This window comes from Lepisma saccharinum, chromosome 2 (genome assembly GCF_977018435.1).
Source record: "Lepisma saccharinum chromosome 2, izLepSacc3.1, whole genome shotgun sequence".
NCBI classification, from domain to species: Eukaryota; Metazoa; Arthropoda; class Insecta; order Zygentoma; family Lepismatidae; genus Lepisma; species Lepisma saccharinum.
This window is the reverse complement of record NC_139230.1, coordinates 201,014,846-201,086,934: the sequence shown is the minus strand read 5'-3', so window position 1 is coordinate 201,086,934 and position 72,089 is coordinate 201,014,846. Positions and strand designations below refer to the sequence as shown.

Genomic DNA, 72,089 nt, shown 5'->3' with positions numbered 1-72,089 from the left:
TTACTATGTCAAATTCATAAATTAATTTGTTTAATATGGAATAAAGAAGAAATCCCTCAACAGTGGAAAGAATCCATAATTGTTCCTGTGTTTAAAAAAGGTGATAAAATGAACTGCAATAATTACCGTGGAATTTCTCTACTCTCAACAACATATAAAATATTATCTAACATTCTTTTAACAAGACAAACCCCATATGCTAATGAAATTATAGGTGATTATCAATGTGGATTTAAATGTAACAGATCAACTACAGATCAAATTTTTCACATCAGACAGACACTTGAAAAAAAGTGGGAATATAATCAAAATGTCCATCAACTATTCATTGATTTCAAAAAAGCATATGATTCGGTCAAAAGAGATAAAGTATATAATATATTAGTAGTTTGGAATACATAAGAAGCTTGTTAGTATGATAAAAATATGCACCAGTGAAACAGAAAGTAAAATTCGTGTGGGTATTAATATGTCTGACAAATTTACAATTCATGATGGGTTAAAACAAGGAGATGCATTATCTCCATTGCTCTTTAATTTTGCCTTAGAATATGCTGTTAACAAGGTAAAAGAATCTAAAGAAGGACTAAAATTAAATGGTGTGACTCAGTTGTTAGCATATGCAGATGATGTAGACTTACTGGGGGATGGTGTGAATACAATTAAGAATAATGCTAAAATATTTTTCAAAACTGCTAAAGAGATAGGTTTGGAAGTTAACAAAGAGAAAACTAAATATATGCTTACAGGCCGAAACCAAGTGTTAGGTAATAATCAAAATCTAATTATTGATAACAACTCGTTTGAACCAGTTTCCAAATTCAAGTACTTAGGAGTAATATTAACAAATGAAAATTATATTAAAGAGGAAATAAAAAGTAGGCTTAATTCAGGAAATACATGTTACTTCTCTCTTCATAAACTTTTGTCTTCTCGTTTAATATCTAAGAAACTAAAAGTTAAAATATACAAAACCGTAATTTTGTCTGTAGTATTATATGGATGTGAAACTTGGTCCCTTACATTGAAAGAGGAACATAAATTGAGAGTATTTGAAAATAATATCCTTAGGAAAATCTTTGGACCTAAAAGGGATGAGGAGACAGGTGAGTGGGGAAGGTTACATAATTTAGAACTACATAATTTGTATTCATGTCCAGATATTATTAGAATGATTAAATCAAGAAGACTTAGGTGGGCAGGCCATGTGGCACGAATGGGAGAGGAAAGAGGAGTTTACAGGATTCTTGTTGGGAAACCTGATGGTAAGAGACCTGTAGGAAGGCCAAGACGAAGATGGAGGGACAACGTTGAGATGGACCTAAGGGAAATCGGTAGGGATGGAAAAGAGTATATAGAACTTGCTCAAGATAGGGAAAGATGGAAGGCCTATGTTGCTGCAGCCTTGAACCTTCGGGTTTAAGAAGGCTAGAGAGTTAGTTAGTTAGTTAGTTAGTATGTCCCTCCAATATTGTAAATGTCGTAGGGTATGTATGTAGTTGAACTTTTACTTTAATTTTGAATTGCTTTCTTGTAGTATAGCAGATATCTTCGAGATATAGTTTTTAAGTGATGAAGAAAAACGAGAATATTAGTAGTTGTGAAAATGCGAGTTATTTCTTCTAACTTATTATTGTGATTAGACATTATTAATGGAAAATATCTAGAGGCTTGAACATTGCAGGACGATATTCTTTTCCTGCGATACTGGAACAGACTAAATGCTTTTTTCCTGACGCAAGTCTCGTGTTCAGAAATGTATTTGCTGTTGCGTAAGGTAACATGAAACAATTACACCGTTTGCGAACTACCAAATCTGCGCAACGTTAGACGTAAACAGGCGGAAAATTTTATTCATAAAATCACTTCACATTTGGTAGTATTCGTCAAGAGAGAATCGTGGGACACTGTGTTAAGGTGCTGGAGTAAATCCTTCTTATTTTTCTTCCTCGAAGAACAACAATTTTTAAAGTAGAGCAACAGTCGTTCCGCTCTTTCTTATTTCTTTTAAATTCTTCCACATTCCTTTAATTGGGTTAAAAATAAATAAAAATATTGCTTGCATTTCTGACATTGACGTAGACAAGGCCCGTACGCAGGATTTCTTTGAGGGAGGGGCCAGACCCAAATTTATATATATTTTATTATATATTATATATATATGAGAGAGAGAGAGAGAGAGACACAGACATTACAAAATAGTTCAAATAGTGCGAGCGCCGTTGAAAAGTCATGATAATTCTATGTTTAGAAAAAAATATATATATAAATTAAATGTTCCGTACTAGGAATTATTATTACAATAAAGAACATGTCTAATTGTGAGTTAAGGAAAAAAAATAATAAAGAGACATTCTCAAATCACGATTGCAGTTCGAAAAAGTCGATACAGGGATTGAAAGTAACGCACTGTCCTGACTAAATCGGTGAATTGGACGTCTGCTAGCCTTGCATTATGAAACTAAAACCATGCAATATTGCAGCCTGAAGACTTTTGCGCAAGAAACAGAATAATTAATGTAAAAACAAAATTGAAATGTTTACACATTTCTAAAATCGACGATGTTATTTACGTAGTTATTGATAGGTTCACATTTAAATATTTCAGGGTTCGAGGGGGCATGGCCCCCATGCCCCCCCCCCCTGGGTACTGGCTTGACGTAGACAGTGGGAGAGAAATTTGGAGAATCTTTCTATTAAATTTATTATTTACATCCACCTTATGCTCAGATAGGTTTATTGACAATCGTGAACTTTTCGTTTAATAGATAATATTTGGTTGTAAACGACGGGAGAACATTGGTCTAATTTCCTTTCTTGCTCTTTTGAGAGAATATATACTTCTACAATAGCAATCGCGTTCGGAAACGGTGAAAAAAAGTGACTTGGTTTTCAAAGGCAGACAAGCTTGGTAGGGCAGCTTGTTCGCGTTCAAAGTGACTCACTCACGCTATTCAAGGCCGCTTCTTATCGCAAAACAGTGTGAGTCCATGCACAGTGTATGCACCCAGCAAGTTACAAGTGAACAGAGTCGAATTTTAAAGAAAATCTGAAGAATGATATATTTCATCAGAGGCAGCTAGGTGGGCACTAGCTCAACATGCAATATTTTAAGTGATAATTTCTGACAAACAAGAAACCTTATTGAATAAGTATTGGGATAATAATACGTGTATCCGCTCCTTCTTAACAATGTAAGCTCAAAGACAATCTGTATTCCATTTGTTTATATTGGCAACTTGGTCAACCGGAGGTAATTATAAGGAACTATTTCGTAGATGTTCATGTAACCGTTATAAAATTACAAATAAAATATATATTCACAAGCTTAGATATACTAACAACGAAGAAATAAATTCAGAGTTAAATTACAAATGCATGTGTATAGAGTAATTCTAGAAGTACAGAGCTATATCAGAGTATTGAACTTCTTTTTACAGGATAACGTTTACAATATTGACGCGACAGAAGAATTACGAACTGTTGATCCAAGGGAAACAAAGGGCGTAGTGTATTGGTTAGAGTTCTTGAAAGCATTGATTCCGGTCTCGGGTTCGATCCTCCATACTAGGTGTTCTTTTCTTTCAATTTTTAATTCAATTCTATTAAACAAGAGTATGGTAACATTATTTGTAATAGCAGTGCATAGTGGCTACATTGTTCTGCATATGGAATTTATAAAAAAAAGATAAACAAAAAAATGAATTGACACACGTTCAAAGGGATATTTTCATGTATGCGATCGTGAATTATGATACTCTAACGATAATTGTGTACTGCTTCAAAGACATTGACAAATATTAATGAAATAACTATTTATATTTGTGGAAATTCAGGACATACTAATTTTACCCCCTTTCCCACTCGAGTTCAATGGAAGGAAACCTCCGCAAATATAGAATGAAAAGTTTTCATCATGTTCAATTCTCCATTAAATGTTTTCGCCGAGTCGTACTACCTTCGATTTCTTTGTTACAAACAAGTATTGTTTGCACATTACATGTAGGAGAAGAGTTGCATCTACATTTCACATTGGTCAGCTCCTTCTACTTACTTTCAGGAGCGAAAGCTTGTAGGGTAGTGTTTACCGTTCAGGACTGTCAATCTCATGGTCGTAGGTTCAAACCCTTCCGGTGGCAGAAAATTTTCGTAAGTTTTAGACCTATCCCATTGTGTTCATTGTCCACGCCATGTGAAACGGAATGATTCAGTTTGAAATTAACGATGGGGGAGGGGAAATATTAAATTACAAAATCTCCATTTCAACGAACCGAGAGGTGGACAAAAATGGGATAATTCTTATAAATATTAAAATTACATTCATGTTTTTAGTGGTATAATCGCAGGTAAAATCAAAAATCTTACATGGAAGATTTTATCTTGCTCTGAACTAAGCCAAAAGGCATTTCGCACCGATCTAATACATTCTCCAATACATTTCAAAATGTTATTGAATGTTTCATGTCGATAATTTGACCAATGCATCAATTCTTGACGCTGAGACGATATTTTCTGCAACTACCTCTTCTCTTCAGTCCCTTCTGTTCTTCTCTTCTCCTTCTCCTTCTTCTTCCCTCCTTCTGCTCTGCTTTTATCTCATATCGCCTTCCCTACTTTACTCGCATCTTATCTCTATCCCACTCATCTCCACTCCTCGTATCTCCTTTCCTGTCTTAGATTTCCGACTCCACTGCAATCGTCTTTTCCTTCTTCTCTTTTCTCTCCTTTACTCTACTCTCCACTCACCTCTTCTCTCATCTCGTTTTTCTTCTCTTTTCTCTTCTTTGCTCCATTTTCCTCATCTCTCCTAGAATCTTCTTCCATTCTCCTCACGACATCTCCTCTCCTCGTCTATCCTTTCTTTCTTCTCTCCTCTACTTTTCCTCTTCTCCTTTCGCTTTCTCTTTCTCCTCTTCTTTGTCACCTTTCGTTTTCTATCACCTCTTTTCCTTTCTGTAGACTCATCAGCAATGAAATACTAGAAAACATATTTCTTTTCCTTTCAGAAAGAATTTTGTCACTTGCGATATAATAGTGATATTTTTAATAATTTCATACGATAATACTTGTTTTTATTTCTTTCGCGTATTTTATAAATATCTATTGTGCATGTGGCAACCCTGAAATTGAGCCTAACTGTACACGCAACCCACCAACGCTTTGTGTAAATTGGGTTGCCTAGTTTAAAATGTCGTTGTCCTAAAACATTTGAGAGACACTGTACATGAAGTAACATATCTTCACTTTATCACTATTTACAATAAACTATGTATGTACAATTATGTACGCCTCGTAAATCACGATGATTACACTATTTACTTTGTACTCGCCCCCCCCCCCCTTAAGTTGTAAACCTTGCAAATGATCTTTTCTAGCTTTTCTATTTGCAAAGTCGCGAATAAGAGAACCGAAGTCTCATTTTTTGACCAATTTCATGCTCAATTGAGATCATGGCAAGTCCTTCTAACCGCGATTCGCCCATTCTAGAACGTAAATAAGTTTTAATAAGCTTCAGTTTCCAAAAACTACGTTTCTCGTTTGCGTTTACGATATTCTGCATCCGATAGTTTTCCTTTTATCAGACATACCTTAGTTGATAATACAAATGCAACAAATAATTTTTAAATCTCTTACGACGACTTGACAAATCGGTTGTTTTAATGACAGCTCAAATACGCAAGTCTCTCATATCAACACATTGTCGCACTCAAACGCGCGCGCGTTCTCACACACGACATACACTAACTGCACTATCGTTACACCATCAAGATCGTAAATGAGGTGCAACCAGCAACGACAAAAACAGGGGATATTTGTACTTACTATTGCGTGCGTCTTGTGCGATTCGGCAATACCTATCATCACCACCTCTCGCGATCAACATGTCAAAGAACAATGCAGCTCTATTTCCGACTACTGAATGCGACCCGTCAGTTTAACTCAAACCTCCATAACAGAGGGCGGGGGCGGAGGACTGGCGCGCGATCAAACAATAGATAGCATTGTAACTTGGCACCGCACATGCACAGTAGACGTTGCTTACCATTTTCACAGACAAACCAATAATAGCTGCTTTTGTAAGAGGACAACTAATATAAACTTTCGGCACCTCTTTCTTTCGCAGTTACTCTTCGCTTTTTGGTCAATCCATATGAAGTCATACAACCTGGTTGCTTGACAATTTTTAAAAAAGTTTATTTTTTGTGTGGTGTGAGCCTCATATATTGACAGTTCAGAACCACTCTTATTTTATTTCTACTATCACCGATTTGAAGATGGCGGGCATTTGTTTATCATGGCGCGCGCCATTTTCTCCATTCGTAAGCAACAGCGGAACCTTTTTTTTTCTCAACTCTGGTAAGTCGTACGACAATGAGACAAAATCTGTGATGTTACGCACATTATAGGCTACAATTATATTTGTGTAATTTTATAAATATTATTTCTTCATAATAAATTTTAAGGTTAAAATTGTGTATTTTAATCTCTCAAAATTACATTTTCGGACATTTTTTTTGGGGGGGGAAGGCAGTTTGTTTGACACTTGAATTTTTTTGTGCAAGTACCTGTGTACCAATAGAGTATGTCAAAATTATTTGAAGCTTGAGACTTTAATATTTCTTTTTCTACAGGGTCATAAACATGTACTTTTTGTTAAAAAATTCCAAGTTCAGGGTTAAATATCTCTGGTGGGCAGTTGTTTAAAAATCTGAAATTTGTACACAATACAGTACTTCATGATAAGTAACTTCAGTAAAAATTTTGAGTTTGAGATTCAATTGGTTTAAGAGATACAAAACTCGTGAAAAATTCAATATTTTGCATTAAATATGGCATTTCTAATTTAATTTCTTATTAACATGCAAACTGTAATTTGGAATGTCAATCAACAACATTACAATCCTGAAATGGCTCTGCAATAAAGTATATATACGAGGACGTGCTGAAAAGTAAAGCTTCCTATGTTTTTATTTTTTTTGTTACCTTGTAAACGCATTTTGGATTTTGATTAACCATACATTGCACTTATAAGACTTTCCCGCTTCTCCATTGAAGGTTTCAAACTTCTATCACTAAGAGGTGCTGAACTATAGCGAGGAAAATTGCAGCATGCAACCATGCAATGTTGGTGAAGAACCTGAAGTAGCGTGCAGGGTTTCTATTTTATGGGGATGAATGTGTATACATCAGTACTGTGCGATCGTGGGCTGTTCATGCTCGTAAAGATACCCCAGCTGAACACGATTGCGATGACCTCCATCAGTTGCAGTTCGCGGCCTTTCATTCCATTCTCTCACATAGCTGAGATTTCTTCAGTTGGGGTTTTCTTTAAGAGCATGATAAACTCAAGATCGCACAGTACTGATGTCTACACATTCATCCCCATAAAATGCTCTCAGTCTCAGATGAATGTCAATTTCTAACACATTTTTTGAAGTTAGAAACTCGATCACTGCACGCTACTTCAGGTTTTTCACCAACATTGCATGGTTGCATGCTGCAATTTTCCTCGCTATAGTTCAGCACCTCTTAGTGATAGAAGTTTGATACATTCAATGGAGAAGCGGGAAAGTCTTATAAGTGCAATGTATGGTTAACCAAAATCCAAAATGCGTTTACAAGGTAACAAAGAAAATAAAAACATAGGAAGCTTTACTTTTCAGCACGTCCTCGTATATATACTTTATTGCAGAGCCATTTCAGGATTGTAATGTTGTTGATTGACATTCCAAATTACAGTTTGCAGAATTTCAACACAAAATGTTAATAAGAAATTAAATTAGAAATGCCATATTTAATGCAAAATGTTGAATTTTTCACGAGTTTTGTATCTCTTAAACCAATTGAATCTCAAACTCAAAATTTTTACTGAAGTTACTTATCATGAAGTACTGTATTGTGTACAAATTTCAGATTTTTAAACAACTGCCCACCAGAGATATTTAACCCTGAACTTGGATTTTTTTAACAAAAAGTACATGTTTATGACCCTGTAGATAAAGAAATATTAAAGTCTCAAGCTTCAAATAATTTTGACATAGTCTATTTGTACACAGGTACTTGCACAAAAAAATTCAAGTGTCAAACAAACTGCCTCCCCCCCCCCCAAAAAAAAATGTCCGAAAATGTCATTTTGAGCGATTAAAATACACAATTTTAACCTTAAAATTTATTATGAAGAAATAATATTTATAAAATTACACAGAAATATAATTGTAGCCTATAATGTGCTTAACATCACAGATTTTGTCTCATTGTCGTAGGACTTACCAGAGCTGAGAAAAAAAGTTTCCGCTGATGCTTACGAATGGAGAAAATGACGTGCGCCATGATACAAAAATGCCCGCCATTTTCAAATCGGTGATAGTAAAAATAAAATAAGAGTGGTTCTGAACTGTCAATATATGAGGCTCACACCACACAAAAAATAAACTTTTTAAAAAATTGTCAAGCAACCAGGTTGTATGACTTCATATGGATTTACCCTTTTCTTATTCGTTTCTGCTTTGTACTGGATATGCAAATGGATTTAATTGGAATTTTCTCCGCTCCAAGAAGACCAAACTGCCTCAAATAATGCAGCTTCCATTTTTTATACATTTTGCCGCCCCCTTGAGCTTGCCGCCCCGTGCAAAAGCACGTCTTGCACGTTCGGTAGAGCCGGCCCTGTCTGTGGGTCTCTTTAAAACGTATAGGTTTTGTTTTTTTTACAAGTTTTTTTTTAAAAAATAATTGAATACTATATACAGGGAGGTTATTTCAGTCGTTCACCGCCAGAGTGACGGCCGTTCGGCGGACTCTTCATGCAACAGGTCCCGGCAAATTGCGTTCAGGAAGTCCGTAACAGAAACCGCTTGTTTTGTAATGTTTCCACTTTTCACAATTACAGTTACAATTACAATTGAAATAAGCACGTACCTTGTCGCAAGGATACTGTGTGTGTGTGGAAAAGGTGTCCTCCCAAATACAAATATTTCTGGCACCTTATTTCTGACAGAAAATCTTAGATTAGACATCGTTACTTTATCGTCAGTTGTCAGAAAGGGAAGACAGCATCCCGGCGCATAAAGCAAACCGAAAGCGTAAAATGATATTTAAAAGTAATAATAATGATGATCACTAACCTCCTGTGTTATAAGAGATGTTGAAAATGACCTCCTTTAACAGCAATACAACACGTTTCTTAGGTTCAAGAGATCCTGTCTATCGTAATTCCCTGACCACTTTTCTGCAAGAATTCGTTTTCACGTAATTATCGTACATAAAAACTCTCTGTTCAAGACTATATTTGTGTAACGACATAACTAATGAATGAATAACAATTAACACACAATAAAGCACTGGCCATGAGTAGCACATTACAATAACACAGTATAAGCAACACGTGTACTGATAAACGCAAACAGAAGTGAACATGAACGTACACTGACGTCTGGTAGCCGACAGTGTTGCTAACCATTTTTCGGCAATGTCCCTACAGACGTAGTCAAAATGTCCCTACAACTGACCAAATGTCCCTACGCCAAGTAAAGCGACTAAAAAAATTATCACCTCATGAGCATGCAAAACAGAAGATAAAATATACACATTTACTTACCAAGTCTTTCTGTTCGGTGCTTCCACAATTAATGAAGGAGCGAATTTACATTTGCCTATCCTAACTTAACCTAACCGTACCTGGAAGCGGCCCCGGCGCCTACCCAGCGTCGAATAACATGGGTACCTGGGGGAAACCCTGGGGGGTAAAGGCGGTCAGGGGCGTGATGCTGATCACATCACCCCCACTCACGACCGGATCAAGAAAGTGTGGGGCGTTACCCTCACACCCCCTATACGCCTTCATGGCGTGGTGCTATGCACAGGGGAACACTTTACCTTTTTTGTACCTGAATGGTTCGTGAGGCTATCCGTCAATGGTTTGTTGGGCTACCCGTTTTTCGAGCCCAAATTTTAACTATGTTTGCCTTGCCTAACCTAACTTAACCTAACCTTACCGAGAATGCTCAGTGGGGCTATTCCTGAATGGTTTTGCGGTAATTGTGATTACGAACCGATAAAAAATATTTTTTTCGTAGCACTTTAACATCATCGAAGACGCCATTTTAGTATCCTGCAATTTTATGATTGATGTAATGTTGCCAAATTTACCTGTAATCAAATCAGTTCTTCTACATCGTGATTGTCGCTGTCACATGTAAGCACGTTCTTTGGGCAATATACTGAAATGAATAAGTTTATTAATTAGCCCTCCTGCACACTCCACCTAACAATCTGTATAACATTAACAACTTTTTTACTGTTCTCTTCCGCTATTCTTACACAATCCATGCTCTCCAAGTATGAAATCAACAGTGTGGCAACGCTGTAGACAGCGTAACTAATTGTAATTTGTTCATATCAACAAATATGGCTACCATACTTGTATACGGAGAATCATTGCGAGAATTGAAATGCTTATTTTACAACTTCTACACGTTAATTAACATTTTTTCCCCCTCACCCCAACATGTTAACTTGAGATAAATCATCACGAATAATTATTTCGTGAGTATAAGACGTAGCATAGAAATTACAGAAGGGTCCGGTATTGTAAATTCTTGCCTTAATGAATAATAGGGGTGTGCGGGACAGAATTTTTTGGGTCGGGACGGGATCGGGACGGTAATTTTTTTAAATCCCGACATTCGGGACTGAAAAATTTGCAATTTCCCGACCAAGTCGGAAAATTTTCGGGACGGGAAATGTTCGAAATTTCCCGAAGCACTGGAAATCTCGAATTTTACAAGTCATTTTCACTTTAAGTGATTGTTTTTGCATTTCTAGAATAAAAACTTACAATTTTCGATAAGTTCCAGAAACTTACAAGGCAGAAAACGTCGAGAATTAACGACTTTTTAAAGTAAAGGATCCCGCACACCCCTAATGAATAACGTTGAGTCGTTTACTGTTGATTATGTTATTTGAAGTCATACATGCTGCTGCTGTGCAGAGATAGATGTTGGTTGGTGATGCTGTATTTCCTGCAGTCTTTAACAATTCTGGTCCCATTTTATTTCCCTTTTTTGTTTTTGTATCACTTAACATTGAAAATATTCTTTCCGTTTCCGCTTTAGAATGTGGCAATGTTAGCACTATTTTCGCGAGAGTGGAAATGTTTTCAAAAAGGAACTTGCCTTGAAAGTTTTTGGTAACCGATAACATGTTCCAAAATTCTGATGGAGATTTGTTAGTTAGTTCTTTTTTCTCCTCTTCGCTAAAGTATCCAGATAAACTAATTCATAAAATGTCATTTACCAAGAATGAAAAAAGTACCTACGTTTTCCCTCATTTGGCAAAATCTGTCCCTACGTTCCTACGCGGGCGAAATTTAGTGAAAAGTCCCTATGCTTAGGGACATGTCCCTACGGTTGGCATCACTGCCGACACGTGCAGTATGAAGCGCCCTCTCGCGGCTGACAACTCACCCAACCCCCGATAAGCTGCCGGCGCTGTCGTGACAACTGAGGATAAAGTAGCGATGACTAATCTAAGATTAGATGTCAGAAATATGGTGCCAGAAATATTTGTATTTGAGAGGACACCTTTTCCAGCATACTTGCGACAAGGTACGTGCTTATTTCAATTGTAATTGTAACTGTAATTGTGAAAAGTGGAAACATTAGAAAACAAGCGGTTTCTGTTACGGACTTCCTGTAATGCAATTTGCCGGGACCTGTTGCATGAAGAGTCCGCCGAACGGCCGTCACTCTGGCGGTGAACGACTGAAATAACCTCCCTGTAGATGAAACAGTTTTGTTCCTCACTTAATGCACTGCACACAGTTTTTAATGTCAATATTTTGTTGCATTCACGAAAAAATGTCGTACTCCGAAAAACAGAGTAGCTACCACGTGGATAGAGTGGGGTATGGCAACTGTGCATTACTTGAAGCTTCTTGAACAGTCTACATGCGAGATTTAACTTTTAAGATTAACAAAAATAAGTATTTTTAGGACTTAGTCAAGCGATTACTTTATAACTAGGAACATAGTCCTTCCTTGGATTATTAACAGATTCCTTATTAATCATTATTCTTACAAAATAAGTATTCTTGGCATCATGTTTTAAACGTTTTATTTATTTACAACATGTTTTTTTTCAGTTCTTGTTTAAAACATTAAAAACATGTTTAAAACAAAAAAAAACTGTTTGTTTATTATCATTGCCAACCCTGGTTCCAACCCAGAGTAGTTCCAAAAACTCTGGACAGATAGCTGGGACCTCTTTTCCTTAATCTTTAAATTCAACATCGACATATTCCATATTCCTATAATCATGGTATAATGGTACAATGAGCAGGGTCATGGGCGTCCGGAACAACACTATCATTGGGGAAAATGTGCCTTCTTTGCCCCCCTGGAAAAATAATACCTTCCTTACCTCTCCCTGGAAAAAATCCTGCGAACGTCCATGAGCAGGGCCCGGATTTTGATGACATAAAAATAATTGAAAAATGACCTTGAAAATGACAACAAAAATCCTGTAAAATGACCTAAAATCTTTGAAAAATGACCCAGAAATTCGTGCAAAACTCAATCTGCTTATTGAAAATAGTGTATATATTTATATTGTACACTTACTGTATGGATCACAATCAATAACATTGGGAAGAATTCACAAATATCAGAAAATAACACAAAAATAATAAGTATCCATACTTTCTATACAGTCAAAGCACAAGTATTAATTGAAAAACATTTGGAGAGAAAAAAATATTTTCACTGCATTAAAGGTGCATGTTGCTTTGTTGCGCTGGTAGTTAAACACAGAGTAAGTACCGCAAGATAACATTCTACTGAATATAGAACAGAAATTGTTGAACTTCTTACGTGTGAGCATGCAATGACACAAAATTTTAAAAAATGACCTAAGAATTTTAAATAAATGATAAAAAATGACCAAAAAATTACATTTCTTCAACCTGAGGAGGGTGTTCAGGATTTCTGTACTAGTTAGCAATGTCTACGTTGCATCAGTTAAAAGATGAAATGTCAACAAAATCCGGGCCCTGATAATGAGTCTACGAAAATAAATTACATTCATAACTACAACAAAAATATTACAAATTGAAATAACACCTTCTGAAAATTCTTATTGTGAACAACATGATGAAATTTGACGTGATGAACTGATACCACTGATCCCTACTGGAATTTATTTTCTGTAGAACGTGATTGATCTAACTCTTCAGGAGGAAATTCGCTAATCAACTATGAGTTTCTGTTAAATAACTGTCAAGAATCTCGTCGTATTCACATACTATAACAAACTTTAAAAATCAAAGGGAGTTTTGACTGGTAAAGTTCAGAAAAGTATATTTGAAAGTGTATAGTTGAGAGAATTATGTTGTATACAATACACTTACACACGGAAACTTGTCCTTTGAGTTCACCACAAATGTGACGCTAATGTCTTGATACCGTCCTATCTTAATTCATAACAAAATTAAGTTTCATTTTAATTATTATTTTATTCCGTGGAACCCTCATGTAACGTTTATTAATAGTAATGCAAAAAGCCCACTGAAAATAACATTCCAGCTTGGTAATTTTGAACTTCCTTCTGGTTCATTTTGATTGGCTATTGGTGGAGGAACCAACGAGTAGCCGAAGTGCAGTGAAATGTCAATAGAGAGTGCTTGTGTCCTTTTTCGTTCAGAAAAAATTGTAAATAAGTGAAAATTTTCACACATTTTGTTATTTTCATCTGATTTAATGGACATGTGAAATTTATAAGTTTGGATGTAGACACAGTGTGAAATGGAGCCGAGAAATCTGTAAGAACGTAGCCAGAATCGAAATATCCGGTAAGGTGTGAATAAGCGTTGGCAGGCGGGTGGAGTCGTGAGAAGCAACAAGTGACAAAATGGGATGTGCAGTAAGCACTACCGGTGAGAAGGAAGCAGCTGAAAGGTCGAAGAAAATTGATAAAGATTTACGAGCCGACCATGAACGAGCGAGGAGTGAAGTTAAATTATTGTTGCTTGGTAAGTTAAACCAGGTTATTATGAACTACGTAACTACTCTGCCTGCTAATTATGGAAACTTATCCCTTTGAACTTCAAGCATATAATTTAGCTCATTGCATGAATTTGAAAATATTTATTGAATCCTTTATTTTGAACATTCTAAAGAAACTATAATATCAAATGTACAAGATTAAGTAGCTTGTTGAAAACCGAGTAATGCCCAGTTCTCGGACATTACGGATCGTGAGCAGAACTAGTGTACATTACTCTGCCGTAACACACAGCACAGATATTTCTATTTCAGTGCTATTAATTCATATTATCAGAATTTAAATGAAGCTGGGGGTCGTAGATACTCTCTGAAGTGCTTCTAAATAAGAAAGAGCAAAACTGACATTTTCAGTTGCGCGGGAGCATGAAAGTGAGCAAAGAAGTTTGCTTTTTAAAATATTTTTTTACTTTTGTGCTCCTGTGTTGCATTCAAAGCACTACAGTGGCAGTAAACTGTACAGTGATCAGTACTGCATGTTTCCGAGTAACATTGCATGCAATGCAATAATGTATAATAAACATGACTGTATACATGGTGGTGTTTGCTTTCGTCTTGGATTTTTTGTGTGATTTTTTTTTTTTAAAGACTGCTAGGGCAACTGTGGTGATATAGCATCAGTGGCAAATTGGGTTAATGTTTACTATCCTTCGGACACCTATAACTTCTGAGTTTCGTCAATTATTGACATTTCTACTTACCTATCTGCTTCGCGGATCATTTTTTTATTTAAAAAGTGTTTGTAACTGAAGAACGTACGTTTCTGCAAATGGTTTGTGGAGCTATGTGTCAATGGTTCGTGGGGCGATGCGAGAATGGTGTGTGGGGCTACGCATATTTTTTTCGAAACCAATGGTAAATGTTTACTATTCTTCGGACACCTATAACTTCTGAGTTTCGTCAATTTTTGACATTTGTACTTACCTATCTGCTTCGCGGATCATTTTTTAACGTGTATTCACGTTTTTTTTTATCTTTTTTTTTTTAAAAAAAAAGTGTTTTTGTAACTGAAGAACGTACGTTTCCGCAAATGGTTTGTGGGCCTGTGTGTCAATGGTTCGTGGGGCTATGCGAGAATGGTGTGTGGGGCTACGCATATTTTTTTCGAAACCAATTTTTAACTATTGTATCCTATTGTGACCCTACCTAACCTAACCTTACTGGAAATGGTTCGTGGGGCTATGTATGAATGGTTCGTGGGGCTATGCGTCAATGGTTGAATTTCCACTATGAAACATTCCCACATCACACAAAACACCTTCCAGATGTTAGACAGTACTACAGGAACTTATTACGGCAAATAGTTTCTTCTGTAGAAATGAAGAAATCTGTCCGAAGGATAGTAAACTAGTACCGCAAATTGTTAAGGACTTTTAGGAAGACACACTGAAATTCCTGCTACTTATTCCCTATCCTGAGAAAAAAAATCCTTGCTTGATTTTTACCATTAGCTGGCATGTTAGCCAGAAATATTCTCCTGACTTTAAAACAAATAGGCTATTACACTAAATCACAAAATTTTGGGGTAGTCAAAATACCCCGCTTGGTAAAATAAAGGTGTCGAAAAGCTTGGCAACGGGAGGGTTAACGAGCAAAATAATTACTGAATGATACCATAACATTGCTTTTTATCTAATTTTTATATTCATTGGCAGTGTTGAACTTACTGCTAAGAAGTTATTTTAAATTAAAAATGATTTTGACTACTACTGTTACCAGGTAGTGAGAATAGTAGAAAGTGCTGAAGACTGGAAATGACGATCAGATGTTGGGAAGTATTTACCGAAGTAATTTTACTGCTAATAGAATAGCCCTAAACCTGACCTGCCTAACCTAGCAACGAAAGCATTGAAGAACGTAATACCCCTTCACAGGGCTCGAAAAATCCCGGTCGCCATAGCGACTAAAAATTTAAGCTTGGTGAATGATCTTTTGCTGTAATATTGCCGTTTTTTAAGTTTCAGTGTACGAAACTTTGAAGATTCTAAGTTCAAATTGCAGTACAGCGTAAGTTAGCAAATGTTTTTTTTATCAACATTGTGAACATTCTATAGAATCAGTAACAATTTCTTACTCTTTGTCTCCCAACCCCCATTTGTTTTGAAGATGGTGATGCTCTGCTTATCGACTGATTGATTTGCTTTATTTTACTTCGCTTTTTGTGCCACTTTTGGCTAATTTGCAAAGATGGTGATGAATTATGATATGATGAAATTGATGAATGGACACTCACAAACATCCAAGCCCAGTTCGGGATTCGAAACCGTGACCCCTGGCGTTGTAGCGCAATGTGCTAACCACTCCGCCACAGGGGCTGGCTCAGCTTCTTATAGTTTCCACAATTACTAGTAGGTGGTTTCCTGGCACCTAGCTCTGAAGAAGATTGTTCGAGCACTGCCCCTTCATACTCATGTGATGTATTAGCAGCACCAGTCCATATCGGAACACTGTGCGGTATTTTCCCAACTCCATGGCATATAGAAAGAAAGTACTAGTCTCCTGCACACTGACGTAAGCTTCGTACACATCAGCAACTAAAGAATACAGACATATCCATGTAGCAGGCCAGGTTGTTGTTTAAAATCTGGTGAAAATAGTCACTCCGTTTTTTATTATGCATATTAAGGAAAGCATTAACTTTGGGACAAAATGCTTGCTATTCAGTTTTAATAGTGAAGTCTGCGTAGTTAAGAACTAATCAAAGCAAGATCCTTGGTGGATACAAGGTTCATCAAAACAGTCTTCATCAGATTGATTTTTTTTTTTTTTTTACTTCGTTTTACTTCCTTTTTTTTTGGCTAAATGCGAAGATAGTCTGTTAGATTTCGGTTTAAAGTATTTGGGGAAATTTATAGATTACCTTGTTGAGATTGGCTGTTGAAGCTGGTTACTTCTGTATTGAAGTCAGTTTATCTATGAACTTTATTAAGTTTTTAGCCTTGATGTTTGGAATTTCTGAACTAACTACTTATTCATGTAAAGTACATGTAGTTCATGTATCGTGGAGACATGATATTCCAAAGTTGCATTTCTGACTGAGATCAGGGGTGGACAAACTTCCTGAATTATGGCTAGCCCCATGGACCATTGGCACGTGGTTAGGTTAGGTTAGGAAACATAGTTAAAAAAAATTAGGGTCGTAGTAATATCAGGAATATATATATTTCGTTCTTTAAGTATTCGAAACGGAAAATCTTGCGATAAATAATGAGCAATTGTGCATTGTCGGTTTCGATGATTGACCCTCTTATTTTGCAAGTTTGACACGTGAGCGCCAAATTTTAACTTCAGATTCATGATTAGGAGCCCTAATTTAGTGAGTATGCCAAATTTCAAACAAAATGGAGAAATTCCCGGTATTGTAAAATCGCTCCAAAAATCTTGTTGCATCTTCCCCTCCATTTATTCATCTCAAGCCATGGAGAAGCCTGCTCCACTGTACTCCTCCCCTCCACATGCGAGTTCGATGTACATATATACCATTTCTGAGGTTAATATAAATGAAACATATTGAAATACAAGTTAGAATGGTGAAAAAAGACAGTATGTAACTTAATACATTTTTATAGCACACCACAGTTTTCATCAGCAGGCGCGTGATATTCCTGCTGAAAAACCTAAATATTACAAGTATATATGTACAAACACTTTACATTCCAAGTTCAAGAAACCTCACTTGTTGTTAAAAATATCTACACTCTACCTGTTTAAATTTCACTACATGAAATGTTATACTTGTTTGTGCTGTATTTTAGTCTGATGCAGAATAGTTTACACTGCTGAGTACAGATAATGTTGGTTGTTGAATGCTTTTTGCAAGTATATGACTCGCATGAATTATAGGGCCTCCCCGATGGTGCAGTGGTAGTGTCACCACCTTGTAATCAAGGGGTCCCAGGTTCGATACCTTCTGGAGGCACAAGTGTTTCAGATCCCACTTTAAACTGTAGATCCAGTCCCAATTAGCCTTACTGTGCATAAAGTGGACTTAAAACACCAACTCAACTCGACTCGCATGAATTACGTATCATGGATGTGGAAGATCTTTTTTTCTCTGCAGCGCAAAGGGGACATCTTCCTCTTTTCAGTGGTGGTTCTTGTTCATGACTTTCGTCGTTTACTTGTTGCTTCTTATAGTTGACTTTCAAAAATGCTGAAATGTCACACGGAAGCGATGTAATTGTAGCTCGTTGCTCCAAATATTCTCTCATCAGAGAGAGAGCTAAATTTTTTAGAAACACTCTTCGTTGGAGTGTGACATCATTTTTGGCGAAAGAATAGAGTACCTGAGCATTTATTCCTGCAATGTTCTTTAGACTGTAAAAGATGACACAAGGCCAACACTTTGTAATTCTTGAAACGTAATATGAAGCACACAATTTGTCAACAACATCCACACCACTTTTTGTAGAATTATAATCATGTATAACCATAAATGGATAAACCAACAACTCGCTCCTTACTGGGCAAAAATTGAGGTTTGATTTCTTTCTTGTTTTTCTTGACAGTTCCAAGCAATGTTATTTTCTTTTCCAGTAAGTAGTCTGAGAGTGGAATACTTGTCTAGTAATTGTCCGTAGTAACATTACGTTTGGTATTTTCAATTGGCTCAACCATCCATTTCACCACATTAATCACTGAATTTGAAACAGAAGGCTTTCCACAATACACTTCAATGTTTGAAGTATAGAATGTTTTTGCATCACATAAAGCATACATTTTGATCCCGTACTTGGCAGGCTTGCTGGGTATGTATTGAATCCACAAACAGCGGTCTCAGAAAGAATTCAGCATTTCATCAATTGTTGTATACTCGCTCAAACTGTAGCAGGCTTTACAGTTGGCAACAAAATGATCCAGCAAGCTGCGAACCGCAGCTACTTTGTCTATCAGGCATCTGTCAGGTCTAGTAGGCTTGTCATCAAAATGCAAGCTACGGCATAAGAACAGAAATCGTTTGTAGCTCATGACGGTACGACATATTTCAATCCCTGTTCCATCACTAGCCCACAATTCTAAAACGTTTGAGTGATTACCCTTTTTGATCCCAATTATGTATAACAGCTCGAAATGTGCCATGATCTCACACCGAGTAGTATTTTTGCAGTCTCTGTCATGCACATAGTCACAAGCCTGTGATTATCAATATACATATTTCTGTATTTTACAATTTCATCTACCATATCAGTATTTATCAATTTCAAAAAAGCATCTACCTCACTTTCAATATCTTTAGCACATTGTTTCAAACCCGGCAGTACTTTCACAATATTCAGGGCATTGTTTCAAACCCGGCAGTACTTTCACAATATTCAGGGCTTTAGTCTTTGAACCCATTCCATATGCTCTATGCCTCCATTTAGTGCATTTGTCCTTACCGACAAAAATACTGTCCACTGAAAAACACTCATATTCAGTATCAGAAAGTTCTTGTTGCAATTCACTGTCATGTTGGTTGACTTCTATATATTCGTCACTTAAATCACTATCACTGTCCAATTCATGTGATCCTCTTCATCAGAAGAAACTTGAAGGATATGCTGAATTTTGTTCACATCTACGTTCTGTCGACTCATTTTCAACAATGACCTGACGAAAAAATTGCAGAACAGGAGCAGGCGCGCAGCGCAAACTTTACAACACGGTGTTCTGATCTCAAATAAACAACAATTGAATGAGTGTAACATATGGATTAGTAACAATGACTGCTAATATGAGAAATACGTAAAAAGCATAGGTCGCCGAATTCAAAGGAAACACAAGAAAATTAAAGAACATTACTTTTGTCGTAAATTTTGCTCAAGCATGCCCGCTTGGGGGTTAAAGAAACACATACTGCACTCGCTATTTTTTTTTAAAAAAGGCAATGTAAATGTCCATAAAGGGGGATATAAAATATGTTATGACCAGTGCTTTTTTTTCTGGTAGTCAACAATGGTACTCCATACTAGCACCTTATTATAGGTGAGGACTAATAACATTTTATTCTAACAAGAGAAAGGCCTATGATGTCAGAGGTCCTGGGTTCGAATCCCAGCCTGGGCATGGGTATTCTTTGTATGTCCCTTCATCAATTTCATCATATCATCACTCGTTTTCATCTTTGTGATTAGCCAAATGTGGTAGAAAACAGGAGAAAAATAAAGCAAATCAATCCAGTGAAACAAACAAGAGAAATGTGTATGCATGTGTGTGTGTGTGTACTTGGTTGCATCATCGTTTATGAACATAACACAATTTTCAGTAGTTGTTATGATGAATACATTAACAAATAACACAGTAACATAACATATCAATTTGAATAATGCCGGAAATTTTTTTCCCAGAAAAAAAACAATAAATGCTAGCTTCTTCCTCCATAATGATACTCAAACGTACGCATGTTAAAGTATATGTTTTTCAAGATTAAGCACATTTTTAGTTAATACTATTAGTGAATATTCCATTGTGAACTTTGTCGGCCTCCCTGGCAGAGTGGTTATCACATCACGCTATGATGGAAGGTGTCCTGGGTTCAAATCCCAACCTGGGCATGGATGTTTGTGAGTGTCCATTCATCAATTTCATCACTCATCCCCATCTTTGCAAATTAGCCAAAAGTGGCACAAAAAGCAAAGTACACTAAAGGAAATCCATTCTGAACTTCAGTTTATGAAACAAATTATTTTGTGAATGCAGTGTTGTGCATATGTTGAAATGAATTATGCTACTACAACTACAATCACATTTTCTATCTCATTTATTTCATGTGCCATAGACCATTAAATAATCCAAAAATACTATATAACACAAATGTTTTAATTCTGCTTCAATACAGTTGGATCACAGTTGTGTTTTCCAATTATTTTTCTCGACGGTTCAAGCAAAAATACCTCCATGTAATCATGCCAAATTATAAGTTTGCCATATTTAATTGTCTGGCTGATTTCATCCAAATATAATACGTTATACATCTTCCAAAATATCTGGCTGCTATGATAATGGCAAATCCCATGGTCAAAACATTGGTGACCTCCAACTTGGTACACAACGATCCCCAAACATGCACTATATTTCAAAATATTTTTTGCCAAATTATAGCTTAAGCGAAGTCCTAAAACTCTTAAGTGTCTCTTTTCTTAATCTCCAAGAATGAAGTTTAGGCAGAGATTTGAAAGTGTCCTCAGAATTTGGAATCTACCTCAGCATAAGAAAAATCCATTTTTATCTACACTCTTGAAATGTTTGAACAAATGCAAAACAATCATTCCCAATGCGTATCTAGTTGTGATTAATTTCAGCTAAATGCCTTTAAATTTGCGGCAGTTCTTGTAGTCTCAAAACTGGTGACTTACTCCCAACCTTCCTAAAACACACACTACATTACAGAGTTTTTATTAAAAACTTAAAACTCAAGTGATGCCGTAACATTGCCGAGACTTGTGTTTCTTAATATACAAAAATATAACCGTGTCAAATATGAGCATAATTTAAAGTTCTCGCAAGACATGTTAAACCAGTCTGTCGTCTACTATCTTTAAACATGATGACCAATTTTTCTCAAAACCAAATTTTCTTCAAGTCATCTTGCAACTCAAAAGCATTGCATTTATGGCGGTTATCAATTTAATGGTTATATCCTATTAATTTCAAAGACATATTTACGTATTGTGCGAGTTACTCACTGCATAATGTAATCTATACAAAATTTGTATAAAATAGTCTTACTTACGTGAATGAGTAGAGAATTTCGAAACTACGTTTCGGGGTTCAACCCCCCCCCCCCTTTCCTCAGGTTCTTTTTCCTCTAGGAACAAATCATTTTATGCTGCATCAAAAGTGTTAAAATGATTAGGTTAAAAGGTTTGGTTAAAGGCACTTGTTTAAACCAGGTCACCGTTCCTTTAACCCCCCTCCCCCAAGTCAGAGCAAGCAGAACAACGGAAAGTGTTTAGTCAATTTAATAGGATCTCGGGAAAAGAGGTCTTACGGAGAATAGGAAACACTTAAAGCAGAATTTTTAAAAGTGGGGTTTTAAAGGAATCGTGACTTGGTTTTAACAAGTGTTTTTTAACCTAATTCTTTTAACACTCTTGACGCAGCATAAAATGATTTGTGCCTAGAGGAGAAAGAACCTGAGGAAGGGGGCAGTCGAACCCCGAAACATAGTTTTGAAATTCTATACTCGCTCACGTAAGAAAGACTATTTTATACAAATTTTGTATAGATTATATTATACAGTGAGTAACTTGCACAATACGTAAATATGTCTTCGAAATTAATAGGATATAATGATTAAATTGTGCAACGGGGAAATAAGAAATTTAAAAATTTAACTTATTAAGTAATTTTAAACCGCGTTTACTGCACCCATCCTGAATTACTATTTTAAGTTACAATTATAGAGTGCATTCAGAATGTTTTATTTTCACTGGAAGAAAAGTTACTGAAATTATTATTAGTTTCATTAACACACTCAACAAACATTTCCATAGTAGGTACAGTATCAGAAACAGAAAAAATGTATATTTACATATGTTTTTCATTTGCTTTAATCAAACCGTTCAAATATTTTACAGGGACGTTTATCAGAAGAAGCCTTTCTATAAAAACATGTATCTATATGCATGGTGCCAAAAACCATACAAGCAATTTTCAGCGTGTTTTTTTAAAAAAATATATATAAAAAATTCGATTTAAATAAAAATAATCAACAAAAATGATATTTTATCCACCCTGCTAGCTGCATTGGTGGCAGGACAACGTATTTGTTGAGCTACCTCTGAGAACCTTGGTGATTATACATGAGCTTATGAACATCGTTGATCTTCACATTTTTGCCCAAGAAACATAGGCCATGTAATAATTTTCTTGTATTTCGTCGATCATGCTCTCCTGTGTTGCAGTGGAACTTTAACTCATGGACCCACAGTAGTAAAAGTTTAAATGTCTGGGTATGTACCTTCTTCCATTTCATCAGTGTCCTCTTTGAAGGGTTTCAGGAATTGTACCGGAATTCCCACCAAAGTGTTGCCTTAGCCTTGTAATTTGTCCACAGCATTCTTTTTCATCAGTTCTTTGACTACTTTCTCATGATTCACAAATATGGAATTTAACATCATATGTAAGCCGTTCCATTATGTGCCAACCTCCTGCTTTAGCGTGGTCTCCTAATGCTGGGCTGCACCCATTCCCCACTTTCGTTATTTCATTGATGGCTTCAGCAATTACATTTGTTCTTTCATCGATGGATTCAGTGCTGGATTCATCATGGTTTACCTCTTCCACCACACACAGGTGCTGATGCACATGATGGATTTTAGGAATTGTGGGTAATTGTAGTCTGCTGTAATTGCATCTGAAATGAGTATGCTCTAAGTCGCATGACAGGTTAAGTTTTCTGCAGGTTTTATGTATTAATCCACATGAGAACGGCGCTCAGAATCTTCCATCCCAATCTTGCCTCAACCGCCGAATTGTTCATATCACAGACAGTGAGTTTGTAGTTTAAACAATTCCATTCTTGACATCTTTTGAAGTTAGTGATACTTTCTTGAGGCTGAACTTTTCCGTAATGATAAACACATCCACAAATCAAGATACGTAAATTTGGTAATTATTATTCCATATGACATATCAAAGGTAAATCTTCTTAAATTACGTTCATGTAAAATATAGAATTACCACATTATGTACAGTTAAGATAGTACGGTTAGCAACACTAGCATGAAACAAAACCGTGGCTCCATGTGCTGAATAATCACATTCAACTCTACTGCTTCAGTACTAGACTTGCTCTTAGGTTTCATTGTTGCTTTGCGTACCTGACTGCCCGGTTGGTGAACCTGAGGTTCCAAGTTCGCCTGTTCAGTGATTGTAACCAATAGACTTCATAACTGTCTGCATGTGTTATTTTGTCTATACATTACAAGTAAAATAACTGATATGTTGCAAGTAGACAGTTGTGTCAGGAAATAATCCATCTCAGCGGAACTATTTCCTGTGTGTGTGTTGGGGTCTCGATGTATGAAATGCTGCTGCAAACTTAACCTGACGTGCAGCTTAGTCTGTGTGATTTTACAACTTTTGCAAGCAGGATGTGCATGTTTTGTCATGTTTTGTTTCATCTAATCGTAATCCATTTCATTGTCGCAATTAGCTTATTGTGTTCAATCTATCATATGTTTCTTCAGTTTTGATACATTTTTGTTAACAAACTTAATAATAACTTGAGGAGAGGACAGATAAACAATGGAAAAGATGTACGTGATGTAAATATTGCTTCTGATTAGTGATCATTACCTCTGCGAGACGATAAACTCCCATGCTTTTGCTTGCATTTACATGACCTGAAGCTTAAGTCATCTAGCAAGAGCTCTGGAGAACGCTTGATGCAGAGTGGGAGACAAGACTAACACCTCCTGACTTTCACTGCCATTCTGAAACAAGACTTTGATGAAGAAGAAGAATATAAGTGATGCAACAGGCGATGATGTGAAGTGATGCTTTCATCATTAAAACTCAATGAAATTATGAATGTGCTGATTGTCTTCATGTATCACACTATATGCTTTGCAGCATCAGTAGTAGGCTATTGTAAAAAGTTGGCAATTGATTGTTAACCCTTCTGTACATGGGCATGGTACATGTTGTTACGTGACTGGATGGGTTGTGCCTGTCAGCACCAAAAACTTTTGTAAATAAAATAGCTATTTGTTTGATCAAGTACGTGTATTACCAGAAAGTCAAGGAATTTTGTCTTGATTGACTTTTTTTTCTTGTTTTTTAAGATATCTTTATGGAACTCTGCATGGGAACATGAAATGTTGTTACTAAGTTTCGGCCTCAACTTTTAGGCCCCACGGCGTAAACAACACAGCGCCAGAAACCATTGATGGCAGGAGAGAGAGAGAGAGAGAGAGAGAAATTTCTTAAGGGGCAGCAAAATGTGTTAAGCCTCTAAATATTACGTGGAAAATGCATTGAATTATCATTTTTTCGTGTCCGTATGGGAGTAGTAAGGGGACAGAACTGTCAACAGATGGAGGGGATGGGAGAGAGTGGCACCGTCCGATAGTTGTTGGACGTCGTAGTAAGGCATTTTGTTGGACAAACTGAAGGAACATGGAAACAAATAGACTCCATTGTTACATACGATTTTTGTCGAATATCGCCACCCAACAAAGTATCTCACTACAACATGCGACAGAAATTGCAAGCATGTCACTTTTGTGGAATTGATTTTTGTTGATGTCTTTGGACTGCGACATCCAACAAAAATCGCATGCATAAACAAGAAGAGCTCTAGACTGCAAATATGCTGCTGGAATTTTATTACTCTTCTGGCTCACTTCACCTTATTTAATGTAAGCAGTGCTTATGGAGGTTTTCTTTCATCATCCTGCCATATTCCTGGTTTCGCACAAGTTAACATACGTTTACAATGACATTGCACTATTCTTAGTTATCGAGAAGAATCCAATAAAACGGGATACATATTGAATACTATCACATAGTAGTGAATCATAAATGTGCATTGGTGAATGTTATAAAAATTTGGCAAGTGCATGCTCCCAACCTCAAATTTTCTGCAACACTAGTATTGCAATGATATTAACGCCACTCTCTGTCCTGTCTGTTTAAACTTATGAGAGATGGTCATTAATCTCTCACTGAGTGAAGTTAATGTCCAATATTATGAAATAAAATACTAATAATAAATACGTAAACATTTTAATATCATATTTACTCGAATCATTCAATCATAACTTTCTTCAAGAATTGAATTTTCTCTGCCAGCCCTGCTGAATTTTCACTTTTCATCTACTGATTTATATGAGGGGTGACCAGAAAGTAATTTCCAATTAGTAGGGACCTTGATTTTTCGCAAACACGAAAACCGTGAAAAATGTTAATTTCTGCGAAGTTGTGTTTAAGAATGTCCAGTGATGTCTGGACACATATTTCACCCATTCAAACTATCAAAATAATGCAAATTTGGCATAAAATGTGAATTTTTGCCATTTTTAGCATTTTTTTATTTTTATAAAATGTCCTAAAACAACAAAAAATTCCATGAAATCCAACATTCTTGTCCTTTCTAGGCTTAAAGAAACAAAATGTGCCATATATTTGTACATACAACGTGCAAGTTTTCCAACATTTTATTCAAGAGTAAACTATAATGCTTGTTATACATGGAATAGTTCTGACAGCCACATTAAATCATGTATTTCCCACGATTTTTTCAACTTCTGTCAAAGCAATTTGCATCACAGAGCAAAGTGGCAGGGTTCTAACAGGAAATCGTGTGCATATCTACCATCACACAGGAGCAGCATCTTCAGTATTTGTCGTGTGAGATGTGTTTTGAATTACCAAGCTAAGTGTGCACCATCGGTATTTGTCGAACGAGAAATAATGGAGCTCAATCGTTAGGGCATCTGACTACCATCCGAGAGACCCAGGATCTTTTCCACCTGTTCAAACTGCTCCGGCACCCACCCAGCATGAGAAAACTTTGTGGGGTAAAGGTAGTCAGGAGTGTGGTGCTGATCACATCACCCCCATCTTCGTCCGTGATCAAGAAAGTTTTGTGCCCTAACTCCACACCCCCTAGATGCCTTCATGGCTTGGTGCTAAACACAGGGGAGCACTTTACTTTTACTTCCTCAAAAATCTGTTACAACATCAAACTGTCACGAAAATTCGTAGACCATGTGACCTACAATTTAAAATAATAGTTTAAAAGCACAATGGAAGTATTAAGTTTTGCTATATTTGGCAGAAAAATGTTCTAAAACAAAAATGCGAATTTTGGGAAACGTAACACTAACAAGTTAACAAGAGATAATGCCAATTTTTGGTGTGATAATATATCGGTATCTGTCACGTGAGATTGATTGATTTTAATTTTGGGTGTGTTGCCACTTATGGTCATTATGCACCCTTCAGTATATACGGGGAAAATTCCATTATCCAAAACCCTTACCTTAAAATTAAAATTAAATAAGTTTCCCAAAATAAATTCCAAGATATCAAACTCTCACGAAGAGGTGTAGGTCGTGCTACTTACAGTTTGAAACAGTAGTTTAAATACACCATGAAGGTATAATTTCAGGTATTTGCCAGAAAATGAAAATGTGAACTTCGGGAAAAATAACACTGAATAGTAAAAATATAAAAAATACATCATTTTGAAAAAAAGGAAAAATCAAGGTCCCTAACAATTAGCCATAAATAAAACAAGAATATCAGAAGTAATTTATTACATTAGTAACAGTGAGTCCTAACCTAATTTTCAGCATAATCACCACCGTTGTTCTTTCATTTGTCGTAGCATGACACTAAATTTTGTATGCACATGGCATATGTGTCTGACAGCAAAGACTGGAACTATCTCTACCGCAGTGTCAAATCCTTGTCCTGCTAGAAACATCTTCAGTTGAACAAAGAGATGAAAGTCGGTACATGCAAGGCCAGGGCTGTAGTGGTCCAAGATCTCTCACCTGAAGTGATGCAAAGGGCCTGCGTGTACTCAGCTGTATGGGGTTGTGCACATTCGATTGGCCTTCTATGAATTGTCTGCATCATCGTCTGATCATACTATCACTCACACCTCACACGATTGCTGGTGGCTCTATGCCAAATTCTAAGCATGCAAAAATCTGATTACTACACGTAGGCTACATCGTAGTCGGTGGGAGGCTGTTTGAGAGCTGCAATCTTTAACCTAGAACTGTCCTAAAATGGCTGCATTGCAACTGTACCAACAGCAACATGCCACTTCTTCCTGCCTGCATATGTGTGCCACTCACCGGCCACTAGTGCTGCGTACAGGCACCGTTGGAGCTTTTTCAGGATGCCCCTCGGATATAAAATTTCAGAAGCTGTTATTAAGATAGTGTTCCTGTTTTAATGTTTGGTTAGCTAAATCAGGTACCTATACAATGCAATTCTATAAATTCCTTGCGTTAAATTTCTAATACCTGCATACCCTTTTTTCATCAGCATGTTGTCAGTTTCACAGTACTTCATTTGGATATACTGAAGCAGAAATCCCATTGATAATATAAGGAAATATGACACTTTCTTTTGTACAATTCAATTGTTTCACTTATATGCAAGAGTTAAGTTGTTTGCTTTACAGAGAAGAGAGAAGTAGCTTTATGCATCAAAAAATGAGTCCGCACTCATGGTTCTTGCAAGCATAGGGTTCTAAACCTCAGTGGAAATGTCAACATATAATTCCGAGAATGGATAAGGAGACTGATAAATTACAAAATGTATTTCTTAGTCAATTACGCTTCACTCTAATCTCATTTAGTCGTAACTTTAAAAATAATCAAGCATTTTATTTTGAGCTTACTGCGTATGATAAAATTCCATAATCCTTCCCTTCCCTAGCTTGTGAATTGTTATAATTTTTCAAATTCACTATTTTGCAGTTTGAATTCAAATCATAGAGAATGGAGAAATTAAGTCAATTTCATAGAAGATAATATTGGTACTTAACAAAACCATACGTGGATCTGTATGAGTTTATTATTTCCATTTGCAAAAACATCGATTTAGTTTAGTTTGTAATTGTCAGGGAAGAATATAAATTTTGTCCTGGAAAACATGGAAAAGTCAGGGAATTTCATTTCTGCTTGTTTGTAGCCACCCTGTCAAAGTGAACTTTGCGAGATAAACACAATTTACATGCGTTTTTGCTCGAAATATATTTTATTAAAATGTTAGTTGTCATGAGGGCATCTGACTACCATGTGAGAGACCCGGGTTCGATCCCCAGCAGGGGAGTACCGGGATCTTTTCCACCTATTCAAACTGCTGCAGTGCCCACCCAGCATTATATCAAGTGGGTACCTGGAGGAAACTTTGTGGGGTAAAGGTAGCCAGGAGCATGGTACTGATCACATCACCCCCACCTTCGGCTGTGAACAAGAAAGTGTGGGGCCCTAACTTCACACCCCCTAGATGCCTTCATGCCTTGGTGCAAAGCACAGGTAGCACTTTACTTTCATTTCCTCAAAAATCTGTTCTAATAATGGTATAACTGCATGTTGTCAGTTTCACAGTACTTCACTTGGATATACTGTACTGAAGCAGAAATCCCATTGATAATGTAAGGAAATATGACACTTTATTTTGTTCGATTCAATTGTTTCACTTATATGCAAGAGTTAAGTTGTTTGCTTTACAGAGAAAAGAGAAGTAGCTTTATGCATTGAAAAATGAGTCCGCACTCATGGTTCTTGCAAGCAGAGGGTTCCAAACCTCAGTGAAAATATCAACATATAATACCGAGAATGTATAAGGAGACTGATAAATTACAAATTGTATTTCTTAATCAATCTCTCTTCACTCTTATCTCATTTAGTCATAACTTTAAAAATAATCAAGTATTTTATTTTAAACTTACTGCGTATGACAAAATTTCGAAATCCTTGCCTAGCTTGGGAATTGTAATAATGTTCCAAATTCACTATTTTGCAGTTTGAATTCAAATCATAGAGAATAGAGAAATTAAGTCAATTTCATAGAAGATAATATTGGTACTTAACAAAACCATACCTGGATCTGTATGAGTTTATCATTTCCATTTGCAAAAAAACGTTATTTAGTTAAGTTTGTAATTGTCAGGGAAAAATGTAAATTTTGTGCTGGAAAACCTGGAAAAGTCAGGGAATTTCATTTCTGCTTGTTTGTAGCCACCCTGATTACTAATTGATACATAATCGTCATGTGTAAAATAAAGTTCCAACAGGTCACTGTCTTAATCAAATTCCTCACCTTCTCAAGAGTCAATTTCTGTGTCATTTTGTACCAAAACCCGATTCACGAATGTCCCAATGCAATTTTCAATGAAGGCTTTGAATGTTATGCGAGCAGACGGGTTGTGTCTGACAGGCACATAACGAGAACAATGCCTTTCCGCTCACTGACAGCTGATGGACTAAGTCCACAATTATGAACAGTTGTACTTATCTGCCATGCCATCTAAAAAAGGTAAAGTGCTCCCCTGTGCATAGCACCACGCCATGAAGGCGTATAGGGGGAGTGGGGGTAACGCCCCACACTTTCATGATCCGGTCGTGAGTGGAGGTGATGTGATCAGCATCACGCCCCTGACCGCCTTTACCCCCCAGGGTTTCCCCCAGGTACCCATGTTATTCGACACTGGGTGGGCGCCGGGGCCGCTTCCAACGTTAGAAAAGTTCCCGGATTTGAACTGGCCGGGGATCGAACCTGGGACCTTTAGCATGGTAGTCAGACGCGTTACCGACTGAGCCACCGCGGCCATTCTGCCATGCCATCTATTGGAAAAAAATGAAAATTCAATTAATTTGTCTTGTGTGCTTCTCAGGCACAACCCGTCCACTGTAGGGTTAAGGAACTGGTCATCAAGTCTTCATAAGCATGATATTTATGCAATGTGCTGTACATGGATAATAAGTGTGTGTTTCAAGATTTTTTGAAATATTAGATGCTTGATCCTTTACCGTTCTATGTTGTTACCAACATAAATTATCCCATACTTCACTTCTATATTCATTTGTAGTGTTAGTATGGTCCACGTAAATCTAATTGCATTTGTATGAAGGTGGGATATCACAATTTTAGTTCCTGTGAAAGTCCTTGCCATTCTGTCCAGAACAAAGCAAACAGTTCTTATTTGATGATGTATTTTAAATATCCTCATGTCAATTTGTTTTAAAACCTACAATACTCATATTGCACTGAAATTCAAGTACGTCATACCTGTTCTGCTTTGCTGATATCAGTGAACATCCCCACAGCACTGTGGTGTGGAGACATGCATCAGTCTGGTTCAATGGCTTGTTGGCAGCCCATGAGGAGTACTCCCATGAAAATGCATGGCAAGCACAGTTGCCGAAATTTGTGTTTAAAAAAAAAACAGTTTTTTGTTTTAAACATGTTTTAATCCAAAACGTGAAACATGTTATAAAGAAATGAAATGTGTAAAACAATGCTAAAAGGACTTATTTTCTAAGAATGATGATTAATAAGGAATCTGTTAATCATCCAAGGAGAGACTGTGTTTCTAATTATAAATTATACACTTAATTAACTTCTTAAAATACCTATTTACGTTACTCTTAAATCTCACACGTAGCTTTTTGAGAAGGTTTAACGAGTAATCCACACTATCCAAATGCTAGCTACTCTGTTTTCCAAAATACATTTTGTTGTGAATGCAACAAAATATTGGCATTAAGAACTATGTGCAGTATGTCAGATGCGGAACAAATCTGTTTCATCCATATACTATGCAATTTTATAAACGTTTTAAACACTTGTGAAGAGAAAAAAAACATAACCAGGTGTTTTAAATGTGCTCTATGGGTACTCATTACGATATGTTTCTTTGTAAACCGAATATATATTTTCAGCCATTGGACATACTTCTGTGCACAATAAGCAAAATGACATGGATTGAATGGAAATACAAAGTTACAAAACATGCAAATAACCAGAGTATCAAATATCAAGTATTAAATTGTGCTTTAAACAAGTCTAAAAAAATGTTATAACACTGTGTTTTAAACATTTGTAAAAAAAAAGTAATATGTTTCAAAGGTTTAAAACAAGCTATATGTTAATACAGGTGAAATGGTGTGGTTATAAATGTCAATAAAAAAAACATTTTTCAACTTACGTGGTTGCAGCAAACACTGTTAGGGGCAGAAACTGTTCCAGTTTTTGATATGTGAGTTAAAATTACAATCCTTCAATGAGGGCTCCCCTGGTCACACGACACACATCAACGCGGTAATCAAACTTGTTCCAGACACGGTGTAACATGTCCTCTGTAATGTCCTGCACTGCATGCATTATCTGATCACAAAGTTGCTGGATGGAAGTTTTTTAAAGACAGGGTTTATGCACAACCAATGCCAACCAAAAACAAACAAGACTTAATCCTTCCTGAATCCTTCCTCAACCTGTGTAGACATGCTTGGCACCCCTCGGTGCATCCCCCACTTCGAGTGTTGGCACGATTTCCTTTGAAGTAAACTGCTACTAGTCGGGTTGGAATCAGACTGCCAACTGGCCTTTCACAGGCCGACGACACATACCCACTTGTTCGGCTTTGGCTTTTAACCTTGCCAGATGGCATAGTGGGGATGCGCCTTAAGAGTCAAGTGCTACTGGTCCCAGCTGGCAGACAAGCTAGCATTTAAAAGTTAAACTGTAGGTCTACTCTCTGTTAGCCCATCTCATATGAGCATAAAGTGACAAATTTTTTTTCAACTTATCTATACAGTCATAATTTATGTTTACACTTGTAATAAATCAATCAAGTCATTTTTTATTGAACCTTCCATGAAATTCATTAATGCAATTTTTCCATGCCTGTAAATTATTTATAAATGCATAGTGTAAAATGTTGTAACTATTTTGTTATTCTAAAAGTTGAATTTTATTGTAGTCTTGGAGTAGACAGCCTGAGATAGTTACATTTAAAATAACCAAATTTGAAAGAACTTTCCATTTGAATTGACTGTTACATTGTTTTGTAAATTTTGACCCATTTAAAATACTAGGTTTCAGTTCCTAATGTTTCAGTAAATGTATTGAGTACTGAAATCATTTTGTTTGTCTTGGAAACAAAACTATTGGTCCAAGAATCATTCAAAATTTTTGTACTGTTTGTACTGTTTTTCAAAGAACTGATATTTAGATATTATTATTGTGCATGAGTATGAACATTTTTGATGATTAAGTTAAATACAAATGGTATTTGAGTAGTACTGTGTGTCCCACATAAAACTGGTATGCCTGTACAGAAAATACATACAATGGGTACCGGTTTTATGTGGGACACATTGTATCTGCAGTGGCTGATGGGTCTGAATTAGGTGAATGGCTAGTAGGAAAAAATTAGATCAATAGTTAAACATACTTTTTAGAAAATAAGGTTTCTAATAAGTCTGTGTAACTATTGATCTAATTTTCTCTATTATTCCATTTTTTCCTACTTGCACTTCACCTAATTCAGACCCGCCAGCTGCCGCTGCATGCTTTGATTTTTTGCTCTAAATGTAGCAATTTATGATTTTATAAAATGTTAGAAAAGTTATTTTAGAGGTGAAAGTTTATTGAGTGATTTAGAACAAATGTGGGAGTTTAGCCCTAGTAGTTTCTAGGCTTTCAACATTCAGTTTCATCCTGCAACATTTTTGAAAACAGAAGATATTTTTGGCAGTATTATGGAAATGTTTTTTGATTAGTTTCCAACGTGTGTAAATTTTATCTTTTATGATAGGCTCCCGCAATTCATTTCATAGATCTCTTCTTCAGGATAGAAAAGTCACACTGTTTCACCTTGGGGTATTATAAAGTCAGATGCTTGCAATATATTTCTTCAAGGAATGATTTTTTTTATTGTAGTGCCCAAGCACATTTAGGGCTAGACTATCAGCCTTGCCATCAAGTTGTGGTGTATAATCTTAGCTTAAACTTGGGTTGTCGATACATCAATTTTAGTCATCCTTGTCATCACAATTAACCTAAAAGAGACATTAAAGCAACATGAAGTAAGGGATATACAATACAAATACAAAATCATTTTCTAAGGTCTTTTTTTTCATCTCTTCTTGTGAGAAGAATGATTGCAATCAAAACTCAAAATTTTCTTCCTATCATGTGAAATTTGTGATGGGACATATGGGGAATTGGTAATTATGCGATATCGCCCAAACACCTATCACTCGTTTATTTTGTTAATTTTAACATTGATACTTACCTATTCTGCTTTTCGGAAGATTCTTTAAGGTGAAGTTATGTCTTTTTTCATGAAATGATGTCAACTTTTCATATTACGAGTCATTATTTGTCTTCATTGTTCCGATTGGGTAACAGACAATATGGCGTGCACTCATCATGGGTCATCACGCGTTGTGCTTGTGTTTTGTCAATTTGGAGTGGGTATGCAGTGTTTCAACCTTCTTCACCGAAAAATACCTACTTTCATGTTCATTATGTCATCACAAACCATTGATGGATATCCCCAAAAAAACATTCACGATAGCCCCACAAACCATTGACGGATAACCCCAAAAAATATTCACGATAGCCCCACCAACCAATGACGGATAGCCCCACAAACCAATGATGGATAGCCCCAAAAACCATTCACAATAGCCCCAAAAACCATTCAAGATAGCCCCAAAAACCATTTCCGACAAGGTTGGGTTAGGTTGCATAGTTAAAGAAAAAAGAAAAAAATTCTCGTAAAAAAAGGCATGTTTGGAACACTGGTGAGACTGCATGACTTTCGACTCACGCCATCTGCAGGTACATAATGGAAACAAAAGCATAATGTTGTAGCTTTACAGAAAATGCAAGTTCCGTACAAAAAAAAGTGATTATTTCTTGTTCTACAACATTCTATAGTGAAGTTTTCAGTTTCCAGGAAAGAAAATACCTCGAAGAACTTCGACAATGCTAGAGAAACTGATTTCAGTAAGTAGTTTCTCCTGTATATTTGAAGAAATCCGTTCGGGCAATATCGCATATTTACTGGGGAATTTTCCCATGTTTTAAAGCTGACCCCCATGTTGGAGTGGTTAGCACAGCATGCGGTACCTTTGACCCTCTGTACCCCCTCGAAAAAGTAAAATATTTTGCATGGTTGATGGAGATTGTGTTGTTTTAAGAACTTTTTCCATTTTTAGCTTGCTGAAATGTGTTATTGTGAAGTAAAGTACATCTATTACCTAAGCATGTTACCTTACTGTGAAGCAGTACAACCCGAAGGCTGCACAAGTGAATATAGCACTCAACACTAACATTCCACAACAGCAGCTATAATTTTACCTTGTTATTTTTGGGACTGATAGCAATTTTTGACATGTTATTTTGCTATTTGTGTGCAATCAAATGGGTTTGGTTAAAAAGGTGGCAAAAGTACTCCAAAATGGCAGGTTTTTACTTAGGAGGCCATACTCTGGGATCAAATAACTCCATTATTTGTGTTATCCCTGCACTGGAACCAATATTATATTACATAAAATGTCAAAATCTGTTCATTAATAAAAAATCAATTTAATTCTCGAGGGGGTACAGTGGGTCAATGGCCCCCAGCATGCTTCGCCACCAGGATTTCAGGTTTGAATCAGCTTGGACATGGGTGTTCTTTGTGAGTGTCCCTTCATTGTATCATCACTCATCCTCATATCTTTGCAATTAGCCAAAAGTGGTAGAAAATCAATGCTAAATAACAAAAATTAAATCAAGAAATGAAGTGAAGACAAGAAGGAAGATATTTGACTTTTTTGGATGACGATAGCAATTCAATATATTCTTTTGTGCTTACAAATGCTTAAATTAAGTCATTTTGATATGAAACAAGTACAGTAGCTTGATCAATAGTACTCTCAGTATGCTTGTGAACTAAATGTTGATACAAGTTGATTAGGTATACATACAGTTGTCCAAGGTGTTATTGTATTTGCATATAGACTTAGTGATGATGTCAACACCAGTTGTGTGATGTAAGCTGTTAGCACTCAAGGACATATGTAATGTGTACATTAAAATTTAGATATAGACGGCATCTTTGGCAGCATATTCTTCAAAGATTTTTTTAAAACTTCTATTAGCAGAACGAACAGACGTGTGACAAGAAAGAGCTAACAATAATTATAATATGAAAAACTTTGCAACCTGTTGTCAAGGTTACCTTGTAAAAGTTTTTCGAGACTTGTAAACACAAACACTGTATGTAACATCTGTGTTCTTAATTCCATCAATCAAGTTGTTTTAATAAGTTTTCGTATTGCTGGATGATGCTGTGAACTGGTAATCTTGTTTGAGTGGTTTGTTGAAATCTTTTACAATAACAAGACATGGTCAGAATGATCTCTACCAGTTTTTCATGGGTTCACATCATCACCAATCAAACCACCTGTAACAAGAAACCTTTGAGGTTCAAACAGCATATGAGAGCTACATTGCAATTAAGCACATCGTTGTGTTTCTTGTGGAATTGTAGATTAATTTGATATGTCACATGACAACTTTTTCATTTAAGATGATGAAGAAGGTCACCATGTTGGGAACATGTTCAACAAGTTCTCCCCTTTTCCTGTAGCATGCATCAAGACATTTTATTCATGTTTTCTTATCTATATTCACTTTTAATGAGCGTTTCATAGTTATGGTCCAACATTATGCCTTCAACATCATAACAGTTAACGTTATTCATGTTACGGAACTTTAGACGCGGTAAGGTATTAATATACACATGAAATGTGTTTATGCATCCATTTACCTTTTTCACTGTCACCATCCACATTGGAACTTGGTGTTATGCATTTGGGGGGCTTCCTGTCTGTGCTGTTATGCTGATGGCCACTAAACTCTCAGCATGAAATGAAGCGGGTGGCAGAAGTTCTCGCTGCTGCTATGTCAGAGCACAATCCTGTGTGTTTGGAGGTTTAAGAGAATGAAAGATCTCGTAAAGTTGGTCTTTGTAATCCATGGGATGCAAACTGACATTATTTGCTCGAAAGGTCAGGGATGACACAAAACTGCCCTGGAGAGAGGTCAGCTGACGCTCAAACTAGGCAACGCAGCCCGGTGTGTTTAGGTGTGCTGCTGTTGCTGGATTGTCTGCTGTGTTGTCTGCCACTGTTTGGTTTTACGTGCTCAAGTACCAGAAGCCAAATGTGGTGGGATTGTCTTTATCAATATTTAGTTCAGGAGGGGGATCAAGGAAAAACCTGCCTTATGCATTTCCCCCATGAATTAAATGTTTGGTAATGGATAGTCCAACTACATTTGGGTTCTGTTACTTGAGCAAGTGAAACCAAGCAGTGGCAGACAATCCAGCAACAGCAGTGCACCTAGTGGCCATCAGTGTAACATCTCAGACCAGAAGCCTGCCAAACAGATAATGACAAGTTCTGTTGTGGATGGTGACAGTGACTATCAAATGAAATAAGCAGGTACCTGAATATGCAAGCACATTTCATGCGTATATTAAAAGTTAACATGCTGAAATTATGCATACCATCATGAGTCTTGTGAAAATCTATCCCATTTTGATGTCATATAACCACCTTTCAAGGAAAACAAGTTGATTTCCAAGATGACAGTCATGTTGGTAACATGTCCTAAAAAGTTTTCCTCTTTTCATATGTCAAGTATCAGGGTTCGTTCGTGTTTTCCCATGTGTATTTGTTTTAAATATTTCCACACTTATGGACCATCCTGTATTTTTATCCAGAACGACAAATATGAGAAATCATATATTGTGTTGTCTTCATTTCAGGTGCTGGCGAATCTGGGAAGAGTACTATTGTGAAGCAGATGAAAATTATCCATGAGACCGGATATTCGCGGGAAGAATGTGAACAGTATAGACCTGTGGTGTATAGTAATACCATCCAGAGCCTGATGGCCATAATTAGAGCCATGGGACAACTACGAATTGACTTTGCAGATCCAGCAAGAGCAGTAAGTAGGACAAAAGTTTTTTTTTGGGGGGGGGGCTTACAAACAGAAAATTACCTTACTATTGGACCCCCAGTATAGAGTATAAGCCACTGCCACTGTTTAATACAAGGGCAAAAATTACATGACAAATCAATGACACATAATAACAAATAATAATAATTATGGCATGACAGCCCATGAGGGCTTGTTCTACCTACCGACTGCCGGCCTCACTCCCACCAGAGGTGAGGGATCATTCAACCAGTTATGAGATGACGTATGGTAAGCACGATGAACCCCAGTTGTTGTTGCAGGTTTTCTCAAAGTAAGTATATAATATAGTTGAGAAAGTAGTGCAGTCTTCCCTCCCGAAGCTGAAAAAAGAGGGTCGTGGGCATTCCCAACCCTGACGTCACTCACGGGACAGAACTGACGCTGTCACAGACCTTTCCGCTTGTTATAGGATCTGCATTTGTGTGAAAGTGCCTTGTGTTTTCTTTTTCTGTAGCTCTTGTGTGATAGTGGAGAATTTTTTTCAACAACAATAACATTTCAGGAAAGTGCCGCGCAATTGTGCTGTTGCTTTGGGCCCGAACAACGCAAGAAATACAGTAGGACAGGCACATATCTAAGCAAAAGTTTTCGGTTTAAACTAGATAAAATGAGGATTTTGGTTTCTTGTTGTGTGAAATAAGATAATGTGACGATAATTTAAGGAGAGAAATAATTATCAAGGCAAGATGGAGAATGTTCTGTAACCCTGTTATTGATAATAGCACGCATCCAAAGTGGGGTTTAGGGGGCTTGACCCCCCCTCTTTCCAGGAAGTTTTTCAGTTTACATTAGATAAAATTAGGCTTTCGGCTTCGTCAATAATATGACTGAGAATGTGCTATAATCCTGTTATTGTTACTAGCGCGTACCCAAGATGGGGATCAGGTGGCTCGAGTCCCCTCAGGTAATTTTTCAGTTTACACTACATAAAATTAGGTTTTTATCTTCTTGAATAATGTGACGATAATTTAAGGAGATAAATACTTATGAAAGCAAGATGGAGAATTACCCTGTTGTTGATAATATTGCACGTAAACTTTACTTGAGCTTTCAGTGTCGTCGCAGTGAACTTTACCACTATGTATAGACTTGTCAGTATTTGGAAGCTGCACAACAAAGGTAGCTCCACACGTAGGGCGATTCGTTGTAATCTCTAATCTCTGGAAGACGCGAGAGGGAATGTTCTTGAATAAGAGGAGTCGAACTACTGGCAATATCTATGAATCGTTTATCTGCGGAACATTCTAGAATATAATGAGGATAAATATGTGTTAATTAGAACCATTCCTAAATAGATATACTTTGACCGGACCTTGCATCCAATGAGAAAAATTGCGTTGTCTCTGACGTCATTTCCTTTTAAGCGTTCAATTCAAGGACTTGTTCATGATGTATTTGATCGTGTACGAGGCGCTTTACTTCAGTCTCCAATATGAAATCATAAAACCTTCTGGGGACTTGATTTCAAAAAATGTGTCCGAGATAACGAGTGGCGTTCCCAGAATTTTCGGAAGGGAAAATGGTTACGTATACTATTTTTGGTGGTCAGTTCTCATTTAGACATATTTTCCTGTCTTTGACATTCAAATGGGGCTATGACCCCACCAACCCTCCCATGGGCACATCACTGGAGATAAATAAGTAAGCATTTAACCATATTGGGAGACGAAACATTAGATGTGTTGGGAACGGAAGGGTTTTCACTGTGCATTAATTGTTTCGCGATCCAACTGTATTCTAGAAGATGATTTAGGGGATAGTTGCTCCCCATTTTCTTGCCTCCACACTATGTCCTCGTAATGTTAAGCTTTGTCTATCAAGAGAAAGTATACTTTCCTTGCAAACCCCTCAGTTTTAGAACCAAATTGCCACCACTGGCCTTAAACATACAATACCCCTTAAAAAATGGTGTTCACCCACCTCGCCGAAAGGAATTCCTGGATACGTGCCTGGGTGTAAGCTATTTTTTGTTCCTAAAGGATCCGATTACGTGCAAGATGTGGGTTTCAAAGTGAAGATATTAGATCCTGTTACCACCAAAACAGCGACAGTGTGCTCATCGCATTTTCTGTATGCCGATTACGAACCGAACTTAAAAGCAGAACTGCTGAGTATTATTACCTGTAGACCGCAGCTTAATAGAAACGCTGTATCATGTTTAAATTTGCGTGGTTGTGTGGTGAATTGTAGTAGTGTTCAATAGCCAAATGGCATAATTGATCGGAGTTTACGTGCCAATAAACGTCAGATTCGAAAGCGAGCAGTGGACACACTTGAAGAGTTGTCTCCTCGCAAAAGAATGTGCATGGCACATAATTCAGAGACTTTGAGTACTGTAAATATACCCAATATACCCAATCTCCAACAAGATAGTGTGTTGGAAACTCTTAAAAAGAAATTAAAATGTGCTGAAGAACAAATCAAGAAACTGCAAACACTGCAGGACGAAAGTGCTAAAAAAGTAACTTTTGGATTATAAACATGAAGTTGTAATATCTCGGCCCCAGTGATTTATCCAACAACTTCGCCCTAACACCCCACACAATGTTTTAAAAAGGACAACTTTGTGGTCATTTTGGCTCTAATTATAACTTTTCACCCCCATAAACACGAATTTACACCACTCGAATAGAAAATTCTGAACAAACCTCTCTGCTCCACCTTGGAGCCGGTTTTCCTGCTTTTCATTACATGTAATTCTATTGATAGTTAACTTTCAGTGACACAGTTTACTAGATATAGTCTGTCTGCTCTATACATATACATTTATTTATATACACACACTAGAACATTGATTCGATTTTATAACAAATTTATTTCCGAAAACATGGAAGAAGTGTGAATTCCTATGCCGTTGCTGGTGCTCGTCTTTGACATGTCCCGTGGCTGACATCATCCGTGGAGGTTTACGAATGGTTCCGAACTTTTCCGAACGCCAGACTGCACCTCCCTGGGTTTTCTGACCAGGTTACGCTACTTGTAGCTTCCCAATTTCTTCACGATGGTGGGTGGCCACCGGTCCCATACGAAGCCCGAAATCTCAGGAAAGTTGTTTTGCTTTCCTAAGGAGACTCGAACCTGCACACGATTCATGACAATCAATGACATAGAAGCACTAATTTTAAAAGCAATTAAGAGGGACTAGTCATATGATCATAAAGATTTCTGTAATTAGAATACTAATAAATACTCATTTTACAAAGAGCAAAAACATCCATTTCCTCATTACAGCTTCATGAACCACTCAAAACAAGAAAGGGCACACAGGTGCAATATACCACTAGACATTCAGTGAAGGCTATTGAGGAACTTTTGCCTGTATGTTCCCTGCCCCCTCCCCTCTTCCCAACATCTGTTTGTAGTGAGTGGCATCAGCCAACAGGCCACTTTCCCTCCAAATCACGGAAAATATAAGAAATGAATACGTCTTTGTAACATTATCTGAATTGTAAGAAAAGGGGTAGAGCATTACATTCACTACTTCCTTTCTCCAAATCTCAAGACGTTTTCTTTCTGACCAAAGCACACTTATTTGTGGGTGATGACCTCAAAAGTAAGCCTGTTAGGCCTCATACTGAACTGTTAAGTTGGGATTGCTTATACACCACTGGTATTATACAGGGTGGAGCATTTTCGACTACCTATTTTATAATGAAGACAGATGATTTGCTGATTACATTTACTTTCATTATTCATTTCTAGAACAAACATCGCACCTTTGGATTACAGAAAATGTATACATGAACAATGTGCACACAATTATTTCTTGAAAATAACATCTTTCAAATGACGTCCCTGGCAGGCAACACATTGTGCAAGACGGTCTTGAAAGCTACGCATGACCCATGTTCTCTGGTGTTCGGACTGTTCTTTTTCTCCTATGCAGTTTATTTTGAACACTTCCAACTTCACGCCATTGTTTCCACCATTCATTGATTGTTTTCCTGTTTGGAACTCGTCCACGGCATTGTTGATCACCATACTACCTGCGGAATGCAAGCTGCACCGCTACAATTGACTTTGTCAACACGAACTGCTCCACACAAAATATACGTTGCTGTAGAGGCCAATGTTCCATTCCTACTGAAATCCAAAGTCACAGTGTACACGAGGCAGGAGGAAACCGCCCTCCCAATGCATCTGTTTTGCAGTGTTGCCAACCTCAAACTGTGTAGTCGAAAATGATCCACCCTGTAGTTATATGATCCAAGTAGTTAACACAAGTGGTTTTGAAACATACTGATTTGCAATAAAATCATGAGTGTTTGTACATATAATATACATTGGAACCTGGAGTTAACATTTTTCTGCATTTGTGTCTCTAGAAGAATGTACAATGAAGGCTTCATTGTGTATACATGGAGAGTCTAATAACTTCAAAACAGATAATAAATTGATGAGGTTTTCTGAATTTGTTAAACTGAATAGTTATACTGAAATTGTTGTTGTTATTATTGCAGGATAGTGCACGGCAATTTTTCACTTTGGCAAGTGCAGCGGAGGAAGGGGAATTAACACCAGAATTGGCCATGCTGATGCAACGCTTATGGCAGGATGATGGAGTACAGTTGTGTTTCTCAAGATCAAGGGAGTATCAGTTAAATGATTCTGCAGCTTACTACCTCAATGCTCTTGACCGCATTTCTCAGCCAGGCTATGTTCCTACTCAGCAGGATGTTCTTCGCACAAGGGTCAAGACAACAGGAATTGTTGAAACGCACTTCACATTCAAGGATTTGCATTTTAAGTAAGTGGATTTGTACTGAGGAGGGGCAGATTAGTCAGTGCTGTATGTGTATTGGCAGATATAGGTGTATGGTAAAATTTACTCATAGGTAAAGTACCCAAATATGAGACAGGTTCCTCATAAGAGACACTTGGATATCACCTCCAGTATAGTGTGCCATTTGTCGGCAACTATGGGAATGGAATGTTTGTGCTTTGAAGGTGTCATGGTCTTCGTCTGACGTAAGTTGAAAGTGAGCAACGATGCTGAGAGCAGGCAGAGTTATTTGTTACACTTTGATGAAGAATCTTTCATTTGTCCAACTTGCACCAAAGCAGTGCAAGTGTCAAATGAAGGGCTCAGAATTGCATAATTTAACTTAGCATTAAAATGTTTAGGAATGATACTTTAATTTCTCCTGGAAAATTTCAAATAAAGAATTTGTTGTTGGTAGGAGTTAGACCACTATTGAACTGACCCCTTCAAATTAAGATGTTCTTAAAATTATTAAAGTGTACATGATTTAACAGTGGTATGTATTTTTAAATTTTCAGCTCGGTAATTACACATTTCTTTTTTTATGTTTACAAATAAATGTAAAACAATGCACATATCTCTTATTTGGAACCCCTGTCCAAAATGCCATTCTTTCCCTATTTTATGTTTTAAAATTTTTAAATAATAATAATTGTCTTGACAATTTTATTCTCAATTCTTGAAATAGACAATATGTTATATGTATTTTACCCATATCAAAATATCCATTTCCACCTTCATTTGTAGGCAGTTAACAAAAAGTGTTAATTATAGTTATTTTTGCGTAGTTTACATTTCCAATCTTATAATTTTATTGATGGCCCGTAAATGAATGACAAGTATGCCTATTTGTTGTTGTTGTTATGTATGTAAAAAATAGTTTTCCAAAGTAAATTTCTAAATACTACACCTGAGCCAACTGATGCTGATGGTATCAGAAAGTATTGCTCATTATTTATTCACCTGGTACTCGCCAATACTTTTCCAAAGTTTGGGTATTCCACAGGTCCATAAAAATTCCATGTGGCACTTTTCCAGAGTAATTATTAGAGGCACATGTTTTTGGTAAATAAGAAAGCAAAATCTTGGTACAAAAACAGAGTCAATTTCAGGTTCAAAAGCGGTAAATAAAATAAAATTTAGATATTATAGCAGTGAAAAATTGGATCAAAATCTGTGCATAAAATGACAGTTTGGTTTTAAAATTGTGAATATAATCCTAAAGCTGATTTAAAAACTGCACTTAATTACATAAAATAAAAAAATCCCTTCTAATAGCACATTTATATAGTTACCAGAGTATTAAGTTTATTTCTGTATAGAGATGTCCATTTGTGCTTTTCAAATATTTACAGCAGAATTAATAAATTTTCCGTGAATTGCAAAACTCACTGGATAATTCGAACTTCATAAAATGTTGCATCGGTAAATAAACTCTAAATTTCATGTTTTAGAGTCTATTTGGCATTTTGCAGTTCATTTCGCATTATTTCGTGACAAATCGGGGTAAAAAAAATGCACCTCACCTTTCAAAAACATGAGAATTTAACATTACAATGTGTTATTTCACATTTCATGTTTTCGTCAATAACGAAATATGCATGCCTCTAGTAATTATCTTGAAAATTATGCTAAATTTGAATTGTTCATTTATTTTAGAAATAGTATAGTTTGAAAGAGAAGGATTTTTTATTATGTAACAGTTATATAAATAATCCAACGTAATTCTTGAATATTTTTAAATAGAACTGGTAAATTGGCATATATAATTGCCGTTGAATACTTACATATTAACATTAATTCTTTTATTTAACAACATTTAATTCTTACAATTTTAAGTGTCTGTATCAGTGAGAAGTGTGTTAGTTCAAAGCAGTATCGGTTCAGCCCTACAAAACATGGAGTGTATTTTTTCAAGGGAATACTCTGCAGTAATCTGTTACATACGTATCCCCAGAATATTTGTGTATCCTAGAGAATTGAGCCATATTTCACTATTTTATTCCAAAATTACGAATAGACTTGCATCTTTTGAAGTATGTCATATTTCAGTGCTTAATTTCTCCTGTTCACATATACAGAGTGATCCACTGAAGTGTAGACCATTGCGTTGGTTTTTGCGCTATTGGCAAGCAAGGCACTCATGGCCATTTGTCAACATCGTACAGTGTCGATGAAGCAAGTGCACAACAGTTTCAGTAATTATTTTTAAAAATTGTTTAACTTACCAGATTTATAAAAGGAGGTGTTAAAACTATACGGCGTACGATTTTAGAAGGAACATAGTTCAGCCAATATGCAGCCAGTGCTGTTGCGCTTTTGCCAAACCAACTGCTAGTGGAAGGGAAACAGAGAATTTGTTGTGTCCAATATTCAACTTTTTATATATAATGCATGCACGTGATATTTGAGTACAATGAAATATATAGTGAAGAATTCTACACAGGATTATATCATACCACTGCAGCATATCAGAGAAACTCATACCTGAAAGAAGATTGAAGGTATTTATTATAGAGCAACAGCAAGACCATGATCATAGCTCTTGTTTCTGTTTTCTGGCATGTTTCCCAGGAGATTTGAATAGGGGTTCACCGATTTCTGTGGTAGATACTTTACCCTGTTTTATAATACACAACACAGTATGCACACATATACTACAAGCTCTAGCCGTAAGTTTTAGACTATGAGAAAACACTGTTTCAGCACGCACTTCTTCAGACGCCAATTCCTTGAAGTAAGAATACACTTTAAAACTAAGATTTCTGTCTTGTGAACGTAATATTTTACTCTTGGTGCCTGTACTACTGGTACTAGGTTTCGAGAGCGACATTATTAATTTGATTTGATTTGCTTTATTTTACTTTGCTTTTCTGTCACTTTTGGTTAATTGTGAATATGGGAATGGGTGATGATATAATGGAATTGATGAATGGACCTTCATAAACATCCATGTCCAGGCCATGATTCGAACCTGGGACCCCTGGCATCGTAGCGTAATATGCTAACCACTCCACCATGGGGGCCAGCATGACATTATTAAATAACACTCGCAGAACACACACTATTGCACAACTATCGAACATAAGGGCTGTATTGCACTGTGTGCTACAGTGGTCCCGGGTTCAAATCCCAGCTCGGTCATAGGTGTTTGTAAGTGTCTCTTCATCAGTTTCATCATAACATCATCCATCCTCATCTTCACGATTAGCCAAAAGTGGCAAAAAAGTGAAGTAAAATAAATAAATCAATCAATAAGGGCTGTATTGAATCCTCTCACAACTGTTCTTCGTGGCGTACGAGTAAAGTTATCTTACACCACACTTACAAACACTGAACTCAAACTGACTTAACTTACGTGCAATGAAAGGTCATTGTGCATATTCAGCTGAATTTAACACCCAAGAGACAGCAACTCAGTGGAGTCAACACGGTGGCAACGAAAAAAACAGGAGGAAGGAAAATGAAAGAGTCATTGTGTGTGTAGATACGTGTTGTTTCCCGTGTTTCTTCGAGAAACTATAACTCCTGCTGTAGGCGACGGAAATTCATGGGACTTGGACACTCAGGTTCAAATGTCATACCCTATCTTATGATGAACCTTAAAGTGGCTAGTTTTACGAATACTTCTTGCATGCAAGAAAAATACAGAACACGGCGTTTAACTTGCGTGCCGCAGTTTTCTAACTGTTCAACATTGCACTCCTGCCATTGGCTGGTCACCAAGGACACGCTCTCCATAGCTCTGTCCGATATCGCTTCTAAAACCGTGCCTTTGATGTGCACACATTTTTGATTATTCTTTATTTTATTAAGACACTCACTAACGTAAGTTGGCAGGGTTAGAAACCATATCCTGAAAGTAGACGCGAGACTGTGAAGTAAAGAGGGTCCTTGTTTTGTATTTTGTGGCCTGTTTATTAGTCTGGTCACTGTGAAGTGATAGGATGCTTCTTGCATATTTTTTTTTCTGGAGTATTCAACTGTGTTATGGCTCAGCAAATGTTTTCTACTGCATGTGTATTTATTTATGATTCATACGTGTTAACTCAATCGGCATGCGAAGTTCAAAGGTGATTTGAAACAAGATTCCTGGGTGTAAAAGTTCCATGTCTTAAATAAATCACCCTTTAAGCTAGTTATGGAAACTTGTGTGCTTGATTCACAGCCAGTCTACAGTGCTGACATTCGGCCACGAGTGTCTCACTTGCTGATAGCACAAACACTGATGCGGAGGTCTACTCTTCAATGGGTCACTCTGTATATTGTTACATTTCACTGTTCGTGGGCCTCTGGGACATCATAGTGCAAATGTTGTCACCTTGTAATCAAGGGATTCCAGGTTCGATACCTGCTGGAGGCACATTGTAGTTAGAATCCCACTTTAAATTGTAGATACAGTCTTGAGTACCCTTTCTGTGCACAAAGTGGTCTTAAAAACAAACAAAGTATCATTACTCACTAATAATTATTTGTAATTTCTCTTCAAACAGTATTTGTTTTCAAACTTTTTGGCATATTACACATCAACTTATAATTCCTGAGGAACTAAAAATAATACTAAAAGAAATACTGTAACTGTAATGTAGTTGCACATTTATGTATTAATTTATTTTACATCACAAATATTTTATTATGTTACAAATCACAAAACAAAGCCCTCATTATCTCAGAATATTTAAAAAATAGTTTAAAAACATATTTTTTAATGATGGGACAGATTAATTGGTACTCTATCGGTACCAACAAATTTATCAATAAAAATTACAGATTATTTTACCTACCCAATATATCTATAAATATCTTGTAATATAGTGCAATATTCTGCCATTTTGTTATAATTTTTATGGATATAAATATACAATCTCCATGCCCCACTTTTCATAAAAGTAAATCTCTAGATATGCAGCTTTTGAATTGCAGTAATCTGCTAACACACATTTATTAAGGAGATAAACGAACCATTTAGATTCTTCAAGGACCGTTTGGAATTTTGTATCGGTACTTTATCAGTATTGGCCAAAACTCATATTGGTGAAGTTCCCTGTGCATGTAGCACCATGCCATGAAGGCACATTTATGGGATGTCAGGGTTGGGCCCCACACATTTTTGATCTCGTCTATGTTGGAGGTGTGACCAGCACCATGCTCCAGCTGCCTTTACCTCCCAGGTTTGCCCACAGGTTCCGTATCGGCCCATCCCTAATATTTTTATAAAATGTCAGTAAATGTATCCTTTATCCTACTTAATACTTGCGACAAGTATTAAGGAGAAACTTTGGGGGGGGGGGGGTGTTGTCAAAATTAGTGGACACACTGGAAAAGGATATAGTAATGTGGAAGCATATATTGGGTGGTATAATGCCTTAGTACACTACATTTATTAACAAATGCTTTCTGTTGTAGGATGTTTGATGTTGGTGGCCAACGATCAGAAAGAAAGAAATGGATTCATTGCTTTGAAGGAGTTACTGCCATAATATTTTGTGTTGCACTCTCAGGTATGTAGGAGCATCCAGTACATTTAGTTACGCTTATGGTCTGTTTGGCTTATATATTTGTGTGAAAGTGGAATGTCATACTCTACAAAGAGTAATCTATTTCATCTGATGAACTAATTGGCAAAGAAACAAAGCCATCTGTAGGTTTGCTACCATCAATGAAAATATCAGTGCCGAAAATTGACCTTGAAAATAAAAACAAAGATATCTTCAAAATGATGCATTTTACATAATGAAGATAACCAAAATGAACACAAAATTTGCTAATTCATGTTTTTTATTTCATAGATTTATTCTTAATGTTTATTAAATTAGAAAGCTTAATTTATTTTTAAGATAACATAAAAGTTTGGTTTCTAACACATACGTTGGTTGGAGATTTAATAGTGGCAACACTGCTGTATATACGTCATGAGATGGAACCGGTGCTTCTCGATTATACCACATGTTAGTTTGATACCTAACCTACCTCCCAATAAATGGACTCTTCTTTCCAACACTAGGTGCATGTACAGTGACGAGAGGAATAGAGTATCATTGGAGTTATCAGTCTAAAGTTGTGTAGTCAGAACTCCACTAATGTGAAAGTTATGGTAATTCTCATGTACGACTGTGATGGTGTTATCTTAACGCATACCATACCTCAAGGACAGACCATCAGGGCACAGTATTACTGTTAATTCTTGGAATATAAGTTGCGACGTGTGTTGCGAAAGAAGAGGGGGCACTTTCTGCTGTCCTCCCATCATTTTGCAGGACAATGCTAGGGCATGTAGCGCAACCTGTGGCTGATTTGTTAGCTTGATGGGGCTGGCAGGTACTCGACCATCCCCATACTCACCGGACTTAAGCCCCTGTAACTTTGACTTGATCCCTAAGATGAAGGGCATTCGCTTCCGAACTATTTCAGAGATTCTTCAGGCAATAGACCGCTCCATTCAAACCATCAACAGAACAAGCGCTGCTGCAGGTATGCTGTGACTTCCACATTGCTGGCAACAGGTGTACACAATGCTGGTGACTACATTTAACAGCTGTAAAAGTTTCACAGAGGTATCTCTTTTGTATCACATGTAAATAAATAGTTGCCACTATTAAGTTTCCAACTCATGTATAATTGGAATTGGTACTCTGATTTTACATTCCTGTATTTTCAGAGTGGCTACTCACCGGGAATTTCTTGAATTCCAGGAATTATGCATGAATTGTTGGCTCTGGGAATTCTGCATGAATTTTTCTCCATTGACGTGAAAAATTACAACTTTTATTAATCCAAGCCCCATTGAATTTATACATATTTATAAATGTCCTGATGCAAGTTTTTCATAGTTTAGCTTTTATTTTTATCGAGGAAGGTAAAGGAAGCTGCGTGGAAAATAAATCAGAATTCTCTCAATCCGTTTACTTTGTTAGTTTCCTTTGCAGAACAATCTATCTGACACGGAAGATTGTTGTTGCAAGATAAAATATATTGAAGTTGATTAGGTAAATTGGAGGTTTGAAATTCTTATTCAATTATGAACTTTACGTAGATTAGTATAACCTGTAACAGTTGTGACTTTTGTTTGTAGATTTATTTCAAGTCTGAGTATATGTGAAATGGCAAACGTGGAGTCCGCACATTAAATTAAATATTTGTATTATATATATTTTAATTGAATTGAATTAGAAGTTTTGAATACATTGGAATCACACAGACTCTTTATATTGTTAATATGTGTGGGTTGGGGATGGGGGGAGAGGCTATAATACATAAATTTGAAATAGAGAAAACATCTGCTTGTAGCCTTGAATTTTTTAAAAGTTCGCCTTGAAAACCAGGAATTATACTTGAATTTTATCATGGACCTAGAGTGGCCACCTTGATTTCAATCTTCATGCTTCCAATAGAGCAAAATGCTACAACCTCGGCGACAATGAAGTTCGACCAGAAAGGAATACGTGATTAAATGCACAGAGGCATAGGCGGTGGAATGGGTGACCAGCAGAAGTGACGCATGTGTGTAAGAGGAGGCATGTGAGCAGGCAAGAATCGTGATGCCAGCATGTTGCACCCAAGGTCACGTAAAGAACGAAAATGGGGAACTATACCCGTGACATTGAACTTCGACCAGGCACCAGACCCATACGGAAAATTCCAGATAGTGGCGCATTCGACGGAAGCATGACGTCACGGACACGATAAGGGAGTCCGCCGTATACAGGGTGTTTCTAAAGGTCGTTTACAACGCTTGGGAGGTGATTCCTCACACGAAAACAAGCAAAACGTCTAAGTTCCATTTTTACGACTGAGGCTTCGTTTCCGAGATAGGAGCCTCGCAAAAGGTGACAAAGTGAACGTCACACCTGACTGGGACGAATACTATAACAGATAGAGAGGCGGTTCCAAGGGAATCATAAAGGAATCGTATGTGCTCAGTCCGGAAGTCACTATGAAAAGTTCACTGCACGCATGCGCAATGGAGTCCTCAAAGGAATTGGGGATTTCCAGCAAAAAGAATGCATGGAAAAGGTATGTAACGCAGCAAGAAGGACCGTGACAATGAGAAATGCGTTAAAAACAACACACCCCGACCTCAAACATCAAAACATGAGCACGGAACACAAAATCCGAAAAGGTGAGTACGGTTGCATACCCCAATTACACGCGAGGAATGAACGAATCATGTCATGTGGCATACGAGAGACACATTACTACACCAGGAGGAGGGAAAGAAAAACACAATATCAGATGATTACGACAACGTGTATTTTTACACGCGACAACTACGTAATACCCACCCCCCCCACACACACAACAAACAACAAATGCTACAATGTCTTACGCACAGACCGTGCGTGTCACTGTACACCAACTGAAGATGTCACTTTCACCACACAAAGGGGGTGGGGAGCAATACCAAGAGTGTTCTCACTGGGATTTGCCGAGGGCGATAATCACGTATGGTTTTAAAAATGTCTGCCGTTCACGTCTACGCAGAGATGACAGTGACGAATCAAGGATTGTCGACTACGAGCAAACAAGTCAGGTGTATCTGCTACCGTCGCGGCGGCGACGTTGATGCGAGCAACGAGGTCCTCAGCTGATGTGACAGGTGTGTCTTATACGAGGGTTTTCATTTCTCCCCAGAAGAAAAAATCTAGAGGGTTGAGATCTGGCGACCTCGGTGGCCAAAGCACAGGCTCATCCCTACCAATAAACCTATTGCGAAACTCGTCATGAAGAAAATGTCGTACATTACGATCGAAATGAGCTGGTGCCCCATCGTGTTGGTACCACATTTCTTGCCGCAGTGCCAAAGGTACGGTCTCCAACAGTTCAGGCAGAACCTCACTAAGAAATGCATGATACGTGCGACCATTCAGGCGAACAGGGAGAATGTATGATCCAATTAAATGATCATGTACTATCTCGCACCACACATTCACTGAAAACCTGTGATGTTGATGGGCCACAAAAAGTGCATGTGGGTTGTCAAAGTCCCACACATGACTGTTTCTACTATTGAAGACATCCATCCTGGTGAAAATGGCTTCAAATGTCCACAATACCTTTGCCCCGAAGTGAGGGTTTGTGTCCAGCTGATGCAACAACCATTGGCAAAACTCCATACGAGGGCAAGAGTCACGAGGTAACAGTTCTTTACTTTCTGCAGTTTAAACGGGTGCATTCCTTCCTCTGACAACACTCGCCAAACATTCACATAAGACGTGTTTCGTGCCCAAGCGAGCACGCGCGTACTGGTGCCAGGATGTTCTGCGACCGCTGTTAACACATCTTCTGCAAACTGATGTGTGCGTACACTTCGGGGTCTTCCAACTTCTTGCCGCGGTGGAAACACTGACCCTGTTTCACGCAGTCGACTGTCCACTACCTGAAAGAAGGCGTGAGGTGGTAAACGTCTATGTGGAAAGCGTTCTCCATAAAGACGCCTTGCCTCATGGCTATTACCACGTGCCTCCCCATACATGAGGTGCATGTCTGCTAGCTGCTGGGTCGTATACGCAGCCATCTGTGTAATAGGGAGCTGGAACTGCAAAGTATCGTTTTTGTTTAACACTGGCACACTGCACAAATTGGCCGTATCACCGTACGAACACCACAGACCAAGTGTTGCGATATTTGACTTGCCACTCCACCACGTCAACTTCTTCCAATACAACATACTACAGTAGTACTCTTCAATGCGTATGGCAACCTAGAGCGAACTGCTGATCATATCCCAGCACCTGCAACACGACTAGGACGACTGCCGGAGAGAACCAACCCTTCGAGCTCCTCTCGCGGGTACAGCAGTCATGAAGGTCAAACGTAGACTACGAGAGCCAGACTTGCCTGCGCAACGCTTTCAAAACTGGTCTCTTTTACGTCACAGTGATCGCTTGCGAACACTCTTGGTATTGCTCCCCTTTGTGTGGTGAAAGTGACATCTTCAGTTGGTGTACAGTGACACGCACGGTCTGTGCGTAAGACATTGTAGCATTTGTTGTTTGTTGTGTGTGTGTGTGTGTGGGGGGGGGGAATTACGTAGTTGTCGCATGTAAAAATACACGTTGTCGCAATCATCTGATATTGTGTTTTTCTTTCCCTCCTCCTGGTGGAGTAATGTGTCTCTCGTATGCCACATGACATGATTCGTTCATTCCTCGCGTGTAATTGGGGTATGCAACCGTGCTCAACTTTTCGGATTTTGTGTTCCGTGCTCATGTTTTGATGTTTGAGGTCGGGATGTGTTGTCTTTAACGCATTTCTCATTGTCACGGTTCTTCTTCCTGCGTTACATACCTTTTCCATGCATTGTTCTTGCTGGAAATCCCCAATTCCTTTGAGGACTCCATTGCGCATGCGTGCAGTGAACTTTTCATAGTGACTTCCGGACTGAGCACATACGATTCCTTTATGATTCCCTAGGAACCGCCTCTCTATATGTGATAGTATTCGTCCCAGTTAGGTGTGACGATCACTTTGCCACCTTTTGCGAGGCTCCTATCTCGGAAACGAAGCCTCAGTCGTAAAAATGGAACTTAGACGTTTTGCTTGTTTTCGTGTGAGGAATCACCTCCCAAGTGTTGTAAACGACCTTTAGAAACACCCTGTATAAGAGCGTGCTGTGCACCGAGGAACCGCAGTGCATCATCACCATGGCCAGGGGCAAACCTATTGACAACACCGTGAGGAGAAGAGTGGTGGAGTTGCAACGGGAAATAGGACGCCAACTGAACTTACCCAAGTCAACCGTCCACTGCATCATCAAACACCACCAAAATACGGGTACTACAGAGCCAGGTAAGGCTCCCGGTCGAAAACGCCTGCTGAGCGTGCGTGACCTACGGATATTTAGGCGCTATATCCAGACCAACAATCATGTTTCTGTGGCCGAATTATGACTGTGGACTCGAGAACGCTTTCACATTGAAGTGTCAACCAGAACCATTCATTACCTACAGCGATGCGGTTACCGAGTGTACAAGGCGAAACGTAAACCCTTCCTTTCCATGTTGAACAAAGACAATCGACTACGGTGGGCACGAATGTACCGGGGATGGACATTTCGGCAGTGGAACAGGGTTTTGTGGACGGACGAATCCATTTTCAATGTTGTGTACGGGAAAATACGGAAAACAGTCATTTGTCGGAAGGAGGAACAGAATGAAGCAAAATGTTATGCACGTCGGGTACAGAAACCTGCGTCTGTGATGGTATGGGGATGCATGACGGCATCTGGGGTTGGCACACTACACGTCTGTGAGGGCATTGTGAATGCACACGCCTATACACGCATAGTGGAGCGGCATCTTCCCACAGTGCGAAGGCACCTGTTCCACAGGCGGCGTCTCATCTTTCAACACGACAATGCCAGGCCTCATACAGCGCGGCTGACAAGAGAATGGTTGACTCGCCATCACGTGCTAACTCTGCCATGGCCACCATCGAGTCCCGACCTCTCGCTCATTGAGAATGTGTGGCGTGTTCTTAAGCGACGTGTGCAACAGAGGGGACCCACGACAGTGGCTGCTCTTATCGCCTGCCTGCAGGAGGAATGGCACCGCATCGATGTGGAATACCTTGAACGACTCTTCCGCAGCATTCCCCGACGCATTGCCACAGTTATTCGCCGACGGGGCGGCGTCACACCATGGTAAACAGGATCCCCTCTTAACAGTGGTCGAACTTCAATGTCACGTGTAGATGGACAAAAATGTTTTATTTTGTGTGGACACCATACATTGCTGCATTGCAGCACAAATTTATGTTTTCCTTTGTTCCATGTAGCCTTCTGAATAAAATATGTTCAGCTTATGCATGTGTTCTCCTTCTTTCACAACGCACTCTTATATTTGTGACTGGTCGAACTTCATTGTCACTAAGGTTGTATGAAATTTTCCTGTAAATTAGATTTTTTCAATTTGGTCCTCTGAAAAATGAAAAATCAAATTTCTGCTGTGTGTGCTTTATGTCCTAAAGCTAATAATGATCTCTACTGAATGGTTTTTGTTTCATGCCCGTAATGTATGGAGTTCAGGTGATGTAATTGTAAACCAAAAATATTCCATTGCTATTTCTGTTATGGTAGGCTCTGTTAAGGAAAAATTTGTTGCACACCGAATTAAATCACCAAACTTTTCATACTTTGAACACTAGCATGTTCATTTGATGTAGAGGATGCCTGACCTGACCACCAACCATTTTGAAATATGATACCATTGCACAAGTAATGTTTCATGTTTCCGCATTGCGAATTGAATTGTTTTTTCTTATTAATTTTGAAGGCCCACTACCTTCATGAACAGAGGTTACGGCATCTGCTAATGAAGGCAGTGGTCCTTCAAAATCAAGCAGAAAATACAATACAATTCAATTCGCAACGTGGAAACACGAAACATTACTCATGCAATATTAAAACTGCACTTACTGCAACCACCATGTTTATGATACCACATTGAATTTTTTGAATTGATCTCTCCTTAAACAAATTGGCCTATAGGTATACTGTGAAGATAAAGTTTTCATTTTGAAGATTTTGTTGCTATCATTCAATAACAATGAAAAGAAAGGCACAAAGGGGAGTGATTTTAGGTTGTATTTTTGTTAGTGTTAAGTAGAACCTCAGTTTTATGGTTTTTGAGAGGACCAAACTGAAGAAATTTGAATCTGGGAAAACGTGAAAAACATGTTGCCATTTTGAGATCATGAAGATAATATAATGAGAGAGAATGTAAAATCTAATTTGTGCTGTATTTGAGTTTTCAAGATGCATACAGGAGTGTGTGTGTGTGTGTGTTTTAATGGCACTTTACATTAATATTGTCTAAATATTTTAACAGAAAAGTTAAATTTAAATATATATTTACATAAAAATGTTTTTTTCAGGCTATGACTTGGTATTGGCTGAAGATGAGGAAATGAATCGAATGATTGAATCCATGAAACTGTTTGATTCAATTTGCAATAGCAAATGGTTTGTGGAGACTTCCATAATACTCTTTCTTAACAAGAAGGATCTGTTTGAGGAAAAAATAACACGAAGCCCACTAACGATTTGCTTCCCAGAATACGCTGGTAAGTCTAACAAAATTTTTGCTTTTTATTTTGTGTCATTCGGTGAGGATGACCTGATCAGTATTGACAGGCTGTCCATTGTGTTTAGTAGTTAGTTCAAAATTTAGGTAAGGTAATAACCTATGCTCATTCATTGTGCCATGAAGGCACATAGAAGGATGTGGTTATGTTCCCATATATTTATGTTCTCGGCAATTACCTTTCGTGTAGGTGACGTGATCAGCACCATGCTGCAGCAGTCATTACTCTCCTCACCCAGAAACTCATTCCTTAGAGGCTGGATGAACCCTCAGTCCACTTTTATGCATGGGAAAGGTTGGAAAAATTCTGTCTTACATCACCCACCCTCGGAATTGAACCTGGGTCTCCGGCATGTTAGTCAGATGCTCTACGGACTGGCTCCAGCCCTGTATTTTACCAATTTTTTCCTTTTTTTAAAAGCAATGCTAAATCAGGGTGGCTACTCACCGGGAATTCCTTGAATTCTGGGAATTATGCTTGAAGTATTGGCTCCAGGAATTATATGTGAATTCTGTGTAAATTTTTCTCCGTAGATGTGAAAAGTTGCAACTTTTATTCATACAAATTGCATTGAATTTATACAGTGTGTTTCAAAAGTCATGCAACCCAAACTTTGAAAATTTATATCATGAAAACCGTAAGAGATATTTACACTGGGTTTGCTGCATTATAAAACCTCATCCATTGAGATATTTTTCAATGCTTAACATTATCAATGTATTCCATACAGATAATTGAATAAATTAATAACTGGCGGAAGGCAGTGTTAAAATTTTTCCAGAAATGCACTTTTGAGTGAGAAAACTATGTAAGATATTATCTGAGAGTCGTAATTAGATGTCTGATGAGTGATGCCATGCCAATCTGTCATTTGCAATCAATAACAATCATGTACAGCATTTGCAATTTTATGGGTTGAGTGAAAAAGTGCCATTTTTTGGGAAAACCACTCTGGGCTTGTCGGGAAATATGTTTTTGGTTTCAGGATCACTGTGGAGAATGGGGAGAAGAGAGTGTAGTGTGTGCCTGATTTTGTTGAGGTGGGAATGATATTGGGTGATGAGTGCAGGTGGGTTGGTGGCAGCAGGTTTCTTGGTGGTAGTGGTGTGTGAAGCAACTCGCGATATTTGTTTGGTGACCAGGATGGAGGGATATCCACAGTTGACCAGGTCTTCGTGTAAGCGGAGGTTATAATTCTGGTGGGAGGTGGGTGAATTGTTGAGGTGCAGTCCCCTGAGGGCCAGCGAGAATGGAATGGCTTTCTTGGTGTGGAATGGGTGGGAGCTGGAGAAGTGTAGGTATTGCATGTGGTTGGTGGGTTTTATGTGGATAGAGGTTGTCAGTTGTCCTCCCTTGATGTGCACGTCCACATCCAAGAAGGTGATATGGTTGGGGGAGTGCATCCAGGTGAATTTTATGGAACGGAAGTGATTAAGTTGGTCCAGGAAAGCTGATAAGGATGGTTCTCCATGGTGTACCAGGGTTGCCTACATGCAAGGAGCACATTTTTCACTGGGCCTCTTTTAACAGACTCACCCAGTATAAATTATTCACATAGTCCCCAGAGAGTAAAAAATTAAGAACCAAAGGTGGGGATGCAGAAACCAGAGGAAGGGAATTGCCCCTTCATTACCCTCTTCAAATAGCATCCTGGTAATGTTTAATGTGAGTAGAGTATGCTAGAATGGAAGTGTGATGAAAGATTTACATTTTTCCAACTCGTATTACTCATGAATTATGAGTGCTATAATGTACAAAGTGATTTGTAAATGAAATTGCAACTGGTTTGTTAGTTCTTAGATGTTAGATGACAAAAAGTGCCATGCGCTGCAATTGCAAAAGTGTAGCTGGACTTCCCGCACCAAGGTGTTGCCACACGTAGGCAGCGTGTTTGGCACAGGCCAACATAAAATAAACACTTCACAAAGCGAGACACAAACTGCAAGATGTTGATTAAATAAAGGAATGTTATATCTTGCGGCAGCAATAAAATGTAGCGGAAATTCATAATGTCAAATGAAAACACGATATATGCAAAGAATAGAATAGAATGAAGTAAGTAAATGAAATAACTTACCTCACTGTTACATGTGTGCAGTTGGGGAAGGGGGTAACGGAGCGATGCCAGTCATATGAGAATTATCATCTTGTTCTTCACCGGTGTCATCCTCACTCTGTGATGTGTCATCATCTTTATCATCACCACTGTTCAAGCCAAGCTCGACGACTAGCCGTTCCACGTCCTGCTCCATAATCCCATCCCTCTCCCAGTACTCACGCTCCAGCCTTTTCACATGATCACAACAATTTTTCCACTCTGACGGTGTAACAGATGAAAAAGCTTTCCTTGTTAGTTCTTCAATCTTTGCAGCTGATTGATCAGTATTTGCTTCTGCCACTCGCTTCTTAACAATACCCCAGATTAGTTCTTTCGGCGACAAATCACAGTGGTAAGGAGGCAATCTCAATGGGGTGTGACCATGTTCTTTTAATATATCATCTACCACATACTACAGTTCTTGTTGGTGTCTTTTTACGGTACACAATAATTCTCTTTTTGTCATGTCCTCCTCAAAACTAATATTATTTGCTCTTAGCCATTCCTGTACTTCAGCCTTTTGAGATGCTCTTGTTGGTGGATTTTTCACTCGGCATCGTGTGGTACGATGCATTATCAAAACAAACAATGCTGTTGGGAGGTAAACCAGGTAACAGATGTTCGTTTAGCCATTTTAAAAAATTATCTCCATTCATTTCATTGTGATAATGTCCTGTTGTGGACTTCGCTTTAAAAATTAGAAGAGCACCTGGGTTTGTTTACATACTTTCCCCCCCTGCATGTACTATAATAAACCTTTGCCCAACACTTCCACTTGAGTAAACCCCACCCTCACCTTCCACCTGCCAACATTTAGCCACAACATATGTACGGTGAATGTACGTTTCATCAAAATAAACAACTGATCTTTTCTCTTTCATGTCATTTTTCCTCAATTTTCACCGAAACTGGGTACATTTAGCAACAACATCATTCCTCTCTATCAGTAAGTGTCTTCTGTTTTTGCATTTTGCAAAACGAAAACCAATCTCTTTCAAAAACACTTCCCCCGATAAAAGCCATTTCACGTTTGGCAACCAACAGCACTTTCTTTAAAGTAGGCAGAGCCTTTTTTATTGTGTAAAATTCCAGGACCTTTCGACGTAAAATGCATCGTTCCATATTATCCATCATGATCTTTTTTGGTCTACCACGCGTTGCCTTACCAGGGGTAGACAACTTTGGTGCTGTAACCTTAACTTCTCTTCTTATCCGGGAGATTGTTGAAACTGATTTCCCTGTGGCAGCAGCAGCTTGCTTGGACGCTGATTCCATTGGAAACAGCCATGATTTCAATCTTTTCTCTTCATCACAAAACTTGATGACGTTCCTGATTATATTTCTGGCCTCGCTGTGTACTACAGGTCTCTCTTTATGAGACATTATGAAACAAATATATATGCACACAATGAAATACAACACAATCAAACTTCAATCAAAACAATGAACACCCGGAAAAAAGCACACTCAAAAAAGGAAGAAAAATGCCGTTTGTTGCTCTTACTTGATTTCTGGTGTGCGAACGATAGCAGAAGTTTGGCAATGATGTATGCTGGCATTGTGTTGATTCTATTGGCTAGGCACGGAGGTGTGTCATTTAGTTCACATATTTCCCGCAATTCATGTCATTCTGGGTGCTCTATACAATCCCATGCAACAATTTCCACTTATTGTATAACTGTATCCATCCTGCACTGTGCCTGTTCGGTCTTAAGCACGCTTGCATGTGCACCGATGACAATTGGTGGCATCTCCTCCCTTGATATTGTCCACATCAAAAACCAATGGCAGTTATTGGAAGGGGCATTGAAGGGTCGGTTTGCAGTCTGATCTCCCTTCAACCATTGGACCCATCCTCCTGCACCTCAAGTAATAAAAAAGAGGATACAGACTCAAGCCATAAAATTTAGCTGGAAGTTGTTCTGAAGCAGGAGCCATCTGTGCTTTCAGGCTTTTTCATCATCACTTCGTATGCCCCTCCAAGGTTTTGGTTAAAAAACCCTGATTTTGTCGGTGCGTGTGCAAAACTCATTGTCGGTGTAGGTGTTGTCACGGAAAACTACCCCAACAAAAGAACAGCATGTGTTCAAGCACACTAAGGATCAGGCTTTGGGCTTGGACTATGGGATGCATGCTGGTTTGAGTCTCCTGGAGGGAAGCATAACATTTTTTCCTGAGATTTCGGCAATTGTACGGGACCGATAGCCACCCACTATTGTGAGGAAATTGGGGAGCTACAAATAAATGAGTAGCGTAATCCGGTTATAGAAACCTTCAACAATGACTGGGGGTTCAGCATGATGACCACACATCACCCTGTAACTGGCTGGATGATCGCCCACCTCTGCTCAATCATGTGGGAGTGAGACTGGCAGTCAGTACGTAGGCATGGGCCTTACGGACTCTTGCACCATGGGTTTTTATTATTATATCTGTAATCACTTGCTATTGCCAGATTATAAAATATAAATCTATATATGGTTGGTAAAATACATATTTTGGTACAATCTTTCAAAATCTGTGATCAGATTTTAGCTAAGGGGGAGCTTTCGGATTGAGATGACTAGCAACACTTGTCACTGGAAAATGAACCTTCAGAAATGAATGAAACCTTTCATACCAGAGTACACACCAAGCTGCACATGTTGCTTATTGCATGTATGTCACTCAGACTGGGATGTTTTTCATCGTGCCACTTTTGAGTAGTACTTATAAAGGGAATGCAGACTGTAGGGCAGTGGTGTAGCAACATATCTCGAAACCCTAGGTGAGATTAGAATGCGAATCCATTCTTTAAATTTGAAATGTCAATGTGAATGGATACAAAGTCTTTAGGGACGTCAGTAGATTATCACATTTAATTAATAATAATGAATTACTGATGAAAGTTATATGTAGACGGAGAAATTTACACTTGACAGAGGTATATTCTTGTAACATGCTGCTGGAATTTTCTTTAACCAAAGTAGTAGTAATAGTACATTTTTAAAGATGTTCTTCCGAGCTAAGACATAACTGAAATATCCTTAAATATGCTAAACTTTTTTTTAGAAAAAATCAGAAATGTAATCTACGAACCTTGAAATATAATCTATATTATTTTTAATGAGTTTTTCTTTTGTTTCCTCATTTCAAAATTTGAAGGATCTAAATATCACAAACCATGGCATAAAAAGAAAATATCGAGGGATGCACATAAATTTTCTGTTTGGTAGAGCGGAGGAAGGTGGAGGGTTGAGTGCTAAACCACAATCCTGTCTAGGATACCAAAATAACTAGCTACGAGACTGGTTCATCCACACAATTTGTTTCAATATCAAATCAACAAATTTTAAAACTATAGTCATTTGCACCATATGCGTGGAATCTTTGGTACAGCTAATTTGACTTTTTTTTAAAAAAAATATAGCCATTTTCAGTTTGTTGCATATTATTTGTATGAGTTAATATTGAATTTTAGGACTTAGATGATAATTGTGGATCTCATTTTTGTTGCATACATCTGAAATGTTCTTGTAGTATTAAATATTTGATACAGTGGCGTAACAAGATTGTCAGGTATGTGCCCACAAGAAACAAATTTTGGCCCCCTGTGTACAGCCAGATTCTTTCAAGAAATTTAAGTAATTACAGTACTTTGAATGGCTGGTTGGGGCTTCCCCTAAATTAATAATTATACACCGATGAGCCATTACATTATGACCACCCCGACCCAGGAACATTTAGAGCAGCTTGAGCTTGGAGAGTAACATGTGACACACTGGCAGCATGGAATATATTGGGCAAGTCTACATGCTCGCTGTTAGTAGTGTCTCCGGCATCAGAATGGAAAAAGTGGCCAATCTCTCCCAATTTAAGAGGTCAAAATGTGATGGCACGGTGCCTTGGTACCAGCATACCTGAAACCGCACGGCTTGTTGGCTGCTCTCGTGCCGCTGTTGTGAGCATGCATCGAAAGTGGTGCAACGGTGGGTAAAGAAAGACAAGTCGTCCAGCCATGTGTCGACAGCGTCTCATCGATGCCAGAGGCCAGCAGAGGATGTCGCACATTGTTTGAAGTGACCGCAGGGCCACAGTGCGAGACATCGCCCACAGGTACAACAATGGTGACCAGGACAATGTTTCACAGCACACGGTTCATCGAACACTGGTGTATATGGGACTGTGGAGTCGAAGACCCAGTCGTACCTAATTGCTGATTGCACTCCACCGAAAGCAGCGCATAAAGTGGGCACAAAATCATGGACACTGGACCGTGGGTGATTGGAAAAACGTCGCCTGGTCCAATGAATCTGGATACCTGGTTAATCACATCGATGGCCGGGCGCATGGATGCTGATTTCCATCGGAGGTTATGGCACATGATTGCACAGTTAGGCAGAGGCAAGCCGGTGAAGGAGGTGCGATGGTTTTGGCGATGCTATTATGGGACACACTGGGGCCCATTATTCAAGTACACCAATGCCTGACAGCTCTCCGGTATCTGGATGTTATTTGGAACCAAGTCCATCTGTCTATGTCAACAGTGTTCCCTGCTGGTCACAGCCACTTCCAACAGGACAATACAGCATGCCACACTTCCAGGATTCATCAGGAGTGGTTCGAGGAACACGACAATGAATTTCCTTTAATGCCATGGCTCCCAAATAGCCTGGATATCAACCACATTGAACATTTGTGGTTCGACTTGGAGAAGCGGGTTTGTGCTACATCACCACCACCCCACACTGTATGCCAACTGGAGGATCTGCTGTTGCGCTTGTGGCATGAGATACCCCAGGATACCTTCTGCCACCTCATTGAATTGATGCCTCGCCGAGTGGCCAAGGTTCTGTGGGCTAAAGTTGGTCCTACACCATATTAGGTAGGTGGTCATAATGTAATAGCTCATCGGTGTACAAATCTAACCTTTTCCTGTGAATTTTCATGGATTACAACTGATATTTCTTTGACATTTGTGTATTAAAAGAAAAAAGACAAAACACTTATCCTTTCCTTTGCCCCTCTTAACAGAAAACTGACTTCTGGACTGCGAATGACAATTTAACTTTACATAACATCATTAGATCTTGCTCTTTTATGTTCAACAGTGAGAATACTGAGCCTGCTAAATTTGCCCTGAATCATACTACTCCACACTAGCTTCCAGTAGTCCTTCGTAAGTTTCAATTTTGAGAAAGATAGTTCTTCTGTCGTGACTGTTTCTGGAAGAGTAAGAAAGAACAGAAGGCAGTACAGGTTACAGAGATCACCGGAAGCTACTGTAGAGTTATCAATGAGAAGAAGCTTTGCCAAAGCACTTATGGATGTTGAGGTGATTTCAGATTTAAGCATTCCTGAAACTTAGAACTTGATCAGTAAATTCGGAAGATAAAAATCACCTTCGTACTCGTTACAGAGGGCAATTGCTGCATCTGACTCTGTAGGATGGAAGGAAGAACTGCTAATATTATCCATGTCCTCCTTGAATTAAAAACAACATAAGCATTTAAATGCACCACATCTTGCCCCGTGGCAGTTGGAAGTGCTTTATTATTAACATATTAAAATCAGGAGTGCAAAGTTAAGAGAGAGAAGAAAAGACAAAACAAAGTGCATTTTATTCAAGAAAAGAATAAATTGATGAAAATGTCCAAGCAAGTTATCGTCAATTTTTGCAAAAATGTTTCGCATGAGAAATACGACAATAATTTTTACTTTTTTATTGGCCCCCCTTAGGCTTAGGAATTCGCCTGCCTGTATGTTACGTCTCTGATTTGATGTATTCATTCAAATTATAATGTTAAACTAAAATTTAAAGCCAGATAAAACTGAATGTTTTACTGTTATTGTCCACAAAAATAAGCCTTTTCCTTCTATTTATTACATTTTTCATATCAACCTTATGGGATGCAAGGCCCCTTCAAGCGCAAGGACCTGGCCGGTCGCCCACTTTGCCCATCCCTTGCTATGCCACTGCTGTAGGGGATAGTGCATATTCGAGTGTGTGCAGTTTATGGGTGTGTTACTTTTGATCTAAAAGCTCTCTAACATTCACAATTTTACTTTAGTTTTGGCCCGTTGTGTGGTAATGAATTTGATGCAAACCAATTTTGTCTTGTAATTCTTGACGATTTCCTGGCAGCAAATGAAGAAGTAGTTTTCTCAGGATGCCAGCTGTGTGATTTCCAGATAGGCTTCCGAGCTTTCGAGAGTTAATGTCACTCTCATCTTCAGGGATTCAATCAAATCACCTGGCTGATATTCCAAGAAAACTTCTTCATCGATTTTGTCATGCTTTTTGCAAGTGGTTCCCAGCATTTTCTGACAGACGACACACTACTGAATGCCTACCTACCATCTTTGGACACACTTGAATTTTGAATTATTATTATTATTATTATTGGGGTAGGTGGAGAGGACAGGAGTACATTGTCTGCACCCCAGCAAGCAGAATTAGATAACCAAATTAAATGTTTCTGCTGCTTTGTGTCAAAACATAGTGGCTAAAACTGTGCCATCACTTTCAAACAAGAAATATTAGAAATCAATTTAGGTCATTTTTTTGACTACCAATGTAAAAAGCAACAATGTGCAAAACATTATAAATTTTGAAAATACTGTAGTTTATTACTAATAAGATACATTTTCATACAACACACATTGATGTGTTCAGTGTGGTTTTTATGTCCTTACATCTTATGTCTAGCTATGAATTTATAGGGTGAATGTTGTGTTTAAAATTCAGAAAGGTTTCTACTTTGCTTAATTATGCCAAGCATACCACCATTGTTAGCATGGTGTGAACATCCATATAAGCAATGTGCACTAATTTTAACTCTGGAATGAGGAAGATGAACAGTTTTAAAAATATTCATATTAAATTTAAAATGTTCAAATTCAAAACAAAGAACAATGTTAAAGGTTCATTTGATTTAATAAATTGCTACATTTGTCATTTGTAAATTAAATTTCAATAAATAATTTACCTCTCGTTAGGATTGATGACATTCTGTAATCTGGTTCTTTGAAATTGAAACATTGTCAGAAATTTTTCCATGATTTTTACTCTTTAAGGCAAACCACAGAAAGTAAACATATTAACAGTGTTTTAATAGATATCATTTTAAAGATTATAATATGAGGTGTCTGCATTATTTTAGTTACTTTTTCATATTGGAGCTTCCCAAAATTGTGAATTTTTGGCACTCACTATGATATTACACTTAATTATTGCATTATTTTTATTGCAAATAGCTAAAAGTGACAAAAACATGACAAAATACAAATTATTTCTAATAAACAGGTTAAATATAAATTGAGAAATGTGATATCTGGGGAAAATGTAAATTTTTACACAAAATTAAATCTCAGCTGTATATAAAATAACATATGAGTTAAATTTTAAAGTGTTCTTTTCATCTCCATGTGCAAACTTCATGTATAGTATTTATATTTTGTTGCAATGAATATACATTTATTAATTATTTTCAGGCTCCAATACTTACGAAGAAGCAGCAGCATATATACAGATGAAATTTGAGAATCTCAATAAGAGAAAGGATCAGAAGGAAATATATACCCACTTCACCTGTGCGACAGACACAAATAATATTCAGTTTGTGTTTGATGCTGTCACTGATGTTATAATAAAAAATAATCTTAAAGACTGCGGACTGTTCTAACATGCTTAGGTTAACATTTTGTGCAACAACCATTGGAAAAAAGAAATCAGGTGATATGCTTTTGTGTGCAGTGTGACAGGAAAAAGTGCATATGTGAGTTTAGAATATTGTGTCTATGATAAAATTGTACTTCTTTGGAGAAAAAATCTGTATAGTTGCATTTGTCTTTGTGAATCTCATGAAAATTTCATAGTTATATCACAATTATAATCTATTTACGATAGATTGTTATATTTTAATTGGCAGTTTTTATTTCTCTGTCTTCGTCTTTAAATAAGTTTATTTTGCATAACCATAACTTTTAGTGTGTAAATGCATTGAGAAGTGTATTTTGCTTTTAGGTTTTAACTTTTTTGACATTACTGAACCAAGAATTCACAAACATATCCCATCAGAGTGGAGTCTAGATAAGTTAGTACTCTTGTTTATTGCAGTGAATGCTTGTTTGCATCTATACAGCCTTCGCTTGCATGGTGTAAAACAGCAAAACATTTAGTCCAGTTCAGAATACGTGCTTCCAAAGTATGTTCAGAGCTTATGTATGCACATTCCTGTTAAATGATGTTAACAAACGATTCAGTGTCGCACAGCCTTAATATTGCATTTGTCTACATGCTCCTGGCCAATTTGAACATGCCAAACAATTTTGTTACAATTTGTCAAGGTTTAAATTGAATAAGATAGTATCTTTTATAATTGAACAGATATTTGTAATACATTTTGGTATTTATTTTACTACATTTTTATTAGCCTTTTAAATCTTGTGAAAGTACCTGGCATTTTAAATCTTTATAATGTCATGTGTTTGCCAAATCTCAGTACCATGTGCCTTGATTGTTCTGTCACAAGTTTACCATCGTAACTGTTATTGTTCATAAGAATTTCCTCAGGTGCTAAGTGTAAAAGGAAAGAAGAAGTTTAGTGAATTTTGTAACTTTCATATTTTGTATTTCCCAAGTTTAGACAGCAAGACTGAATTGACTAAATTGAATACGAGTAAAGTACGAGTAAAAGATTAGGATCAGGTAATTTGTGGCATTGTTTCCAAATCACAGTGCTTCCAGTGAAGAGTAGTTACTGATGCACAAATTTGTGCTAGATAGTAGCTGTGAAAAAGAAATACTTATTTTTTCTATCATCAAATTGACGTACTACTAGGTTGTTATGACTAGAGTAAAATGTATTTGTTTCCTCTATTTTTACTTTCTGCTCACCCTCTTAAATGTAATATAAAGTCTAAGTGACAATGTAGAAGTGTCTGATTTGAAATGCATAAGTTTATAAATGTATAATTCTTTCATTAATTTTTTTAAATATTCTTGAGTTTTTGACTGAAAGGTTTGATAGCTGAAGAAATTGACTGGCCTACTATGACTAATCCATGTTTAAATATAAATGTTGTACCACTGTCCAAAGCCAAATCAAAGTTTATACACCTTGAAAAAGAATGGGTATTTCTTGAGTTTCAGTAGATAACAATGTTTTACTGCTTTAGTAACAAATGTAGCTTTGTACGCTAGTAAAGTATGTGTTTCTAACAGCAGGGACCGTTATTTAACATTGTGATTCATGTATAAAAAACTACTGTCTTTTCTGTCTCTGGGTTGTGCATGGGACCATTCTGTAATATAATCAAGCATTAATTACTTTTATGCTGTAGTTTCTTACAGTTGTAACACAATGCTGTTCGTCTCTTTTAGTGCCAAACTATTTCTGTCTGGGTAGATTTGATTGTATGTTGTAGTATTTTAAGAGTAGATTATATCTGAATAAAAAAATAATTGTCTTTCTAGATTTGAGGTTAATAACGGAAGCCAACATAACTTACATCTTGAAATTGTCTTAAGTAGATGTATATAATGTAGTGCATATTCCAAAGATGCTTCTCCATGTATTTAGCATTTCGCCTGTGTTTTCTTTCTTTTTCATTTGATTTTTCTTTTAGAAATGTGATATCTGCAATTTCTTCATGCTGTTAAGTTTGCATTTGTGTTGTTTTGTTGCACATATTTCATTTAGGTGGTGATATCATAGTATATTAATAATATGACTTGAAATGTGCTCTGCCATTATCATTTGTCTTTCTCTCTTGCATTTAAAGACATATCTCTTAGTTGTTTTTCAGTTATAGAGATTTTGACATAGTTGTAAGCTATTATATTTTTCTCTCAAAGCAAGACAGTTTTACTGGTACTATTTAAATATTTTCATATGTCTCCTTTTTGATAATGCTGTGGAGAATTCATAATACATATAAAAGTCAGTGTAAAATTGCTGTGAACAAGAATGTATTACATTTCTAAAATAATGTAAATACATTTCATTTCTGTTACTTTTTGTTCATTGTATGTGTGCATGTATTTGTATCAATGGGTGTTCTCTCCAGAGCATTTGCTTTATATGTGCTAAGGCATATCTTCTTTCTTCAAAAATCTCGTCATGACTGCTTAAAATAGATATAATTTATGTAAAAAAGATAATTGTAGAGTTTTCTTAAGAATTAAATACATTATTCATTAGCTTGTTTCTTTCATTGTCATTTCTTAAAACTTAAATTTGGTGTGTGTAGATGAATAGAAATGTGATTTAAAACTTGCATGTTCTGAGAGTAAAAATAATAATAACCCATGACACAACAGGCCTTGACGGACCGGGCCTACCTACTGACTGCCGACCTCACTCCCGGATGCCTAAGAAGAGGTGGGTGATCATCCAACGAGCTACAGGCTGGCATGTGGTCATCGTGAAGAACATCCAGTCGTTGTCATAGGTTTCCATGACTAGGTTACACTACTCATTCATAGCTCCCCAATTTGCTCACAATCTCGTACACTGGCTGAAATCTCAGGAGAAAATTTGTTATGCTTTCCCGCCAGGAGACACAAACCAGCACGCATCCTGTAGCCTGAGCCCAAAGCCTGATGCCTTTTGATTGCATGGCTACGGTGCATGTTATGTAAGTAATTCTGGAAACTGCAGGCATGCCCTTGGCGACATGTTAAATAAAGAATCATCACACATATTTGTAACAGTCAATGTTTCAATCAAAAGAAAAGGATCCCCGTACAAATTTTGCGAGGTGGTTTCAGTACTGTTCAAAAGTCAAAATCAAATTTGCATTATAAATTCTGTTCCTTCATTCATGGCTTTAAATAATGAAAATTCCATAACTGTCATTCAAGGCACTCAATTGGATAAATGCCAGATACATTGGGAAATACTTTGTGAATTGCCAACATTTGATTTGTCACATTACGGTTTTACGTCTGGCAAGTGCTTAATGCCACTACCGTTCAAGATTCTTTACATGAATGTACTTCCACCCCTATGGAAAATTTGCAAGTGGATAGAACAGAATTTATTTATATCCATCCACTATCCCAACGATTCAGCACCACAGTACCCCATGACCACTTGAAAGTGGAATCCAAAGCAGGGTACAACTTTCTCCACCAGGAAACGGAACCAGAACCGTCTGAGTCGTACCTGGCCTCTTGGCTCTTAGCAGAAGATGTCATTATCAGCTGTGCGCAGTGGGGAGACTTCTTTCACCTGTCCAGATGCTAGACAAGGACAATGCCACACATCTAGGGTCTGAGCCACCCACGCACCCATTCATATCAGTGCCCTACATTGGACGGCACTTATCCAGAGACCGGACTCATCGAGGATCGCCAGTGATCTGTAGACCCACTCAATCAGGCCAGGTTCGGATAGACATTACAGGGTGTCTACCAAAATAACAAATCCAAAATTCTTGACTTTTTCTTGATCTTCCTTTCCTTTTTCCCCCTTTTTCTTAACATTGTTTAATCGTCCCCCTACTTAGGTAATTAATGCTTTAAACTTCATCCTGGATGGGGAATGGCCACATTACTTTATTAAATATTATTACAAAACTTCACACATACAAGAATGTAATTCTTAAGAAACAAAGTGAACAAATCTTAACTATTCAATTTTAGATTTACAAATATTCAATTTTATCAAATGCCAGTGTCAGTTTGCACTATTACTTATGAGACACCCTGTATATTCATTAATTTGTTTTCAACTAACCGTAATTGTATATAAGGCTGCTTTCAATTATAATTTTCATCATGTATCTCAGAGATGCGATATTCAAAACTTGAACAGTAATCAAAACTACTGTTTTGTTTATGTATTACACATAATCCTCAACAAATGGGCTTTTTCTAGTCCTAGATAATGGCGATTAAAATATGTTCCATCATTAAGGAACACCCTGTATATAATATCCCGTTCAACAGAAGTTACTGGAATTTCCCTTCAACTGTTTTGTTTCAAATTCCACACTAAGTGCTCTTGTGAGTGCCCTCATCAATTTTATCTAATCATCATTCACCCACACCATTGTGATTAGCCAAAATTGGCAGAAAAGTGTTGTAAAATATCACCAAAAGTCCTGTGAATCAGGGGTGCCTACAGGAGGTTTCATAACCTGCCTGCATCATGGGAATTTCTGGGGGGGACAAAATTTTATAGTTTAGCTACCAATTCTATATATCTTCACACAAAAATGGGGGGGGGATCGTTTCATTTGATTGACTTGTTATTGATTTTTAGTTATTATGTACAGTTTTCTTTCTTACTTGCCTGTGGGTGATCACTGCGATGGGATTGAAATGAAACACCACCTCTTATGCCTTTAGAATCGGTTTGGAAGCGAGTACGTGCTGTTCACATTTATACAACAAAATGAGCCAAGCAGACAAAATTTTAAAAATAAGGTTCAGTACACTAACAATGGCAGTGAGCTTAGGCAGTTGTGTACATTTTATGTTAGGAAAAGTGAACTATGCTTTTTCTTTTTTTCAGTCTTTTAATTCCAACTGCAAAGAAATGTTTTGAGTGTTATGCGCCGTTTGATTGTTGGCATCTTGGACAGTAATAATGTCTGGTGTTTACCATGTGGTAGTTCCGAGTCAACTCGGACTGCAGACATCAGTTTTAGTGTTGGATGATTTCAGGCATGATTTGTTTGTGGAAGTTAAGTTTTGGAAGTGGACCTTGGCAAAAATATACCAATACCAGGTTCAGGACTAGGTTAACAAAATCAGCCTAATGAGATGAGCCACGAGAAAAAAACTTTCTTATACTATCCTTCCTATTCACATGATTTGATTGTAAAGTATTTCTGAAGCTTTGAAATGAAAAACATTATTCATCTTGAGTTATTTAAGGTCACTTTTCGACCTTGTGGTTAATCACAATGGAGAAGATGTGATTGAGAAAGAAAGTTAGAAAGTTCATGTACAGACGACATGACGGATTCTGAATAAGTTATGGATGAACAGAAATGGGTTAAGAATGGATTTCTTAAACCATACCATGTTGTCCAGCTTTCAACCTACCCAAATTTGCAGTTATTGTATAAAATTCTGATCTCCATACCAGTGACAAGTTGCTCTGTAGAATGCACAATGAGCGTGTGTGTCATAAAAGAATCATTAAAAACGGACTACGTTCGTGTTTGGCTGATGAGTGGTTAATGTCTACATTAATTCCATCTTGTGAGTCCGATATTTTAAAAGTGGAGCCAATTGACGAAATTATCAATAAGCTTGCTGCAACAACTCTGCCACGTCAGAAGTTATCATCATTTGTGTAAAATGTTATTTCAATCAACGTCAAAGTAATATACAATATACATGTACATTGTAAACAATACCTAAAGTAAATATATATTGCTCAAATATGTCTGTGTTACACTGTTCCACAAATTTTGACTGACCAAAATAATTTGAGTAAATAATTCGGCATAGAGGGGGAAATCTTCTACCTTTTTTGGGGGAGTGCGTCATAGACCTTGGGGGGATGGACAACCCTGCTGTGAATATCTGCATTTTTCTCATTTAGTGTTGTTTTTGAGCCACTTTTGGCTAATCATGCCGATGAGGAATGGTCGAGTTGGGTTTTAAGTCCAATTTATGCAAAGATAGGCTAATCGGGACTGGACCTACAGTTTAAAGTGGGATTCGAACCACTATGAACCTCTACCAAGGATCAAACCCAGAACCCCGTGATTGCAAGTCAATGCTATCGGGAAGGCTGAGGAGGAATTGTGATTAGAAGAAACTGATGATTGGCCAACTCACAAAAAGAGCAATAATAGTGTTGCCAGATGACCTGTTCTTACAGAACGTTTTGTATTATACACTCTAAATGCATGTTGTGTAAAAGTGTATATTATATAATATCAGTAGCATCGATTTGGGGCAGTTGCCCCACTTTTGCCAGTTTTTGCCCCTGCACTATGCAATCTTAATGCTAAGCCTTGTCTAACAAGAAAAAGTAAACTGCTCCCAAGGACGTATTTAGGAGGAGGGTCCGGACCCACCAAAAGACTTACGAAGTACATAAAATAAATAATGAAAATATAATTGTTTAGGCTTTGATTTTTAATCGATGGTTATTTAGTCCTTCTGAATTTATTGGAAGGCAAGGATTATATTGGGGCTTTGAAGGACAGTACTACTTATGATACAGAATTGAGTATTTATTAAATAAAAAATTCAGTTGACGAAAAGTAAGTAATTAATATTTTATGCATGTAATGCATATCTGTTTGACATTAATTTACTTGTCAGGGCACTTGCTTTTATACAATTTTTGCCTATTTTAGCTAGACATACACTAGATAATGAATACGTGCTGTTATATCTCTCTTCTTATACCATCTTTTTACCCATTCATGTAGTAATAACAACACAATATTAATTACATATTTGAATTAATATTATTTTAATTTAGCCTAATTATAACAATTATTTTAATTTTTACATTATTATTATTTCTGGTTCAGGCCCCCCTGCACCAGAAACGAGGCAACCCAATGTGGCCTACCTAAGGTTTGTGACTGTTTCTAATGGTGTACAGTCAGAGAGGTAAAGCTAATAGCA

At 37.5% G+C, this 72,089-nt stretch overlaps 1 protein-coding gene across 1 annotated transcript; it reads left to right on the top strand.

The window, feature by feature from the left end:
- The first annotated feature begins 13,428 nt into the window (after window positions 1-13,428).
- On the top strand, window positions 13,429-67,692 carry Galphai (G protein alpha i subunit). Its single transcript, XM_083117872.1, has 6 exons — window positions 13,429-14,026; window positions 37,342-37,526; window positions 42,020-42,306; window positions 47,728-47,822; window positions 55,195-55,383; window positions 64,976-67,692. Exons 1-6 carry the CDS (start codon window positions 13,906-13,908, stop codon window positions 65,164-65,166), a joined length of 1,068 nt encoding a protein of 355 aa, XP_082973998.1. The 5' UTR covers window positions 13,429-13,905; the 3' UTR covers window positions 65,167-67,692.
- Window positions 67,693-72,089: the final 4,397 nt, after the last annotated feature.

What these genes read in the sequence shown, in the direction of transcription:
- Galphai (XM_083117872.1), top strand. Translation starts at nt 13,906, where the DNA reads ATGGGATGTGCAGTAAGCACTACCGGTGAGAAGGAAGCAGCTGAAAGG. An exon ending in AGTTAAATTATTGTTGCTTG is followed by an intron (nt 14,027 to 37,341) that starts GTAAGTTAAACC and finishes TCTTCATTTCAG; the next exon opens with GTGCTGGCGAATCTGGGAAG. An exon ending in ATTTTGTGTTGCACTCTCAG is followed by an intron (nt 47,823 to 55,194) that starts GTATGTAGGAGC and finishes TGTTTTTTTCAG; the next exon opens with GCTATGACTTGGTATTGGCT.